Source organism: Setaria italica, chromosome V (assembly GCF_000263155.2).
Source record: "Setaria italica strain Yugu1 chromosome V, Setaria_italica_v2.0, whole genome shotgun sequence".
Classification (NCBI taxonomy): Eukaryota; Viridiplantae; Streptophyta; class Magnoliopsida; order Poales; family Poaceae; genus Setaria; species Setaria italica.
The window spans coordinates 403,855-471,448 of NC_028454.1; the positions used below are offsets into that span (position 1 = coordinate 403,855).

Sequence of the window (67,594 nt, forward strand, 5' to 3'; positions counted from 1 at the left end):
ATCACCAAAGTCCATGTCCGAATCTGAAATCCTGAGGCCATCTATTGCTTCATTGAATACCACATTATCGTCGTCACTCCGAGGGACTTTGTGGTCCACTGCACTAGCCTTCTCAGCCTCCTTGGAGTTGGCATCACTGGAACATTCTTCTTCTGGAGATTCAGGAGTTTCAATAGTTAGCTTAAATGCAGACACAGGGATTTTTGGCTCCGCCGCTGCTCATATGCATGTGTCAAAAGCTGGGATTCCTGATTGCAAATTAAACATCAACTTACTTGATAGCTTCCCTTTCTTGTGTGCTTCCAAATTCAGCAGACTGATCGCTCCATCAGTTGTTGTAAATTCATTTGCTCTTATTATAAATACCTGGATCGAAATCATAGCAAAAAAAAGTATTATAGTATTAATGACGCAAACATTAAAGACACAGTTCAAGAAATGGGTATCCTATGAACAGGTTACACTAAGCATTTTGACAAAACATTGTAGGAAAAATCTTGCCTTAAATTTCGTTGGTCTCACAAGCTGAAAAATCACAACATCGCCAACCTTAATACCATGCTTAATTGCAAAACCCCTCCACCCAGCACTGAGTCCCTGCTTGGCACCAAGATACAAAGTCTGATGGTCCTGTCCATTCTCATCTTCTAGCACAATTCCAGTGTCGTCCTTTGGGAGATGTTTGTTGCAAAAGTAAGTTGGTAGACCCTACGAGACAAACATCAAAATCAATTGCTGATAAAGCAGACAAAGGGAATGGTTTCAGGTGGCTTGTACAAAAAAATGTAATATAGCTTCACATTGTTTGTTTGAGCACAAGGACTCATTAAATGAAGTCGAAAAGGTCAAATGATCAGAAAATGACCATTGTTTGCACATAATTTGTTTAAGAGACTTATATCTGTGTTCTCCTGAAATAGTGAAATCTAAATTTCAAAAAAATATCAGTGATATCCCTATACCTACTATTCCAGACTTCCAGTAGCCTAACAGGCACCTCAACAAGATAAAAGATCTGTAGTTTCTATTTTCGAAGACATTTGTGTAGTAATTTGATATTCTAACAGGATAGGTAACTGAATGTTTCTTCGTGTTCCTTCGCACTCCCTAGTCGTGCTTCCTAGTCGTGCTTCCGCGGTTGTTTGTAAAGAAGCAATTACCAAATCTTCAGGATTGGTCAAACAATCAAATAGCTAGTAGCTGATGGCAACTTACCAGCCAAAAACCACGGACAACATGAGATTGTAGCATACGCTTGACAAAGCTAGGATGTTCTGCTGGCAACTTCGCCTGTACCTCCTCAGCTCTATCCATCGCAGATCCATAGCTGTAGTGAACATTGGAATTTGATTAGAGATGCAATTGCTTACATATACAACCTTGACAAATTGCAGTTGCAACGAAGAAAGGACAAGTTGAAGTACCTTGCACTTATCTTTTGGCCAGGAAGCCCTCTTTTCTCACTCTCCACTCCCTTTGATGCCAAAATCTTCCATAACAGAGAGATTGGAAATTTGAAAATTAGAAAAGTGGAACCATTAAGTTCTACAGTTGCAGTCCATGAAAGATATGAGATGAAAGGAAGCAACCAAGGATCTATTTCAACAGCATGTTCTAAATGTGGTGCTCTACATTGTAGGTCACGTTATATTGTTGGCATTGATGTTGTGAATGGAGTAACTACACATGTAGTGAATATCCCTAGAAGTTGAAAAAAAAGGATCTTGGTATTACATCCTGATGTATACACGAAAAACAATGCAGCAGTGCCCTTACTTTTAAAGGAATAACCTCGTCTTTGTTGCCAGTATCACCACAAACAATTTCTATAGGCTGGTAAGCAGCAACGATAGCAAGCTCATCATCCTGCAATCATTAAACAATTTGCGTGTGATGGAAATACTTAGCTAATCAAAGAAACATATAGTTCGATAACAGGAAAGTGCATAGACGCTGGTTATTGATGGTACCATATACTAGTGGATATTGACAGGAAAATATAGCAAATGGTGCCCATCTGGACTACATTTTAGTGCAGCAGATACAGTTCCAAACGGCAAGTGGTATCAAAATTAGAAAACAAAAGAGACTCGAAGGACAACAAATTCTACGAAAGCCATCAAAGAGTATCAGAAATGCTTAGTTCAGAACTGTGAACAATGGAGCAACCAACATACAGAGATTACTCTGCAAATCTGCATCTCTGAAAACCGCAGCAGCTTCTAGTTTGTACAGTTTTGAAGTATCAACGGGTGCTGAACCTATTAAACTACGGATGCTGATTCGGCAAACATAGTTCTCTCCTGACACTGACTGGTAAGTAAAGTTTTTTTTTTTCATTTCAGTACGATGAAAGAGACAGTGCCAGTTTGAAGCCAATGTTAAATCATTGCAGGCAGGTCCTCACCATGGGCACAAGGTCATCATCCTTGTCAGTCTCACCGCTGCTGCTGCTGCTGCTGCTGGCACTGTCAAGCAAGGCGAGCCTCTGCTTGACCAACGCCATCTTCTGCTCCATCTTGCTCTTGGCTGACTCGGAGCCAGGTGGCTTCCCCCTCTTCCTCTGCAGAGCAGCCAATCAAAGCCAATGTTAAATCGCATCTGGCAGTGAGTAGTAACAAATGGACCAAATAGGAAAAACAAAATGTTGGGCGACGAAACGAAATCCTGGCGGATGCAGGGAACAAAGAATATAGGAAGCGGGGACAAATAAGCTCACGAAAGTGAACAAAAAACCAAAGATTCCATTCCTTCACACAAAAAAAAAGAGCGGTGCGGAATGTTCCATTAGAATAGTACTACGATTAAAGGATGGAATAAAGAAGCAGGCCTCGATGGATGGCTAAAGAAATGTAGACAGTATGGAACAAGGAAGTCAATGGCAGCGGAGGATGGTGAGGAAGAAGAAAGGAGCTTGCTTTGAGGGGCGGATCGATCGCCATGGCCTCCGCGACGCACTCCTGGAACCCTGGAGGTCGGACGCCTCGAGGGGTTTTCCCGGTCCCTGCGATCAATCAATGGGGGATTCGAATTCAAAATGTGAATGGGGGACGGACGGAAGGCAGAGAGACAATGGGGAGGAGAGGAGATTTTATTTCCATATAAACAATTCAACGGTGGTAGAAAGTAAAACAGCCGACCGTTGAGCTACGTGGCGGCTTGGCTTGGCTCGTCGGCGGCGGCGGCTGCTGCTACGTGGCGGCTTAGCTTGGCAAGTCGGCTTGTCAAATCGAACGGGCTAAAGGCCTGTTTGCATGCAGGATTATAAAGTTTACCGCTCAAAGTTTACCGCTCATCGCATTGAATATTTGAATCTAATTAGAGTATTAAAATATAGACTAATTATAAAACTAATTGCACAGATGGAGTTTAATTCGCGAGATGAATCTATTAAGCCTAATTAGTCCATGATTTGATAATATGGTGCTACAGTAACCATTTCCTAATGATAGATTAATTAGGCTTAATAGATTCGTCTTGCAAATTAGACTCCATCTGTGCAATTAGTTTTGTAAGTAGCTCATATTTAATTTTCCTAATTAGCATCTGAACATCCGATGCGATACTGCTAAAGTTTAGCACGTAGTATCAAACACCTCCTAAAATAATTTTTTTTCATCCAGTTCATACGGGGAATCCGTTTACTTTTTTCTTAAACAACTCGATTTGAGCTTTTTTTTTTAAAGGAGGATCAGCCTGAATGAACCGACATGTTGAAACCAAAGTACAAGCAAGGTAAATACAAGGCCTTGTTTAGTTGGGGAATTTGGGAGGTGCCAAATTACTGTTACAGCACTGTAGCACACTGTAGCGTTTCGTTTGTATTTGTGAATTATTGTCCAAATATTGACTAATTAGGCTCAAAAGATTCGTCTCGCAAAGTACAACAAAACTGTGCAATTAGTTTTTAATTTCATCTACATTTAGTACTCCATGCATGTACCGCAAGTTTGATGTGATGGAGAATCTTCTTTTTGCATAGTGTCAAAGTTGGGAGTTGGGAGTAACTAACATGGCCCAAATCCTTGAGACGGGGACAGGAGGTACACAGGCAGAAAAGCAGGCAGAGAGAACAACAGACCGTCAGACTCAGGCAATAATTAGGGGGTGTTTGGATACGAGGTGCTAAACTTTAATAGTGTCACATCGAATGTTCGGATCCTAATTAGAAAAATTAAACATAAGCTAATTATAAAATTAATTGCAGAACCCTGTGCTAATTCGCGAGACGAATCTATTAAGCCTAATTAATTCACCATTAGCAAATGGTTACTGTAGCACCACATTATCAAATCATGGACTGATTAGGCTTAATAGATTCGTCTCGCGAATTACACTCCAACTGTGCAATTAGTTTTGTAATCAGTCTATATTTAATACTTCTAATTAGCATCCAAACATCCGATGTGACAGGTGTTAAACTTTAATAGGGTGGAGCCAAACAGGCCCTTAGAAGAACAAACAGCCAATCAACCAGAAGACACGATGACAATTTATCAGTCATTTTTTTTCTTAAACACAAAGTTTCCAATTGTGACTTTGCCATGATCGAATTTCACATGTTGGCTAGCGTGACTTGTCCATGCCCTGCCCCTGCCCAACCCCAACCAACAGCGCTGTATTCATCCAGGACACAGGACACCCAACCCAACCAACCGTTTGGCCAAGCTCCGAGAGTACTACCACAAGCTCGTACGGCTGTGCGGCGCGCGGGGGAGATGACTGTTTGTCGTTGAAAGTGTCAAAATGTGAAGCTGCTAGCATAGTACACATCTTCTTTTCTTGGAAGTGTATCTGCACAACAAGGAACAATGGGGCGGTTTTAGGGCGTGTGAGCCACCAAAAGCCTGTAGCGCTTAAGGGCGTGGCGCCGCAAGGCCAGGAGCCAAGCACGCCCTTAATGCTTTCGGAATCTGCGTTCCTTTGTGCACTTATGGCATTATATAGACGCTCGATCTGCCATTGCTCTCTCTACGTGGGAAACACGCAACTTCGTCGTGGTCACGGTTCCGGTTTAGTAAGTGCCAAGAATTTCACCATGACTTTATTTGTGCGAGTTTCCTGAAAAAAATGTAGTATATTTCACGACTCTGGAAACTTTGTATACCTGTACCTGTAAATACAGGGATGATGCAACACAACAGAAGATCTGGTGAAGGATGCGACACGACGATATGGCAGAGGAGACGGCGCCCTTGACATGAGCAGCGATTTCAGGAAGCCAAGGCTTCACGCTTTGCCGTCCTGGCACGCAAGGTGTCCAGTCCCAGTCGCACAAGCATCTTCAAGCTCCCCCACCCACAAGAGCATTCCCCCCCTTGCCTACTCTGCCTGCTCCTACTAAAACCCTCCCCCTCTTCTTCCTCCGCAGCGCGAGGGATCTCGCAAAGGTGCGGCGATCGTGGTTCCTCTCCCCCGTCTCTTCTGCTCGCTTCTTCTTGAATCTTGATCGATTCTTTCTTGGGCTTCCTTATTTTCTCCGCCGCCAGGGTTGTGGTTTCCTGAATCCTGATGGTGGGTGTCATGGAAGGAAGATTGTTTCTTTGACCACGGATGGACGCCTTTCTTTTTCTCGGTGGGGTTCTTGATCGTGATGCGCTGCCGCTCCTGCTCCTGGACGCTGACGCTTCAAATTTATCCCCCTCCGGGTGTCTCGCTGCTCTACTCATCCGGGATTATTTATTTCTTTTTTTTTGTCTGTTCTTGCTCTGGTGTTTGCGGTGTCTCGCTTCCATTGGACCGAGAGAGACCGATCTTGCGTCACGCGCGCACTGATTGGGGTCGGAGTGCCGGTCGCTGACACCTGGGCCTCACCACCAACCAGTTCTTGGAAAACAGCATGCTACTTGGAAAGGGAAAGGGAGATACTTGCCGCGTTGGGATTCTCCAACCAAGATGATCGATTCTCCACTGCTCCTTTCCTTTTCTTTTCTTTTTGGTTCGGTTGTTCACTTGTTCTTAGCGACGAAATTAAATGATTTCTTCTTTGTAAAAAAGGTGCTTCTGATTATGCATATCTGTTGTTCATGCGCCCGTGATCTTGACCTTTTTTGTGGTTTCCGCAGACAAAAAACACGATCTTTACTGTTGGCACTTACAAGCAATGGCGTCTCATGTCTTGCAGGTGCTTTTTGTGTGAGGTGATTCAAAGAAGGGAAGGATGGCTCTCAAGATCAAGAAGCTGCTGCAGCTGTTTTGTGTCAGTAAGAAGGATTCCAAAAAGAAAGGTGATGTACCTTTCGCTGATGTTCAGAAGAACGATCTGTTTTGTTGAATTGCCTATTTTCTTTCTGCCCTGCTATCAGTCCTGGATTGATCTCAGTATCTCACACGGCAATCTAATTGTTTTTTGGGTTTGAAATTGTTAGATAATTTTGATTATTTTATTATGTTGCTCTACACGGTTATAGTTGGAGAACTCAAGCGTGCTGTGTTTTAGGAGTTGCACTTTTTGTACTTATCTTGCTTCTGTGAGAACTACTGAACTGGATATATCAAATTTTAGGAACCTAGCAAGTAGATATGTACATAGACAAGCTTAAAAAAAAAGGCATTTTTATTGACTAAAAGAACTGCAAAATGATATTGGCCTGCTGTGTATCTTATTGGATGCTCAGATGCGCACATCAAGCAATAGTTCTGGAGATTCTAATATACATTCACCGGGAGAATAAATTTGAGTATCTTGCTATGATCAGTGGTTCAGACTACTGACAGTGTTTGAGTGTAATGTTCCGTATCTGTGTGTGATGATATGTGAGTCCTGTTGTTTATGATCTTTTTGTTCATAAGCTGAATGCGTTTTCTAATGAATGAATGGTCTGTTTATGCAGGCAAATCCATTGATCCACTTTGGACAGGTAATGTTGAATTTTACACAAGTTCTTGACTGCCCTGATACTATGTTTTTACCTCAAAGTAAGAGCCGGTTTGATCTGATTGTATTATATGTTCTATTAGCAGTGCTCAGTCCAGAGGCGGACAAGGTCCTAAAACTGATAAGGAACATCTTACTTAGTCACTGAGAAAAAATATATAAAAATGATGGAAACCCTTTGAACATTCTCAGTCTTGATGCACTGATATTAGTAAACTAGTAAGGTGCTCTCTGCTCTGTCTTGAAGAGGGCAGATTTTCAGTCATATGTTTCACAAGTATACTCCCTCTTAGATTGTGGGATTCAACTTACTCGGGGGACTGATACAATCTTTAAATATTTTTTTCTCTTATATTTAATAGCTAGTCCATTAATCTTTAAAGCAGCACTGCATGTTCAACATTATCAAAGGTTAAAGTAGTCAAGTAGCTACCTTTCATTGGTTGAGTGACAGTTGGAATTTGCAATTCCACATGAGCAGTGCTCAAGTAGGCCCAGTTGAGATGATCGCCTAGACTGTATTTTGGTCCATATCTCTGTCCTATTCTCAAATTACATTGTAATGGCATTACTCGATAATCATTTATGTACATCCTGGATTTCAGCCTCCACTCCACACTCCTCTTTGAGTGTCACTGCAAATAAGAGTCATTTGGATCCCTGTTCAAGTGGAACTGGCACTGTGCTAAGCATGCAAAAACCCAAACCTGAATGCACAAGTATGATATCATCATATGCAAGGACAGAACATGGAATTGGGAGTGATGATTACATGTTATTTAACCAATTTGATGTTGTTCAAGATTTCTCTGATCACCACTATGCAAAAACATCGCCAGGAAAGGTATGATGTGTGCCTGCGTCATTTTGTGAACCTTTCAGCTATTAAATCTGATTCTGATTTTCATTCATGACCAGGCCACCAAAGATTGGGTGAAGGCAATCCAGAGTGAATGGAATCTTCTACAGAAAAATCTACCTGGTCAGTTCATATGTTTATTTGATAAATTTGTACACTTATCAAACTATCAGTACTTCAACACTGAGTGTTGAGTACAGTTTGGCATTTCATACATTGATTGTGACCAAAAAATTTTTCAGGTTAGTTTTTATCAATGTTTTGTTTCTTGTTTCTGCTGAACTACCACAATCTGTAGCTTCCAAGAACTAAAGGATAACTATGGTTTCTATATAATCATCGCTTACATCATTTTGTTCACAATTTTTTTTCCATGATAATCTTGTCACACTAGCATATTGCAGGTGTTCCAAAGTGATTATTTTTATATTAGGAAACACATTAGAAAATGTAAACAATTTGCATGTACAAAATTGTGTGCCCCAGGGCAAATGCTATGCCACTTCTCATGCACATCATGTCTCTTTGATTGGCATTTAAACCTGATAGTCGTAGTCCTCATTCTTAATTGGTATTTACAACTGAAACCAGCTATTTTTTTTACTGCTGTTGACTTGGATCAATTTGGTTTCAATTATGCAGAATCTGTATATGTTAGAGTTTATGAGGACAGGATTGATCTGCTCAGGGCTGCTATAGTTGGGCCAGCTGGAACTCCATATCATGATGGATTGTTCTTCTTCGATGTCCGTTTTCCTGCTGAATACCCAAAATGCCCACCAGTATGTGACCACTTGACACCATCTTTCCCTTCAATATTTCTATTGGCACAGCCATCCACTATATTTTTGTAAAATATACTTGATTTGTGCAGAAAGTTCATTACCATTCAGGTGGACTTCGGTTGAATCCAAACCTGTATGAGAGCGGGAAGGTTTGCCTGAGCCTTCTGAATACCTGGTGGGGTAACGGGTGCGAGAAGTGGGGCAAGTCAAATTCCACCATGCTGCAGGTGCTGGTCTCCATTCAGGGCCTTGTGCTCAATGATAAGCCATACTTCAATGAGCCAGGAAACAAAAATTCGGCTAAAACAACAGCTGGTGAAAAGAATTCCATGGCTTACAATCAGACAGCCTTTGTGCTATCCTGCAAGACAATGTTGTATTCACTCCGGAAGCCTCCAAAGGTGCCGAATCGTTCATCTCTTGATAGACTGATATTTCAGCTACTCATAGATATATCATATAAGCCCTGCATTCCAAATAAGCTCTGCGTTCCAGTGTTCTTACACTCTTCTCTTTCCCTGCAGCATTTTGAGACCCTGGTTGCACGCCACTTCCACGAGCGTGAGCGTGCCATCCTAGACGCGTGCAGTGCTTACATGTCTGGGGCAGTCGTTGGATCATCTGCTGGGAGTGGTGCCAGATATGCCTGTGACAAGTGCTTTGCAGATTTCAAGAAGTCGCTGACTCTGTACACTGAGCATCTGAGGACCGAGTTTGCTGCAAACAGAAGTTGCTTGCTGGAACTGGAAAGACAGTCATCGGTTGTAGATGAGATTGTGCCTGCTAGCTAGAATTCTTTTGTCAGAAGAACACCTGACCATTGCATTACAAGTCCTAACGGAAAGGTGAAATGGTGTAATAGGTCACAATTCACGCGCTTTTATATACACTGCTAGAGTGCTAGGTTCTAGAAGGTGCACCGTTTGGAAAAGGCTTTTGTATCTGGTACAAGAATTGTTCTTGTCAGGTAACCTGTTTCTGGTGATGGGTCGTTCTATGAAAAAAATATATATACTCATTCCGTGCCAATCTACTTCATGGTTTCATTCATGTGATGACTTTGAACAGCCTGCTAGACGGTTATTGTTCACATGCATGCCTGTATAATAGTTTCTGTGCAGTAGTACTTGCAAACACGTGGCGCTCTTATGGCCAACATAAATTAAGTGCAGTTACGGTAAAAACAGTTTTGGATCCTGAAACATAGGAACGGAAAAACAGATGGGCTTATCAAGATTGTTATACTTATACATGTGCAGTGGCAGAGGCATGCTTGCCAAATGCCGTTCGTTCGGTCGTGAGTGTAGAATGAGGCTCCATTTTTTAACTTTACCACGCTGCGAAGAAGGCAAAAAAAACATTTTATTCACCAAAACTGTAGTGTAGTAGGCATGTATATTTGTCAATTCAACATTATTCAGCTACTTTTTGTCTCACTATGTTTATTCACATTATTTAGGGCTCGTTTGGCAGGGCTATAGCTGTGGCTGAAACGGTTTTCGTCGTGGCTTCTCTGATGGAGCGGCTTTTTTAAGCTTCATCTAGCTTGTCCGATTGGAAAAATGTTTAGCAAGCAGCTTCTCCTGTGTTGTTTAAAATGTGCAACAATATGAAATGTCCATACTACCCTTAGCTTTTTCTTTATTTTTCCTCTTTTCTTCCTATATTTCTTTTCCTTCTTTTTTTTCTTTCCTTCCTCTTTTATTTTTCTTCCCACCATTCTTTATCCATTCGCTCCGTCTCCACACCAGCGCTGCTGCCGTCCGCTCCTCTGCTCCACGGCAGCGTTGCTGCCGTCCGCTCTAGGCTTGCTCCCTCGCGCCGCCGGTGCCATCCAGACCGACCGCGCCCTCCGGCCCCACCACGCCGGCGCCCATGCCGATCCCGCCGTTGCCGGTGCCCTCCGGTCTTGTTTCCTCCCCACACCGCCGGCATCCCCACGCGCACTCCTGCTCCCCCGTTGCCGCCGCGGCCCTCCGATCGTCGTCGCCCCAACCTCCTCTATCTCTGCCTCCACTGCCCACCTCAGCCGCGCCGCCGTTGCCTCTGCCTCCGCCGGCCACTGCCGGCTACCTTTGCCCTCACCTCCTACTGCTGGCCCCCTCGCTCAGTCTGCGGGCCCACCAAGGACAAGAGTGGCAAAAGATCAGGAGGAGCCACGGATGGCTCTAGTCAGCGGGTTTCTACAGGTTTTAAGGAGCTTCAGCAGTGAAGCTATGTTCAGGTGAGGTGTTTGGCACGACTTCTTCAGAAGCCGATGGAGAAACCCCTGAAGAAGCCGTGCCAAAGGGGACCTAGTAGACGTATGGATGGTTATTTCATTTCACATCGTTCTTTTTTCCTGGAAGTCTGTGTCTCTTTTGTGCGCATAGTGTGTTAGTAAAATTGGGTATTACCAATAGTATTATATGCAGGGTATTTCAAGTATACTAGGATTCTAAGAATCATGTATAACACGGAACAGTTCTTTGCACATATTTACTGTAGCATCACATGATCAAATCATGGACTAATTAGACTTAATAAATTTATCTTCCGAATTAATCTTCATTTATGCAATTAGTTTTATAATTAATCTATATTTAATAATTCTAATTATATCAAACATTCAACGGCAGGAAGTTTACCCCACGAACCAAACAGGCCCAAACAAAACATCCATCCGCCGCGACTGCAGGCAGGAGGAGTCAGACAGCGTCCGGGCCCACCACCTAGCTGATTTCCAACGTTCACATAGCCCCTGCAGGCAGGGCAGTTCGAAACCATTTGAGGCCATGTTTAGTTACTCCCAACTCCCAACTTTGACACTATGCAAAAAGAAGATTCCCCATCACATCAAACTTGCGGTACATGCATGGAGTACTAAATGTAGATGAAATTAAAAACTAATTGCACAGTTTTGTTGTACTTTGCGAGACGAATCTTTTGAGCCTAATTAGTCAATATTTGGACAATAATTCACAAATACAAACGAAACGCTACAGTGTGCTACAGTGCTGTAACAGTAATTTGGCACCTCCCAAATTCCCCAACTAAACACGGCCTGAAAAAGAAAGCCTCTCTCTATCTCTGCATGCTTGGTTCCGGTCACCGGCCCAGTGAGCCCACCACCACACCGGCCTGCGAGTCCAGTGAGTCACCTCGCTTCGTTGGGCCCCACCCACCCAGCAGGTGGGTTCACCAGGCGGTGCGGGCAACGCGCGCGCTTCGAGATGCGGTTGGGTTCCATTGACGCGCGGGCCCCACTCCCTCCCTGCACGCTCCCAACCCCCGCGGCGATGGGCGGCCCAGATGGCTTCGCCTTTCAAACAGCCCGTTTCCCTCCCTCCCCTCCAGTCTCCACCTCCTCCTGCTCTTGTAGTAGTTGCTTGCTGTTATAAAGGCCTTTTCATGCCGTTGCCGATGCTTAGATTGCATTCTCACTACTTTCAAATTTCAAATGCAATTCGCAAACTAAACCAATATATATGCAGCTGTTTCGAGTTTTATCGCAACGGAGATGAAATTTATGCAGCTTCTTCGTCAGCCTACATTGTCGTCACCCAGCACCCGCCTATACTTTACAAAAGGAGTTACAGATCTAGCAATTCATGACAAACCACACACATTTGTGTTTGTAACTGAGAAAACAAAAGCATAGTACCTCTAATTCCTCTCATTTGTTTTCTTTCTTGTCCATTTGGTCGGAAAAAGGGCAAACTAGACCCATTTCCTCGTGACCATACTCAATAACTTGAATCCTACTGCACACGATTGAATGAAATAAAAAAATCGGATTTGCAACGGCATTACCAACGTCAACCCGAGGCACAAGCTATTTGAATTTCAAAACACTACTAGCAGACAGTGTGTGTGCATCAACGGCCTAATGACCCTGGCGTAATAGGAAACAATTGAAAGTACAGGGGCCTTTCCCTAAAACAGCCATCCCCTCCATTTACTCCCTTCTCCCCTTCTGCCTCCTCCTGCAATCTCCTCTTCCTTTTCTCCCCTCCCCCTCCCTCCTCGCGTCGTCCCTTCCCAATCCCCTCGCCGCTCCTGTCGGGACCCCAACCCTAGCCGGCTAGCCCGAGCCCGAGGAGGGGATTCCGCGAGGGGAAGAAGCTCTTTCCGCCACGACACGATGTCGACCTTCGCCGCCTCACGCCACGCGTCCTCCGCCACCGCCAAGCGCCCCGCAACGGCCGACACCGCCGGGGGACCCAAGGCGGCGGGCGCAGCGGCCGCGCAGGCCAAGAAGCGCGTCGCGCTCGGCAACATCACCAACGTCGCCGCGCCAGGGGGCAGGGCCGTCGGCGGCACCGGGAAGGTCGCGCCACCGCCGGGAAGCGCGGTACGTACGGCTCTCCCTCCCACGGGGATCGTTCGTTTGCGGGGATTGGGGGAATTTTATTTCATGCGGTACTCATTGGGCTTCTCCGAGGGCCCAAGATTCTTCCTTGTTGTCTCGGCTATTAGTTCGGAGAGATTGTTCTGGAAGGTTGCGAATCGGCGTGGCTTTCTTGGCTCTTCTTGCGACTACATTTCTGGTTTCTTGGCTAGGGGAATTCTTGATGTCAAAATGCCCTCTGCATCTTTCCAAGCGGTCTTTGCAGGGTTTCGGTATTTTTGTACTATTGCAGCAGGAGATACGCTTCGATTTGACGGTTTCTTTACTCATTCACTAGTGTTTATTGCATTGCTGCCTGTTCTTGATACACTTTTCCGTTGCCGTCTTGGTTCTTGGGGCCTTGAAAGATTTTTTTTCTTTCGTCAATATGATATTCTGATGCGTATTGGGGTTTAGCTTAGGAGCGACATCACCTCTTTTACAGATTTTGTGCTTTCGTAGAACTCTTTATCTTTTTTGAAAAAAAAAAGAAGTCTGCAGCCTCTCTTTCTCTTTCTGATTTAAAGGCTGCATACACCTCACGGACTTGGACACTTGGTACTACTCTTTATTGGTTGAAATCTTGGATTCTGCTCATGGTCAAAGGCTAGACCTTCCTACAAGTTTTATCGGCATTTTCAAAAGAAGGTCCTTGGTTTTGGCAATGTGTCACTCTTTTGTCTTTGTTTGCTTTGGAATCTTCTGTTGTCAATATGATATTATGCACCTGTAGTATTGCTACTAATTTTTTTTGGGTACCTGATTAGTGGAGATCCCAGATAGAGGTTTGAACTAACTTATCCCTTTTGATCAATTCTCATGCAGAAGTTGAATTCAGCTATCTCAGCTGCACCCTTGAAGAAGCCATCTTTGGCAAGTGCTCGCAGTGTGAGCTCCGTACGGGGTTCTGCTGTGAAATCGGCTTCCATCAAGCCAGCCCCACCCCTTTCTCGCTATGACAGCACGGCACAGAAGCACAATGTTCCTCCTCCTAAAGTGCCTACCGTTCTTGATGTGCCGAGTCGCATACCTTCCCTGGTTCCCTGCAGCACCTTTGTGTCTCCTGGACGCTCGGGAGATTCAGTTTCTGTCGACGAGACCATGTCGACTTGTGACTCCATGAAAAGCCCTGACATTGAGTACATAGACAATGGGGACACCTCAATGCTCGCTTCATTGCAGCGGCGCGCAAATGAACACCTACGTATCTCGGATGATAGAGATGTTGAAGGTTTGCTTTAATTTTTATTAAGCTTTGCACCTTTTAGTGTATTCTGTCGACTTTTCGTTGATTTTTCGAATGTGTACGACCTGGTTTCATTTGCAGAAAATAAGTGGAAGAAAAATGCCCCTGCCCCAATGGAAATTGACCGCATTTGCGATGTTGACAATGACTTCGAGGATCCACAGCTGTGTGCTACTCTGGCTTCTGACATTTACATGCATCTGCGAGAGGCTGAGGTGACAATCCTTTCCTCTGCCCTTATACCGATAATATGGTTTCCCTCAAGCACTGAACATAAGGAATTGCATTTTTGGATGAAGATTACTATGCACGTAGCCAATTTAGGTAGATTGCATGCCCAACAAGCAAAAACTGTACATTGGTGCCACCAAATCAGCAAGGCCATAATTTGTTTACTTTAAGTGTGTTTGATCATATATATTTGCACTTTCCCACTATGGGAGCAATTTCTGATTATTTTTATATAAAGCTCGGTTTGATTGAAAGAATGTCTAATTCTGTTCTGACAAAATTCGTCCTACACTGAATATATATGTTATAGAGTCCTAGAAATTCAGCTTCTTCCTTTGCTATGTATGTCACTAACAGTGCGGCTTTACTTTTTTGGTAGACAAAGAAAAGACCATCTACTGATTTCATGGAAACGATTCAAAAGGATGTCAATCCAAGCATGAGGGCTATTTTGATAGACTGGCTTGTAGAAGTAAGCCTTTCTGCTAAATATAATTAAAAGCCTAGATATCAATCTGGTTTGACCTTCCATTGTACTCATGATATTCCATTGTGCAGGTTGCTGAAGAATACCGTCTTGTTCCTGATACTTTGTACCTGACAGTTAACTACATTGACCGTTATCTTTCTGGCAACGAAATCAACCGCCAAAGGCTGCAATTACTTGGTGTTGCTTGCATGCTTATAGCTGCGTAAGATTCTTCTAGTTCTTTTTTATTATTTCTTTGAGTTATCCTCCATTACACTATTGGAATACTGATTTTGACATGTTTGAAACTTCAAATTCAGAAAATACGAGGAGATATGTGCACCACAAGTAGAAGAATTCTGCTACATAACTGACAACACTTACTTCAGAGATGAGGTCTGGGATATATTACTTCTGACCATTCCTTGTTTTTATCTATGAGACCATATCCGATAGTCTCTTGTCATCGGTCACACTCTAACTTGTATGTTCTCTACAGGTTTTAGAGATGGAAGCTTCTGTACTGAATTACTTGAAGTTTGAAATGACTGCACCTACAGCCAAATGCTTTTTGAGGTCCTTTCATGTTCTCTTTCATTTCAGTAAAATTTATGACGATCATATGAGCTGAACTTCACTAACGCGTTTTCTTGCTTATAATAGGAGATTTGCTCGTGCTGCACAAGCGTGTGATGAGGTACGGCTACATAGTCAGCTTCAGATTAATGTGACCCAATTCCATAATTTAACTATATCATTGCATTGCGCTGACAATTACTTTTCTTTATACAGGATCCAGCTTTGCATCTTGAGTTCCTGGCCAGTTACATCGCTGAGCTATCGCTTCTGGAGTACAACCTACTCTCGTACCCTCCATCACTAATAGCTGCCTCAGCTATTTTCTTGGCAAAATTTGTACTGCAGCCAACAAAGTATCCTTGGGTATGTGGCATAATCATGTTGCCCTTTCCATACATATCGTTGTAGCAGTTGCCTAATGAAATGTCTGCATGAGCTAATATATACATCCCATTGTTACTGGAAGCAGAATTCTACTCTTGCTCACTACACACAATACAAGCCATCGCAATTGTGTGACTGTGTAAAGGCATTGCACCACCTATTCAGTGTTGGTCCTGCGAGCAACCTTCCTGCGATCAGAGAAAAGTACAGTCAACATAAGGTAACTGAACCTTGGTCCCCAGTTTCTTCAGTTAACAATCGCTGTTGCTAGTACTTACTTTATCCTCTTCCTTTTCTCCCTCAGTACAAATTTGTTGCAAAGAAGCAGTGTCCAACATCAATTCCTACCGAATTCTTCCGAGATGTGACATGCTAGAATTAGAAGAAGCCCAATGCCCAGGAGTAGTTACAGTTGCTTACTGAATTCTTGCTCTTGTGGCTCAAATGCTCAGTAAGCACCCGCACGACTGTGCCGGTGGTTGGTTGACGCAGAACGTTGCTGATGCCCCCCCTGTTATTTCAGGGGATTAGAGGAGTGTAGATTCTAGATCGATGCTTTGAAGTTTGTGGTGATGTTAGGAAAATGGTGTGATTTTCCCTGTATTCTTCTCCTGCTTCCTGTTGTAATCTTCCTGTATCTAGACCCATGTTTGCAGGCACATGTAAATCGGAGTTCTGTAGTGCAGTGGATCATAACATCTCGTTTGTAATGTCATAATACTGACTGGAGTGACAGTCACTTGAAGCATGGCATCCAAGCTGAGCGACTCACATGTTGGATGATGTATTTGTGAGGGTCATTGCGCATTTGCGCTTCTAGTCTAATGATGATAAGAGCACCAGATTTTAGTAGTGCTCATTCTGAATAAGTTGCTACTCTGTCTCTTGTGTCTTGTCCTTGACTGAAGAAGAGCAAGAGCTTTCCTATGGAGAAGACGTATTCGTGTGTCTGGGATCAACCTGACTAAGAGTAGTTTGGTCTGTCAAAGAAAAACAAACAAAGAAAAAACACTAGATGCAATGGAGAGCATGCGTAACAGGAACAAAAGGAGCCGACACGACGAATCAATGTATCCGGACATACTTTCACAGTATCCATTCCAGAGGGCGGAAAAAATGGGGCATGTCCCTCTCAGCCCCTTGAATATATCTGCGAGCTCAAACAATTCATGCTGCTGTGTTCAGCTAGCTGTTTAGACGTGCATACCTACGTGTGATGCAATTAGCTTGCACCCATAGTAATCAATTAATAATAGTAGTAAGAAAATTAAAGATGGTGCCAGCGGCGTGATGAACGAGCACACTAGGGTTAACATCGACACAGATCGTATCTTCTAGCTGGTGTCACAGCACAGCTTATTGGGCCTGGCTGATGAAGCTTCCAGATAATCCCAGCTAGTTGCCCGAATTTGCAGTACTGTGCGTTGGTAAGCTTTGAACATGCAATGATTGGTAGAATTTGGTTCTGATGGATGCCTAATCCCATTATGTCATATATATATGATGTCCGATCATCATTGACTACATATTAATTTGTGCCTATGGGAGTATTGTACTACTTGCATAGCTGTATATAAACCTTCATATCATTATCTAAAAGAATATATAAACCTTCAGATACAACAGGTAGCTTGATCTTGGTAGAGAAGACATTCTACTATGTTGGATCTGATTTGTGTTCAAAACAAAAGTATTTGTTGGATATTACATAAAATCTCAGATCCAAAATAAAATATGTCTAAATATGAATATGTATGGAGAAATGTGGAAATACGACCACAGGACATCTCCCTCATTGTGACAAAGAACTAAATCATGTGCCTCCAACAATGATCTCATGAATGCTCATGATCAGTTAGTTTCCTACAGTCATAATAACTAACTAAAGTCCGTATTTCGGTGTTCCCAGTGCACGCATAATTTCAGAAAAAAATATGTGTTAATAACACACATCATGATCTAGATAAAAGCACTTTAAAGATATGGCTCTATACTGATTTCAAAACCTGTAGAAAGACATGTAATTACGCAAGAACAAAATTTATGAGCTTATTTGTGCATAGAAGTCTAGAAGAGTCTATTTGAGAGCAGGGTGAGTGGTTGCATACGCGCAGTTACTAACTTTTAAAATCTCTTATGTTGGATCTGATCTGTGCCCAAAATAATAGTATTTATTTAGCATGCATATAAGCTCAGAGGCAAAAGATTATCTGTCTGAATATGAATATGCATGAAGAAATGTGGAAATATGACTACAGAACGAGAACACCGCCCATCATTGCGACAAAGAACTAATCATGAGCATCCAAACAATGATCTCATGAATGCTCATGAACAATTAGTTCCCTACAGTCATAACTCATAACTAATTAAGGTCCGTATTCTATGCTAACAGTTTAAGGTCCGTATTATGGTGCTCCCAGTGCACAGTTTCAGGAAGTCACTTCAGAGATACGGCTATACTGACTTCAAAATTGATAGAACTACATGTACTTGTGGATGAACAAAATTTGCAAGCTTTGTAGATATAGAGAAGTATCTATTTGCGAGAGGAGTGGTTGGCTAAGTTGCATAGGTAGTTACGATTTTTTTAAAAAATCTTGGTGGTTATCTTAAACCCTGATTTGATTGGTGAAAGTATTCGCGCATTAAGTCTCAATTCCGTATTCATTAAAAAGAATCTAATCTTATGCTCACACGGTTGAGTGTTCATGCGTAACAAGTAACTTGACTTTGAAATTTGATTCCTGAGACTGGTGATTAGTTTAATTTGCAGGGGGGCTAATGAGCTAGCTGTTTCTGACCTAATTGCACGGGAATTAGAAAAAAAAAACAGCATCATGATTCTGTGCTAGCTCTGCACACATTCAAGCATAAACCTGCTGACTGAGAATAGTTTTTGTTGGTTGAGGTATGCATGTAGGATCTACAACTGAGCTGAGCTGAGCTGGTGTTGGGTACCTGGCTCAGTGCCTCATCATCATATATGCAATTAAAGATGTGACAGCGATTGGGGGGGTCTTGTCATGTGCCAAGTGGCCACGATTTTTGTTATTCAAGACATTTTAGCTGATCTTGCTAGCCTTGGGGTTGCATTTATGCTATGTATTTCGCTAAAAACGAACGGTTGGTACTCAACGTGTATGTATATGTGATTTAGGATTTGGAGCATCAACGTCTCAAATTTGGACAAATACTCGATGGCAGGCCCCTCTCCTCTGCGCTGTCTGTCGCCTACCCTGCATACATGGCCACTTGGAAAAGGAGGCTGCTGTCAGTGCTGGTACATGTACCCCTCATGCCAGCATGTCATCCATCCTTCCACTAATCTATAGCAAATTTGATTCGAAATTAGCTGGGTTTGATTTGATTTACTTTAATTTGACTCCTGGCCTTGGACATCCTCATATCATTTATAGTGGCCTGCCTGGCCGGTTTTTTACTTAATCTATAGCAAGCACTAATCTTGTACTAGAACCAAATCAAAAGGAGGTGGGCTTTTCTGCCATTGGCCCGAGGAGTTGCTTCTTTGAGGAGCTCACGCTACTCCCTAAGGTGGGTCCCTGTCCCTACTCCAGCGCAGCAAGTCTTGCCAGCCTCCTCCTCTTCTCTGGTCTGGCATCATCAACCCAGGCTCCCAGCTCTGGGTGGCTTAGCTTAATGACGTGCCTTCCATAATCTTCCTTCCTTTTGACACCTGTACCCCTGGCTGGCTGGCTGCCACGCCACCCCGTGTGGGGGCATCGCTGTCATTTCATGCGACCCAGGGTGGCTTTCTTGCCAGCCCATTATATATCACTCTCATGGCACCGTGGCTCCTGTACCGCTGCCCATTCATCACAACTCCTCCCCTGCATGTATGCATCCTTGGTTTCTTCCTGCTGAGTTAATTCTTCCTTGGTTTCTTTCAGTGCCATGATCGACAAAGATTGATTGAGTTTATTTTTCTGATGGTTTTCTTCTTCTTCTTCTTCTTCTTCTTCTTTTGTTCTTGCGTTGGCCGGAGCAGAGACGATTGATTCATCTTTTGAAGAAACAAGACAGAAAATGGCCACTTACTGGAAGACCAAGGTTCTGCCTGGCATCAACAAGATCTTTGACAAGGATGGCAAGAAGGCGGCGGCCGTCGAGTTCCTCAAGTCCTTCAACAAGGTAATATACCTAGAGGAATTCAGATGATCGACATGCCCGTCTTATGTATCTTTGTTTTGTTCATCAACCACCGTCTTTGTTTGCTGTATACTTACAGGAGGAGCTTGGCAAGGAGATCGAGGACAAGAAGACGGACCTGGAGCCCAAGGTTGCGGAGACTTATGAAGCATCTCCTCCTGAGGTTAAGGTAAACTCACGTCTTTCAGTGTTTGTTTGGTGTTGCTTTCAACTTAAGCAACTGCTGTATGGTCCTACTGTTACTGATAACCTCCCTTACCTGCTACTTAAACTAGGCTCTGTTCAAGGACAAGAAACCAGTCAAGATCAGCAAGAAGAACTCGGCTGCAGCTACTAAGTTCCTCGACGAGCTGGCTAAGATCGGTAATAACAAGCATCGATCGCAACTTGAAATAATCTGTTACTCTCTGGTCTGGTCCATAGTAGCTAGCACATGCCATTCTAAGGGTTTTTCATCACGTACGTCTAGCTTAATCTCACATAAAACACCATATTACCCTCGCTCTAAACTGTATTTATTTCCTTGTATTTTTTTACAGTGAAAACTGAGTACAGATTTTCAAATACTATTTTCTTGCTTATCGATCACCAACAACCGCCTCCTTTTTTAGTTACTTTTCTGCAATCCTGTGGTTAATTTGAAGAGGTCATTTTCTTGGGGTTTATTTCCTGAGTAATCTTTGTGTCTTTTTGGACAAACTAGATTTTATTCTCCTTTTGTGTTCAAACAAACTTTATTCTCCTTTCTACACAAGCAAACTGCATAGGAATCTTCTCAACTACTACGTATTTCTTTTTCTGCCAACAGAATCTCAACACAAAACAACAAAAACCAAAAGTCCTCGATTGTTCGTTCATCTCTTTCATGGCAGGCTGTCCATACTCTGTACACATGGTTCTTGTTGAACAAAAATATAAACTCGTGCCGAATGAATTCATCTGCAGAGTTCCCTGGAGCCAAGCTGGTGAGCGACGCGGTGGCCAAGTCCGGCACCACGCCTCTCTCCCCGGCGATCACCTTCATCTTGGACAAGGCTGCGCCGTTCATCCCCAAGGAGGAGCCCAAGGCGGCCGAGCCGGAGCCCGCCGCCGCGGTCGAGGCAACCTCCCGGGAAGTCGCCGTGGAGGAGAAGAAGGAGGAGGCTGAGCCCGCAGCCGCTGCGGCGACGGAGGAGGCAGCGGCGACGTCGGAGGCGGTAGAGGAGAAGAAGGAAGAGGAGAAGAAGGAGGAGGAGGAGAAGCCAGCGGAAGCCGCAGCCGAGGCCGCCGCGGCGCCACCAGCTGCGGAGGAGAAGAAGTGATCCATGGACGCTACCGAAGAAGCAAGCAAGTCAAGCTCTACCTCGTCGCTGCTGGTAAATTAATTAAAGTTACCGTGAGATGAAATTAAATTACTCTCTAGCTTGTCAACCGCGTAGGTGCAGCGCAAAGTGATTAAAAAGTTACGCACAGTACAGTTGCCCATGCGCAAACCTTTGCTTCAATTACTGCATGAACATTTGTTATTCTTTCTGTCACCTCGATCGCCCGATGGATGGGTGTCTTGTAAATTTGTTTTCTCTTTCTTGTTTTTTGATTTGGGGTGATTGATCAAACATGCATATATGTGTAATTATTTATATTGATATGTTTGTTTGTTGATGGTAATATTTATTTGTTTTTTGTGGTGCTATGCATGATGAATTGATGGTGGTTGTATAACTTACATATACACACGAGCTGAATCCAATACTATCCACCTGTGTACCGTGCATGCCTAGCGTGCTAGAGTGTAATTAGTTCTTGGATTATGTATGGTTAATTACATGGCGTTAATTGTTGGCTTGGAACGATGTGCTCTGTGCCTCTGTAATACTGCAGGTGTGTGTACGAAACAGTCACTTAATTATATGCCAGTGACTTTGAATACCTCTGGAGCCCTGCCCTGATCTAGTATTAGACAATTAGCATGGTTTTTAGTTGAAACACTTTTTATAAACAGTACTCCCTCCTTCCCCTGTAGTCTACGAATTGAAGGAGTAGAAAAGGTAAAAATTTATAGAGGAGAGTCGTATATGCACTCAAATTAAAGGTGAGAAAAACCATGTAGTAAGGAATGAAAGAAAGAAAAAAAAAATGGATAAGCACGAGATGGAATTAGTGAAGAACTTGGAGGAGATAACTACTACTGGAACTGGAAGTGATGTGCATGCTGCAGGCCGGTTTGGCAGGCAGGACAGATCAATCAGTGGCGCCCTCAAGGAAAAGGACGTGATCTCAATCCCTCCTCCATCGTCGTCATCGCCACTCAACGTATATCGCATCTATGCTTTCTTTCTTTCTTTCTCATATACAATTAAACAAAAAGAAAGATGAGTCCGCCCTCCATTGCCAGCTTGTGTACGTGATGTGTGCTTAAATATTGTATGTGGGAACTCATAAATATCCCCAAGTTAATAGGCATCACATATAATTGATCAGTAGGCCACCCAGTGCAATGATATCAACATATATAGATAAAGAAGATGAAGATTCAGAAGGAAAGTCATTGCTGATTCAATGGTCGAGCTCTTTTTCAGTCGTTGTTGATCGAAAAATGCAGGTGATAGATAGTTGTGAAAAAGGAAACAAGGAAGGAATTAAGAAAATATCCAGTGTATTCATCCTTGTGGCAGCAGATGCAGCCAGCATTATTCTGTGAATAAGCAGAGTGGTAGCTAGTCAAGTTGCATGCAGCAGGACGACGCATGGATTGAAGGTTGTAGGTGTAGGTGTATGATCCGCATCAGCTTCTTTTCATTTCATTATTGAAGATGATGAAGATGGCATCTATCAACGTCACCGGCCTTCCCTTTCATTGCATTGCATTGTATCATTGGTCTATTGGACAGTTTTGGGCCGGAAAGGCTAGTTTTTCCTCTCTTTTTTCTTTGAAAAGACATGACGGTATCTTCATTCTCCTTTCTCATGGTACCTATCTACTTCTCGCTCTATACTAATAAGATACTACGTACCGTAGTAGGTGGTTGCATACTGCAATCCATTTTACTGTTTATCTTTGCTAGCTGAGCTGGAGGATTCAGGGTTGCTTGCCCTGAATGATTGCACTGGTGTCTTAGTCAAAGCTAGCGACAGAAAGTTTCTTCTTCTTTTTTTCTTCAGGACGAGCAATATATATTGGCCAGAACTTCCTTTCTGTGCAAAAAAGAAAAGAAAAGAAAAGAAAAGAGGGCCATGCATATCTTGCATGGGCCTAAATCCTCTCCTACAGACCCAGCCTCTTCAGCCCAATAAATCCAGCCCGCCCAACACCTAACAGCCCATCATAAGCCCAGCCCGTATGGTGCTATGCCCACTCGTGCCAAGCAACGCTCGACTTCTCCGCGAGTGTGCTGTACAGCCAACGACTCCGCACCGCGCCTCCTCCACCGACCGGCCGGCCTCCCATCCCATGGCGGGCTACCGCGGCGGCTCCTCCTCCGCCTCCTCCGCCGGCGGGGGCGGCGCGTCGGCCGCGGCCTTCGCCACGCGGATGCTCCTCCTCCTCACGCTGCTGCCGCTCGCGCTCGCCGCCTTCGCCTTCGTGCTCCAGTGGCGCGGCGGCATGCGGGACCCGGCCGGCGCCGCCTGGCCCGACGACACGCAGCGCTTCCCGGGGATGGAGAACAGCCCTCTCGGATCCTCCTCCTCCTCCTCCTCCACTCGGGGCAAAGGCTCCTACTTCGCCGTCTCCTCCTCCTCCTCCGCGGCAGCAGACTGCGCCGAGATCCTCGGCCGGAGCGCATCCTCCCACGGAGTCTCGCTCTACGGCGGCTGGAGCTTCGATTCTGAATCTTCTATAACTCCCAAGGTGAGTGCGCGCTTACCCTCCGATCTGATCCGCCGTTTCGAGGTCCCATTTTCCGACCAATTCGATGCGATCTCGTGCTGCTGAAATACTGTGATCCGAGTACCCTGTTGAGCATCTCGTGCCTGAGAGTTCTAATCTTTCAAACAGAGGTTGAGCTCGATCACACTTTCCGTGTGAATCCAAGTCTCTTAGCTTAGCAACATTTTGTCCTTTTTGTTTTACCCAGTTGAGATAGCAAGTTGGAAAAACAGGGTATATGGCATCCATGTGGTTCTTAGATGTTTGTTCAAGTAGACAAGACTCTTAACATCATGCTGTTACCCTGCAAGGTATATATATTTTTTTTCAAAATGAAATTATCTAGATGATTTATTTCAACCTCAAAATCATATACTTCTTTTCAAATGCAATAACCTTGTAAGCATTTTGAGTCTAATGTGTCAAAGTTGTACTTATATCAAGCTAATTCGTATTTGGGTTGCAGATCTGTATCACGGGAAGCACATCTGCTGGCCTGCACCAGATTCTTCCATGGTTGTATTATCACAAGGTCATTGGTGTTTCACATTTTTTTCTCTTTGTTGAAGGAGAGGCTGCGAAGCCAGCTGTCACCTCTGTTCTTGAATCTATTCGGGTAAATAAGTCATTTCATACCCCCTCCTATTTGTGATTTCTTTGCATAATCTGCTACTTACTTTCTGCGTCCCTTCTTTAGGGTGTAAAAATCATTTACAGAACTAAAGAACTGAAAGAGAGACAGGACAAAAGGTATGCTGATGGACTTAACAGTTACATGACAATCTTTTTCAACAATAATCAAACCCGCTACATGTAAGATAAGTTCAGTTGGAAATTTGATCTGCAGCTAATGTAAGTTTCGATAATACTGCATTAATACGATATACGTTATATGACTAAAATGCATTGTAAATATAAATTTGGTAGAGGTATCAAGTGGGATGCCAAGTTACTTGTTTCATTGCAATACTGTAATTGAATAGTTTTGAATGTTGAAGCAAAATCTGTAGTGTTGTTGTTGATTGGATCCTGTATTTCTGTTTTCATTACTATATGCATTTCTGAAGTATTGTTGTTGATTGTTTGGTTGTCTAAGCGCCATCGTTTCAACCGTTTTATGATTTCAGCCGCATCTGGAATGAGACTTGGCTGGGAGGTTTCTTTTACAAGCCGTGCAATTATGAACTATTTGTTAAGCAATCACTTAACATGGAAATGGCTATTATTATGGCAAGGGTATGAACTATTTCTTTCTTTCTATTTTTTCGCGTCTGTTCACTCAGAAATCTTGACTTTCATGTTCCTTTTCCAAAGAGAGCTGTAATAATGGTCTAAATCTACATCTACAGATACCAGTGCTCTTCATATTGTCTAATTTTCAGCTACTTTTTGCTTTTTTATTTGAACCCAAATGATGACAGGAATTAATCATGTGCCAGTCTTATTTTTGAGCTCGGCGGTACAAATATCAATATACGACGTCAATAGTTTAACACAAGTTGGGAGTGTAGCAGTGTAGGCATACAGTTGAAAGTAATGAAATAGGTTCTATTACAAGTAATGTTTAGCCACAGAAAATTTCTCATCCTTTTCCTCCCCGACATCTTTTTCCCACTTCCTTGCCCTAACTTTAAGGATGAGTAGTAAATGATGTAAGACATGTACCAGTGTCACTCGTTAGTAGAAATATGGGGCTTTGTTCTTAGTCCACTACAAACTTTAAACAAACTTTAACAAGGTGATTGATACAGCTACTGACTAAAAATTCAGAATGTTCTAATCATCTTACTTTTCTGCAATGCTCCCAATCTCCAATGCCATATCAATGGCATGTCTGATGACTTTACATCATTGTTAAGCTAGCATAGACATGACTACAATGATGTGTGATAACTATGGGAGGCATTTTACTAGGTGTTGTTTTTATTTTGAAAAGACCTTGTATTTCGTGGTGAATTGATGCAAATGTCCCCTGTTTGATTATTACAGGATGCTGGAATGGATTGGATAATTCACCTTGATACTGATGAGTTGATTCATCCAGCTGGTGCGCGAGAGTACTCTCTAAGGCGATTGCTTTTAGACGTTCCTGACAATGTTGACATGGTTATCTTCCCCAATTATGTGAGTTGCAGAAGTAACATCTTTGTTGAAGTTGAATATTGTGACATGCTTCACATATGATTATTTTATATTTTTGTCCAGGAGAGCAGCATTGAGCGGGATGACATCAAGGATCCATTTACTGAGGTATGTAAGCTACTGATGATTCACTGACTTGTTTAAGAGTGCCACATGTATATAAATGGATTGCCTCTTGCTGCTAAAAAATTGTAGTTTGGTTAACATTATTGCATTATAGAAAATAATGGATCTACCTCATACCATTTATCAAATGATTGCATAAATTCTCACCAAGTTCTATACGTGCAGGTTTCAATGTTTAAGAAAAATTACGACCATCTCCCAAAGGATACATACTTTGGCCTATACAAAGAAGCAACACGTGGTAATCCAAATTACTTCCTCACTTATGGTAATGGAAAATCAGCTGCAAGGGTTCAGGAGCATTTGCGTCCCAATGGTGCTCATAGATGGCATAATTACATGAAAACCCCAAAGTAAGACATCTGACTGTGCTGAGAGTTTTCTAAAACAAATGTCCCATCAACAAATTTTTGTCTGTTTCCACCAGATGATTTATTCATCCCTTTTTTTTGTAGCGAAATTAAACTGGAGGAGGCTGCTATCCTGCATTACACCTACACAAAGTTTTCAGACTTAACTTCAAGGAGGGATAGGTGTGGCTGCAAGCCCACTAAAGAAGATGTGAAGCGATGTTTCATCTTGGAATTTGACCGATTGGTGAGCTATCTTTTCTTCCCTTTGCACAAAAATGCATGTAGGATGTGGGGGTGGTGGGGGCATTGCACAATAGTGTACCTTGTTGGTGTGCCTTATAATAACCACAGAAATGCCCCCCTGGTCCATTGCACAAAATATAGCCAGCTGCACCGAAGATATAGCTGTCTTTTCAATGACCCTGTTTCTTCCTGTATTTTTACCCATTTTTTTAAGCTGAAGGACCAGTTTGGTTACTAGCCCAAAGTTCTTGATTACACCCTTTCCAAAGAAAGAAGAAAAACTGGTGGCTTTTATTACATATCATGTGCGTATACGGCTAATTGGATAATGGGGAGGACTAATGAATTCCCCCTTGTGCTCTGTCATGACAGGCCTTTATAATTGCATCAACAGCTACTGAGGAGGAGATGAGGAACTGGTAACACCCTTACGCTCCTGTGTTCCAATCATTCCTCCCTAGCCTCACTGAATTAAGAGAGAGAGCACATTTGTCTGACTACCTTTGTTCAGGTATCGAGAACATGTTGTATGGACCGATAAGGACACCAATTTGAAACTTTTGAGAAAGGGTGTGTTGACACGTATATATGCGCCAATGGTTAGTCCTAATATCAATCTTGAAAGCGTCAACTTATGAAAGTTGTTTCTTATTGCTGCTAAGTTTATGCCTAATCTTTGCAGGCTATCATCCGTGGTCTCAAGGAATCCGGCATCTTCACCTCCGCAGTAACATCAGCGAAAGTGCAGTCAAAAACAAAGTCGTCGAACATGGGTCTTGAGAACAAGGAGTCCATCCTACCCAATGTAACAGCTGGGCAATCCACATTGGAAGGTGGCCATGAGAAATTGCAAGCAACTGTAAGAAAGATCCTAGAAATGGTTGATGCCCAGGAGGAAGCTATGCCGCCAATGTCACCCCCCGGTTTTGTTGAGCTGATTGAAAGCGCTTTGTCATGAGGCCATGTGAGATTGATCAGGCGATCTTGACTGATGTCGCTCCTGGGCAGATGAAACTTTAACAATGCATATGCAGCGTGGAACATATAGATAGCAGAGGCTTGTTTGATCGATGTATCTTGCGACTCCCCCCATGCCTTGTGCTGATGTAAATTGCTTCCATCACGTGGGCTGGTAAGCAAGTGCAAGACATGAGAATAACATACTCACTGTAATATATACAACAGAAATCAGGCGAATCTTTCCCCGGGTTTAAGTTATAGATTGATTGATGTTAAATTTCTACTGAGAAGCATATGCACATCGCTTGACCATGTTGTGGTGGTGGCTGACGCAAATGCAGTACTGATCGATGTGCAAACTCTGGGCTTTTTAGCTCATATCTTTTCGATTAAAGACTGCATGCTAATGAAGTAGCTGAATTGAGGAACAACTGTAAACAGCAGAATGATTTAATTCTGAGCAACCGAAACCTAATTTTTGGTTGCCATGAATCGCAAGACCATTTTTTTTTGCTATTATTCACGTTGGAAATCCAAAAATGTAAAAGAAGCCACTGGTCACTACCACTGTGGGCAGGCGAGGCGATCGATCCCAAGCAGAAGCAGGCGGTTGTGCAAGCCGACGAATGGGAATGGGAGCTCCGGAATCTCCCGTCGTCTTCTGCTCCCCATCGCCCGCTGCTCTCCCACCGACTTCGCCGCCAAGCAAAACCCCAGCTCTTCCCCCGCCACCGCCGCCGCCGCTCCGCCGATCCCATTCTCCTCTCCCTCCTCCCCCGCCGCCGCTCCCTCCCGGCTTCTTCCCTCCCGGTTTCCACCCTCCATTCTTGCCCCCGCCATTGCCGCCCCCATGCGCCGGAGCCACTGCCTCCGCGGCGCCAGCGCGCGCGCTCCCTTCCTCTGGAGGTGGTAGCCTCTCGGCGGAAGGGGGGCGTTTCCTCGAGAATCTGCCGCACGCCCTCGGGGTCTCGGTGACGGCGCACGCCCTCGGGGACCTCGCCGGCGTCCCGCCCGAGCTCCTCCCGCTGAAGAAGAGGGTCGTGCGCTACCACCCGTACGAGGCGGCCGCGGCGATCCAGGAGATGGCCAGCCACCACAACTACGGAGGGGGGTTTCTTCTCGACGTGGCGCCCATGCCCACGACGGGCGCGCGCGACGACGACGGGCTGCGCGCCGAGCTGCTCCGCCTCCGCATCTTGCGCCCGGCGCTGGTGCTCACCAAGCAGCTCACCTTCTCGGACCGCAGCCGCGACAAGGCGCGCCTCCTCCTCCCCGACGGCCTCGTCGCGCCGTCGCCGCTGCTGGGCATGCTCACGGCGGCGGAGCGCCGCCTCGTGTTCGGCCCCGGGCTGCCCGTGCCGGCGCTCGACCGCCTCGGCCGCGCCTACCGCATGTCCCTGCGGCGCGACCGCAAGGCCCGCACGTACCGCCTTACGGGGCAGTGGTCGCTCTTCGTGTCGCGCCACGACATGCGCGCCGGCGACGCCGTCGAGGTCCGCGCCTTCCGCCCGTCCGCATGGCAGGCGCGCCTGGACAAGCACGGCGAGGGCGGCCTCGGCATGGCGCTGCTGCACCGCGGGGACGCCGGGACCGACGCCCAGGGATACCGCTGGTGCAACAGGGAGCGCGACGCGGCGGATGGCCTCCTGCGCATCGCCGGAAGCCCCCGCCTCGCGACAGTTGCCGGAGCCTGACAGATGGAGATGCAATGCAGATAGAAATGCAACGTCCGTTGTTCAGATTAACAGCAAGTGGTGGTGGAGGTGAGGTGATGATCATCACCTGGAGACTGCATTGGCGTTGCTATCAATTGCTCTTGCCTTGTGATTTATTGTGATGCCAATTGCCAACTGCAACTTCAGAGGGTTTTGTGAAGCTTTGATCATGCAGGTTTCTTTAACAGGCGAGGCAGATGTAGATGGAATTGATGATAGATATTGGATAGATGAACTCATATAGATCATGCAATGGGGTCACTGGCTCACTGCAGATTGATGCAGGTGCAAGGCTAGGCTGGTACAGTGGTATGGAGCAGTGAAGATGAGTGCTGTTGCCCTTGTTAATTTACAGGTTATATATTGTCCGTCTCCTATCTATTGCTAAGCTTGCACAGTAACTTAAGGCAAGCATATCATAGGAAATGTAATGGAAGCTGAAATTGGAGCAGTGGGTATTGATAAAATTCTTGAAAGAGAAGTCAATTCCTTTCTTGCTTGATTCTGCTGTTGCAATTTTGATGTCAATTTCTGCAACTTTGCTGCACTGCACACGAGTCCAGGTTCGAATCGATCTATTGACCCATCCTCTTCCATTTGATACTTTTGAGATTCATGTGTTTAAGCATTTCCCTTTGAAAGTTCGTCCTCCCACTACATGTATGGAGTATTTTAAGGTATATGTAAATCCTGTTACGTATCCTTTACAACTCATGATGGGATAATTACTTAAGATACTTTTGACTGAAGACAACTATATATAGAAGTTGATTTATTTGGGAAGGGGGGGAGTATCTCTCAAAACCTGGGCTACATTTTTACTTTGCTTTTTTCACTGACATCGTCGCAACCTTGAGCTATGGGATCCAAACCTGTCTAGTCCATCTACGTCTCCACGTCTCATATCCTCCTACATCTTTTTCACTCATGTTCTCATTTCAGGTTAATGGCTTTGTTGGCATTCCATTTGCGGCTAGGGCTTCCAGTTCACTATTGTGTGGCTAAATCTTGTTTTGTTAGGTCTCTTTGATGTTATTGCAAAGCTCGATGCAACTGTTTTTTGTATCATTCATTTTTATTACATTTTTACATAAAAAGATCGTTTAAATTGCAACTTTGATTTTTAAATGCATACAGTGTGCAACTAACTCATGCATATATTATCATTTTTCTGTCCCTTTTCCATCGGCAGTTGAACCTTTTTGCTAAAAAAATATAGTTGAAGCAGTAATTGATAGGGAAATATATGGGGATAAAGGGGTTCTTTTTCCCCTAACCGTAACGATGTATAATTTATGAGAAATTTTAGAATGAGTTAATTTATTTCATAATGGTGATTGTGTTTATCTTTTTTGGAAAAGTGTGGGAATTTCTAAGCCCTTATGGGGATAAAGGGGTTCCTTTTTCTAACCGTAACGATGTATAATTTATGAGAAATTTTAGAATGGGTTAATTTTTTTCGTAATGGTGATTGTGTTTTTTTTTGTTTGGAAAAGTGTGGGAATTTGTAAGCCCTTATGGGTAAGGCTTGATGCTCCATTTTTTTTTCAATTACTAGAATAAAAAAATATATATGGTCATCATGCAAAAGTACTATATAAAGCATACATGTGTAGAGTCCGTATTTGGCAGGGTCCTGGTGTACAACAACCAACAGCATACTGCACACATATTATGTATCATTGAATGAGATCATATGTATAGTATACATACTCATCAGACGATATGCACACATCCACAATATATCAACACACAATGTACACAAAACATATGCACACATCGACAAATTGAACAGCAAAAAAACTATGACACAACAATGACTAAGACGAGAAAGCCTCTAGCTCGCTAGAGATGCGTGCACTTACCTTACCTCCTAGCAGGCCAGCATGCACGAACCATTTATGCATGTTTTTATTTCAAGCACACACCAGGCAGACCACGAACACAAGCACACACGTATAGTGATATATTCCCTCCATCCCAAATTAATATTTTCTTTGGTTTTTCTAAATACATAGTTTTTGATATCTATCTATATACTATGCCTAGATATATACATAGAAAAAGTTATGTATCTAAAAAATCAAAACAAATAGTAATTTAGGATGGAGGGAGTAGCATGGAGCGATAAACCTAATCACAACAAATGTAAAGCATTTAGGTAGTATAAAATTCTCATGTATGTTGAAGTTAATCTAGTGAGGTGTGAAGTCACCTGTTGCTGTAGTTTTTTTAGCTTGGCTACGCGTAATTGGTCCAATATTCACTTGTTCTCTTGATTGGGTGACATATTCTACATCATGTCATTGGTTTACGTGTGATGGTGCATGGCTGGTTGAGATGACCTCATCAGGCCACCCCAATCTCGTCTTTGGCGGCGCCCACCAGACTGGACAACCATAGTGTTATCTGAATCGTGCAAATTGAATCTGCATTGTTATCTGAATTGTGCAAATTAAATCGTGCAAATTAAATATATATGCACTGTTATATGAATCGTTCGATTGAATCGTTTGTACATATGGACAGGAAATAGAGAAATTCTCATACAAAAGTGATTCACAATGTTGTTACTGTTGAGGTGGTTGATACACACAACAACTACGTGGACCAATTTGTTAGCTCAATTTTGCTGAACAACCCAACATCTACATTTTTCTTGACCGCAACAAAGATTGATTTAATCTGCACTTTTAAGTGTTCATTTCGTTCAGCAACGAAAATGCAGTGGAAGCAAAGCTTATTGCTGAAGTACCTTTCTTCAGTGTATTGATTATGCCGCGCCACAATGCTTCGGAGCTTCTTCACTTAAGAGACAAGCCCCCTAGGATATGAAGATGTTATGATTCTTGCTCCAATTGGAATCGGATTCACTGCTTCTATGTCCATTTTAGATGGTTCAGTTACTGTACTGTCGTGTTATGTGAAGGATATGGACAAGATGGTTCATGATAGTTCCAATCAGTACTTCCTAACGACATGCACTTTCCATGACAAGGGAAACCTTGTAGCCAACAGGATTATTTGCTTCTGTGTTTGACCTAGATGGTGACTGTGTTGGGTTCTTGTTTACTGATTGTAGTTAGACTTCTAAATTACTAAAGTACTTATCCCAGACATCGTACTATTATTACCTGATTTATAATGGTATCATCAATACACGAACAATGTTGAATGACTAGGTTACAATACATACATTTATCTTATGAACAGTGTAAAACTTATCTTATGAACTTTTTTGGATATACATTGGCTGCTGAACTGGATTCTTATTTTTCTGTGTCACGTGGACCAATTTGGGATGTAAATAAACTATTCATGAGCAAAAAATTTAATTGTTGCTCCCATGGATTAAGTTTTCTGATGTCCATGGTTCCATATGCGAGGCATTGCCAAAATCAAAGAATCTTAACATACATAGCCTTCCTTTTGAGCTCAACATATAGCATTGTTTTTTATGCTCACATTTCTACTATGAGGTAGATTTGTGGCAGGCTAGCCAGTCCTAAAAATGTTCTCTGTTGGCCTAGAGTACACTGCTCATTTTCAAATGAAACTGCAACCTTGTCATCAATAAGATAATAAAGATTTGCTACTAGGATTTTATAGAAAGCGTAATCCTTAAGCATGATATAGTAAAAACACTTGTCTGAGGTGCCAATTTAACTCTTAACATAATATCACATGGGTGCAGTGAAACGCCCAAATATTCTTTATAAGATTTTTCTGTTTGCTTTTTGACACGTGTTTAACTTAGTTTCCAGTACGATTGATTGATTTTTTGTTCCTGGTTTTTATAGCAGGAGCTATGGGATTTAAACCTGTCTAGTCCATCCATGTCTCCACATCTCATATCCTCCTACACCTTTTCACTCATGTTCTCATTCCAGATCAATGACTTTGTTGGCATTCCATTAGCGGTTAGGGCTTCCAGTTCACTTAGCTTGTGTGTGGCTACATCTTGCTTTGTTGTGCCTTTTTTTTATGTTATTGCAACCTAGAGCTAGGGGTTCAAGCCCGATGCAACTGCTTTTGTACCATTCATTTTTATTACATTTTTACATAAAAAGGTTGTTCAAATTGTAACTTTGATTTTTAAATGCCTACAATGTGCAACTAACTCAATTCATATATTACCATTTTTCGGTCCTTTTTCCACCGACACTTAATTTTTTTTTCTAAAAATATTATGGTTGAAGTGCTAATTGAGAGGCAAATATATGGGTATCAAGTTCTTTTTCCAAACGGTAGTGATGGATAATTTATAAACTAGTGCGGGTTAATTTTTCGTGATGGTGATAGTGTTCAATATTTTGTCGGAAAAGTGTGGGAATTTCTAAGCCCTTATGGCCATTTTTTGGTCAATTACTACAATAAAAAAATATATGGTCATCATGCAAAAGTACTATATAAAGTCCGTATTTGTACAACAACCCACATCATACATATATATATTATGCATCACTCAATGAGATCTCATGTATACATATATACATATATCACACAATATATACATATCCACACACAGTGTTCCCAGTACATATGCAACCTATCGACAAATTAAATTAAACAGCAAATAAACCATGACACAATGACTCAGATGAACCATTTATCATGCAACACAAGCACACGCACATATAGTGATATAGCGTCGATGGATGAATTGGTTACTGCTGCTGCTGGTTGATAACACCAACCGGGACTGATAAAGTAGTATCGCTCTTGGCTTTTTTTACCACAGTGATGTCGCTTAAATCGGAGAGGTATACGTACCGGCAGCGATAACTTGTGACCGGTGGATCTGTAAGTGATCCAATGGCTTGCAAGAGATTGTTGACGTTGAAGTTGCCTCTGATCTCAATCTCTTTCAGATTCGGGAGGCGGTCGATCCCAGAGATGAGGTCCCCAGAGTGCGGCTTGCTTATGGACCAAACAATCTTCTCGAGCTCAGGAGCTGCGCCGGCGGCGGCAAAGGTGACGCTGGTGATGGTGTCGCCGTCGACGACGAGGAACTTGAGAGCTTTAAAGTGGACGTCGTCCCTGAAGATGAGCGCTTGCTCGAGGAATGACCTGCGGCTGAGCTTGAGGCAACGCAGGCTGAGGACGTTGGCAAGCCTTGTCAGAGTCTCTCCTCCGCTCATCTCAGTGTCACGCAGGGAGATGTTAGCCAGTTTCCCGGCCCTCTCGACCCATGAAGGGAGGCTAGTGCCGATCCTTCCGTTGATATCCAGGTTCTCGAGGACCAAGCTGGAGGTTGCCTCCTGCAGCACGGAAATGTCGAGGACCCCGCCCTGGTCCTGAGTGACCCAGATGGACAGCGAGCGCAGGCATCCAGCCAGCGCGTATATCACTCCACGCAGCTGCTGGGCACCACGACGATTGACGCGTCGGATGACCACACCGAGCTTCCTCAGCTTACGCAGCTTGCCAACTCGTCCCAGCTCGGCCCCGTCCTCGGAGACCTGGACGTGGGACAGCGTCTCCATGCTCGTCATCTCATCGATCCTGCTGGGGATCCGCACGGTGACGAGCGACACCTCGGCCGACGTCCTCCTGGCCGTGGGGAGCTCCTCGCCGGTCACCTTGTCGACGTAGCGGCCGGCGAGCAGATGCTTCAAGCTATGCAGGTACATCCTCCCCACGTCGCGGGGACGTAAGCGTGGCGTCTCCCGAATGTCCAGCGTCTCCAGCAGCTTGAGCTTCTTCAGATGGGTGGGCGGCAGCCAGAAGACATCTGTCTTGCGAAGGCTCAGATACTTGAGGCAAACGACGGTGCAGATGGCCTCGATGTGGCGCGGCTTCAGGCCTCTGCAGCCTCCCAGATCCAGCACGTTCAGCCGGTATAGCTCAGGGAGACTGTTGAGGAAACCCACCAGGTCGTCCATGGGGTTGTCGTCCCTCCAGCAGCAGCAGCAACCACAGTAGTCGTCCATGGCCCCGACGACATCCCTCCAGCTCCAGCAGCAACCCGACGCCGCTTGCTGCGGCGGCAGCTGCTGTGACAGAACAACTTTCTTTCGGATAGTAAGCTGGCGGTCGAGGTGAATCGGCAGGTCGATGACGAAGTTCTCGTTCTTGGCGATCTTGGTGATGAAGGTTCTGATCGACCCAGCCAGCGGTTGACAGCTCTTGACCGTGCCGGCATCACCGGTGCGGGCAGGATGGATGAAGCCTCGAAAGAGAAGATCGTTGAAGTAGCTCTCGCCTACTTCTTCGTCAGTCCTCCCTTCTTCTTTGCCAACAAGTCCTTCGGCGACCCACCGCCTGACAAGGCTCGTCCTGCTGATGGCTTTCTCCTCGAGGAAAGCTGTCAGATACAGGAGGCAGCTCTTCTGCGGGATGGACAGCAAGCTGTAGCAGAAGATCATCACTTGGTTCTTGATCTCCTCTGCCGTTCCTCCCTCCTCCTCCTCCTCCTCACCCAGCACTTTCTTCTTCAGCTTGCTCTCCTCTGCCGTTCCTCCCTCCTCCTCCTCCTCACCCAGTACTTTCTTCTTCAGCTTGCTCTCCTCTGCCGTTCCTCCCTCCTCCTCCTCCTCATCCAGTACTTCAATCTTCAGCTTGATCTCCTCTGCTGTTCCTCCCTTCTCACCCAGTACTATCTTCTTCAGCCTATCCAGCTCCAGATTATTGGTCTTGTAACGGTAGGCGTACAGAGCACAAAGAAGCATCCTGATGCATCTCAATGTTTCACCATCCGGAGGCGGAGCCGGAGCCGGAGGGCAGCATTTCTTCCAAGTAGCTTGTACTAGGGCCGGGGCATCTTGAGATCTCACATGAGGAGGAAGCTGCCTGATGACTTCTTCGCTGATGGAAGATGGAACAGCAGGACGTGAACTGTCGGGGATGGCTTGTTCCAGAAGGCGTCGAAAGGCATCCCTCTTCTCCTCTTTGGCGGCGGCGGCGGCGCCATCCTCCGCCGCCTTCTTCAGACCCGGGCCGTCCGGGACTTTGACGTCGTAGCGCTTCCGCCTCTCGCCGATGTCGTTGACGCGGACCTTGAGCTCGAGGATCTTCTTGGCGAGGTTGCGGCGCATGATGTACTTCTTGGGGTGGAGGAGGAGGAGGTACGCGGTGTCCAGGAGCCCCTCGCCGTCGTGCCGGGCGATGTCGCGCACGTAGCGCTCGACGCAGTTTTCGGCCATGTAGGCGATCTCGCGCACCTGCTTCATCCAGGCGCGGATCTGGTCGTCGTGCTCGCTCTCCGTCTGGGTGAGGTGCCGCAGGAACCCGTTCATGCTGTCCATCTCATCCTTGATGAACTGCATGTTGCCGCGCAAGCCGCCGAGGAGCCGCGCCTCCTCCTTCACCGCGGTCGACAGGAGGCCCAGCAAATCATTGACGGCGCCAACGGTCAGGTCGGCCATCTCGATCGGCGGCGGCTCTGATCTAGCTACCAGCTGATTGAGGTGAATGTGATGGCCGCCGGTAGAGGTAGCATTTATAGCACACCAGTGCGTGCGTATACACCACACCCAAAAAGGAAGCAAAGGAAAACCTAGCGGGAGGGCAAAGAGTCGAATAGAATATCTTTCTTCTTCAATCTTTGTCAAACTTGGATCTGTTCTTATAAACATCGACACGCATGCATGCGTGTGTCCGACCTAGAATCTAGCAGGCAGTTGCTACACAATGCACGCCAATATATTTTATCTTTTCTTCCCACAGAGTATAAAGACAGCTTTCGTTTACGTAATTAGCGCCAGGTTTACAGCTTTACAGCTAGGACGTAATTCGTGCCAGGTTTACAGCTAGGATCCGATGTGATCGAGATTTCAGCCAGACTCTCATAATCAAAATAGCTCCGTCCAGAACACGTGCAACGTACATGCAGATTACGAGAATACATGACTGGTATTCTGTAGAGAAAAAACAACTCATTTACGAGAATGGCGTAGGCCGAAAAATGGCGTGATCAAGTTACTACAAAACAATACCCAGTTTACTGGAATCCAATTTACTACACTGCATTCAGTATTGTACCAGAACTCATATGATGGGTTACCACAATGCAGCAGCATCGTTTTACCATAACAGTGAATCAATCGATACAAGGTATTTATCAACATGGCGTGATCAAGTGACTATAAAATTGTGATGGCCAGATTACTATTAAGTCAATATAACGGAAGTACAATAATGCCTTAGAATGATGTAACACAAACATAGGTTTTCTGCTATGCTTTTCCTCTAGGCTGAAGCTCTTTGTAGCACATTCCATTTTCCCTGCCTCATTCATGTGGTGATATATATAGCAGGGAAACAGTTCCAGTCCTTGTCCAACGAGACGCTGTTTGCAGCACGTCGTTGGCATCTTCAAATGCACCGGCAGCTGCAGAGTGTTTGTTTGCTGCATGCTGCACGAAATATTGAACTCATTCAGTTGAAGCTGGTAGGCCAGATATTAAATCTACCCTGCCGGCTGCTTAAGTGAGCGCATCATGCCCAGAACCTGCCAGAAGGTTTCATCCCCTGCAAACCTAAAAATAACAGGGAGAATAGTAAATAATATGTTCATTGCAAAAATATGCAGAAATCATGTTGACGTAATGTATTAAATTTGAACTACCAATGTCATTTGGTTAGGAGAATAACCTACCAGAACTGCTTGTTACGAATCCAAGACTTTACATTTACCATAATAAATCTACCAATTGTGATTTCCAAGAATCTATTTACCATAATTTAGTATCACGCTACTTATAGAACCCAGATCCAGATAAATAAACTACAACCCTATAACCTGGTATTAATATAATTCAAAAAACTAGTAAATGATATGGTTAATTTACCACATAATTGATCAGTCAAAATTACAATAACACAACAATGGCATACGTATTTTCTGACTATGATTTGCGATAAAGAAAGTGCTTGACAACTAAAGAACATGAGTCCAAGAAACTACTATGGTTAATTTACCACATAATTACAGTAACACAACAGTGGCAGACGTAATTTTCTGACTATGATTTGACAAAGGAAGTTCTTGACAACTAATGAACATGAGTCCATGAAACTACTATAACATTCAGTTCCAACAATATTAAAAGTTTACTAGTGAAATCCACATAAGTTGAATGGTAGTAAAGTATTTGGTTAATTTACCGCTGAGCAGGGTTGGAAGCCTAGTAAATTACGAGAATTATTTACTATGAAGCCTGATAATTTACTATAAGAGCGATAAATCATCCAAAAAATTATTTGTACCTAAAACCTATGCAGCCAGCTGGTACATAGTGTTCATAGAAAGAGAGGTCTAACTTGCCAAAAGTAACGTGCTGACCAGAATGGTGCTCGTCGTTTTTAAGCACAGTGGCTACACTAATTGAAAACTGAGAAGTATAATAGAAGTTAATAAGGACATGAGCAAATATGTACGACATACTTCATGGGTCAAAATTGCAGTAACACAATGTTGATTGAAATAATTTTTTTACTACGATTTATGAGGAAAAAAACATTCTGATAAGTTATTAACAGGAAACCATGAATTTGCCATAACATTGACAAGGTTCCATCGTAATTAAAAAAAATAGTTTGGTGCTACATAAGACCCAGATTTTAGATAAATCAAACACTAATCTAAAACCTGGTGAAATAGGCATACTTAAAAAATAGTAAATTAACAGGAAACCATGGAAAAGTGCTAAAAAATTGGACGAACAGTGAGCAAATAAGCTCACGAGCACCAATGAACCACATATATAGGAACACAACAAAATTGAACGTAAATTACTGACAGTGATTTACGAGAAACCCACTTCATGATAAGTAATTAACATAAACCAACGAATTTACTATAACATCGACCAAGTTCCGACATTTCACAAATTTAGTAGTAATTCAATCGCAACTCCAATGTATTTAGTAGTAAATCCGTCATTCAAAAATTTTGTCCATACATTATATATTATATGAGGACAAGCAGAGATAAGGATTCTGAGGACAAGCAGAGGAAATGTATTTTGTTCACAACCCACTTCCTGAAGACCATGGAATCTCACTGAAAAATTATGCACGGTCATCAGCGCAATACACTATTATTGGTCTACTGCATAATGTACATAATATATCTATACCTATTATTAAAGCAAGTAACGCCTCTGCCTGGATTTTCGTCCGTCGTGGTTATTTTACAAAAAAGTCCCTTGACTTTTTAGTAATCAACCCGCAGTCCAAATGTTGAAAAGAGGGGAGCTCGGGTAGAAAAAGAAGGGAAGGGAGGGGGTTAACGGGAAAAACACTTCTCCTTTCTTCACAACAGAGAGGCGGAGGGAGATTGGGCGCGGGCGGCCGGCAGCGTCGGTGGTGCGGCGTGGAGCGGCGGCGGCGGCGGCGGGAGAGCCGGCGAAGGGGACGGCGGCGGGGGCGGGGGCTTGCGGCGGCGCAGGCACCGACCAGGCAACGTAACCAAGAATGGCCGCCCGCGTCGCCGCCACCCTCGTCGCGCTCCTCGTCGCCCTCTTCGCCGTCGCCGCCACGGCGCAGGCCCCGGCGGCGGCGCCCAAGATGGCTCCGCTGCCGCCGCCGCCCAAACGGGCCCCGATGGCCTCCCCGCCCGCGCCGCCCATGGGGAGCCCGGCCTCCGCTCCCTCGGCCTCCGTCCCGGCCATGAGCCCGACGGCGGCGAAGCTGGTGTCTATGGCGCGCGGCAATCCCCGCGTCGCCATCATCGACGTCAGGTACGTACGTCCGCGGGCCGATGCCTGTGCTGCGCTGCCCTACGCCGCGCCGATTTGGAAATCGGAGCGTAGAATTCTGATTTTGCCCTCTCCGTGTGTTGCTGGGGAATTCGATTGGAAATGGAAGGGACGAGGAGAGGAGCTACCAGGCGCACATCGCGGGGTCACACCACTTCGCCAGCGGCAGCTTCGCGGCGCGGATGCCGGAGCTGGTGCAGGCCGCCAGCGGCAAGGACACCCTCGTCTTCCACTGCGCTCTCAGCCAGGTCCCAGATCCGCCGCCCTCGTTTCTCTCACTTCTATCCGAAGCTCCGCACCCTGCAACTACTCTGCCCCGTTCCCTATACATACAGGGGAATCTGATTCTCCCCGGATAATGCTGTTCTAGGAACTATCGCACGTCCGTTGGCTTGATTCGCTTTTGCAAATGGAAACATATATGTGTTGGTTTGAGGCACAGATGATTGTCAGCTCAGTAGAGGTGTTGATCTTCATCTTCCTGTGGAAACTGATAATTTGCACAATGCACATCATATTAGCATTTGACTGTTAAGATGTCCACTAGACTATGCAATTGTTAAGCCAACAACAGCTTTGGTGATGCCAATTTGTTTTTGAGCGTGGTCTCCACATGTACCTTCCTCTGATTAAATTAACTGCCCTACCCTTGTAATTTCGTTAGCTTGATCATACTGGTGGCCTGCATAGTAGACCTGTATATGCACTGCTCTGTCCTGCATATTAGACTTGTATATGTAATGCTCTGTTCAGGTTTTCATGTTTGGGTCAAACTTTAGTATGAAAAAAAAAAGTTTAGGATGCCTTAGCTTTAGCTAGGAATAATGATACAAGTTCAGGATTCAGAATCTTCCTTGTGGGAGGTATCTAAGAAAAAATTGCTATCCCGAGGCATTCCTTTCCTTTTCCACTGGATGGTTGTTGCAAATGACGCAATAAATCTTTCCCTTGGGGAAAAGCACAAAGGGAGTTTGTTTTGTTTTATTGACAAGCCACACAGGAAGTTAGAATTAACATGTCACATCCAATTGTAACTTCTTTTTTTGCTTATTAAGAAATGTGTGTGAAATTGCAGATAACAGCTTGCTTTTGACTTTAATGAAATATACGCTGTGATGCTGTTTTAACTTCTATAGAGAATGCAAGGCCTATGATGTTATTGCTGATTATTATGCCCATGGCTTTGGTTTTGCTAAACGCTTAAACATCCATTAACTTCCAAACATTATCTGATGAAATAGATGACCAATTGAACAGTCTTATCTAAATCTCATCATCTAGCTCTACTTCCACCTGTAGTTGATAGCTAGGAGTTGTACCCACTCGATATTTCTTCTGGAGCAGAGACCTTTTACAATTTTACTCTCTAATGAATAGTGATGCTCATATCTCATGCGCTGTTAGTATCCCAAACTGTGTTAGTTTGGCAGCAGCATCGCTATTACTCCCACCGTCCCAAATTACTATTCGTTTTGGTTTTTCTAGATACATAGCCTTTGACATGCACCTAGATATATATTATGTCTAGGTACATAGCAAAAGTTATGTATCTAGAAGAGCCAAAACGAATAGTAATTTGGGACGGATGGAGTATCTGATGGCAGGAACAGCAATGCAGCAAGTCCTGTTTCCTCTGTTTTATCTGTGTTCTTTTATTCTTATAGTCTTCATTTTATATCCAAATCTTATCTTTCAGTCCAGTGCAGGGATTATATGTAAATAAAATAGTTTTTTCCCCTTCCTAACTGTTGTATCACTGCACTCCAGGTGCGAGGTCCAACATGTGCTCGGATGTTCTCTGACTATCTATCGGAGACCAAGGAGGATTCAGAGATAAAGAACATCATGGTACTGGAGCTCGGGTTTAACGGATGGGAGGTTTCAGGGCAGCCTGTTTGCCGCTGCACCGACGCTCCTTGCAAAGGGACGTGCTCATGAACACACGAGTTCCATGTCAGGCCTTCACAATCAACGATCAGCATGGTCGGCGGGAGAACTACGTCGAGGGGTGGGAAAGAAGGCAAAATCATATGCTCAAGTTACTGATGAAGAAGAAACTTATGTTTTATGTTTTATGTTACCCGTAGCAACGCACGGGCATTTCTGCTAGTGTATATATTAATGTACATAATATATGCACAGATAGAGATATATGTAGAGATTTTCTTTTATATATATCGAGATATAGAAGTTTATTTATGTTGAGGTTCAAAATCTTGATAAAATAAAGAAAAATAAGAAAATCTTTCATATTCTCTCTTACCACTTGCACAATGTTCAGGATTAAAAAAATTACCAGAATTGTCAGTTATATGTGCAAAATTTCTGTGCGACAACTAATGAATGAAGATATTACAGAAGTGGATTTACAATATATCTCATGATTGTTTTAAAATATTATCGCATAGTTACAGTATACCCCAAATTAGATGAAATTGGACAGATCCTAGTGACAACCGTTGTGCAATACACCTCTTTGCATTGATTTGTTTGACCAATTAATCTGCTAAAACAATCTAATTTCAATCTGCAGTGAGGGTGAGGAAAAGATAAAAATAAGGGCACGTGGTGCCAAGCAGACCCCAAAGCTACTTCGGATTTGACATTCCCCAATGAAAAAAAATAAAATTAGTGATGATGGAATCGATCCAATCAAACAGCTTAATCAGCGGGGGCTTTTCAGGTTCAATTCCTACTACGCAACCAAATCAGATAAATAAACAAAACGAGATAGATTTGCCTTACCAGAATCGCTTGACAGCCTAATCCGCGGGACAGCACGACCTGGCCTCCCGTGCGCGGGTCGGTCCTCACCATGGCTGTCCTGCCGCCGGGATCTGCCGCTCCATACGAGGTATGTTGAGAAGAGGAAAGGGGCCCCAGCCAGGTCGTTGCCGGGCCGCCGCCGCTTCCACCTGGATCTGACGCCATTGCCGGCAGGCGGCAACCCGCCCCAAATGAGGTCGCCAAATTGGGAGGGTGCTGCCGGCGCGGAACGGAGGGGCGTCGCCGGGCCGTTGTTAGGCCGCCGGGACTCCTACCGACGGCGTAGCGGCAGCGGAGAAGAAACAGGGCGGCGACTGGTGCGTGCGGGATGGCTGACGGGAAGGCATGACGAGCGGTCCATTACGAGCTGGATGAGCCTAAAGACTCGTTACTCCCGGCTCGCGCTCGGCTCCTCCGCTAGGCTCGCCGGCTCGGACGACCGGGAATCTGGAAGTGGGGCGGATGATCTGGACGGTTGGATGGTCTGGCTACAAAATACCTATTTTGTGATCAGCTACAGAGAAATAGATCTCTCTATATATATATATGAAATCAAAAAAGCTGATATACTCAAGATTCAGAACACAAGCGAGGTCGGGAGTATTTCAAGATTTCTGATCAATATAACCTTTTTGAAACTAATAAACTTATTTTATAAAAATAATCGTTCCATGCGTATTTGCAAGGAATAGGGAATTGGATCCTTCGATCCTTATCTTTAATTTATCATCTCCACATAATGACGGCTTTAGATTGCCACACTACTACAAGCAATGCCCTATACCCTTTGCGGCAGCTATATAGTTTATATAAGTTTTTAGGTGTGTGTGAGTGTATTATGTCTAGTTTTGTATTGTATGGCTGTAAATCATCTTCAGGGTTTGTTGGGTTAGGTGGGGATTAAAAAGTTTTGCAGAAGAGCAAGAGGATTAAACCCTTAATTATTTTTATTTTTTGATGTCGATTGTAGGTTATTTTGATTTTTTGGATTCATAGACTTTGCTATGTACTTAGATATAATACACTATGTCTAAATACATAGTAAAAATTATGAATCTAGGAAACCCAAAACAACCTATAATTTAGGATGGATATGGATATGAGAGTGTTTCACACATTTGTGTTTTTTAAGTTCACGTTAGGTGTATTCTGATGTCGATTTTATTTACTATATAAATAACTAAAGTTCACTATGTTGTGCTGCAGACCTAGAGATATAAGCACGAGTTTGAGACGGTTGCGAAAGGAGAACTATGTTCTGATCTAGAAGGTGTGCAACACTGGCCTAATACCACTGAATTTATTATTTTTGAGTTTATACTAGAGTGATGCAGGTTTATTTCTTTTTCTTTGATTGCTATACTTAAGTAATATGTGTACTACTGTAGGGTGAGTGCTAACAAGTTAGCCTTATTATATTATGCTTATCAGTATCTCTTACACAGCCTCTTTAATGAGTAGGCCAAGTATCTGTCGTCTTGCATGAAAGAACATTTTGTTGATGAAGCATGCCTGTCTAAAAAACATATATACTCCCTCCGTATAGGAAAAGGAAGTCGTTTTGGACAAGGTTTGAGTCAAACAGTGGGAATATAAATCATGAATAACTTTTAAGTTGATGAGTTTGGAAATGTGAAAGTCATATAAATAGATTTGTTTTGAAAAATACTTTCATAAAAATATACATATATCACTTTTGGATAAATATTTTTATAAAAATAAAGAGTCAAAGTAATGCTTTGGAGACCGTGTCGCTGTCCAAAACGACTTCCTTTTCCTATACGGAGGGAGTAGTTCCCAACGTGTTGGATCCAGTAACATTAGTTTGGCCTTGTTACTGGATCTGATCTTGTTTTTCCCAATGTGTTGGATAGGATCCTTGCTGAAGTTGACGATTCTGGTTACACAAACTGGTATTCATTCTGATTCATCTCATTGCAGGCATTGCTTGGTTGCTCCAACCTGCTTGGAACTTATAAAGGCTTAAATGCTTTGTTGTTGCTGTACAGACGATGATGAGGACAGGTGGCCAGTACCCAAGCCAATTTAGTATCATCCCTAGAATAATGTGGACGTCGTCCCTGAAGATGAGCGCTTGCTCGAGGAATGACCTGCGGCTGAGCTTGAGGCAACGCAGGCTGAGGACGTTGGCAAGCCTTGTCAGAGTCTCTCCTCCGCTCATCTCAGTGTCACGCAGGGAGATGTTAGCCAGTTTCCCGGCCCTCTCGACCCATGAAGGGAGGCTAGTGCCGATCCTTCCGTTGATATCCAGGTTCTCGAGGACCAAGCTGGAGGTTGCCTCCTGCAGCACGGAAATGTCGAGGACCCCGCCCTGGTCCTGAGTGACCCAGATGGACAGCGAGCGCAGGCATCCAGCCAGCGCGTATATCACTCCACGCAGCTGCTGGGCACCACGACGATTGACGCGTCGGATGACCACACCGAGCTTCCTCAGCTGACGCAGCTTGCCTACTCGTCCCAGCTCGGCCCCGTCGTCGGAGACCTGGACGTGGGACAGCGTCTCCATGCTCCTCATCGCACCGATCCTGCTGGGGATCCGCACGGTGACGAGCGACACCTCGGCCGACGTCCTCCTGGCCGTGGGGAGCTCCTCGCCGGTCACCTTGTCGACGTAGCGGCCGGCGAGCAGATGCTTCAAGCTCTGCAGGTACATCCTCCCCACGTCGCGGGGACGTAAGCGTGGCGTCTCCCGAATGTCCAGCGTCTCCAGCAGCTTGAGCTTCTTCAGATGGGTGGGCAGCAGCCAGGAGACATCTGTGTTGCGAAGGCAAACGACGGTGCAAATGGCCTCCGCAGACCAGGTCGTCCATGAGTTTGTCGTCCCTCCAGCAGCAGCAGCAACCACAGTAGTCGTCCATGGCCCTGACGACATCCCTCCAGCTCCAGCAGCAACCCGACGCCGCTTGCTGTGGCGGCAGCTGCCGTGGCCGTCCAACTTTCTTTCGGATAGTAAGCTGGAGGTCGAGGTGAATCGGCAGGTCGATGACGAAGTTCTCGCTCGCGGCGATGCTGGTGATGAAGGTTCTGACAAACGCGCAGTGCTCATTCAAGGTCGGTGCGGCAGGTGGATGCACCATTTTCTTAGTGTGTGTTTGGTTACTGGGTTGGATTGGGTCGAAACAGGTTCGACCCCCTTCGTCCCACGTTTGGTTGAAAAACGATGTGGAACAGGTTCGACCCAGATGGGAATATTTCCACTTGATTCGGGTCGATCAGATTCCTCCAAAATGGAGGGATCGCGCGGACCCAGGTGGATGCTGTGCGGCTCCGTCTCGCGCTCGCCCGCACGCCTCCCTCGGTCGCCGCTGGTGCACGGGGAGGAGTCAGCGTTGCCAGGCGGGGAGGAGGCGGTGGCGGTGGGGAGGAGCTGGCATCGCTGGGCGGGGGAGCAGGGCAGCTCGGCGTGGTGCAGAGGTAGGGGCGATGCGCAGAGGCTGGCTGGGAAGAGGGAGGGTGGGGCAGTGGCCAGCGGCCGGCGCAGGATGAGGGAAGGATGGGCGGCGCGCGGCCGGTGCAGGAGAGGGAGGGATGCCCGGTGCGGCGCGGGGAGCGGGGGCGGTGAAGGGGCGGCACAGGGTGGCCAGTCCGGGGAGGAGGCGGCGCGGGGGCAGCCGGGTCGGGGAGGTGGGGGCTGGCGGCGCAGGGAACCGCCATCAGGGGCCAGCGTGTCGGCGGCTGGGGAGGAGCCGGGGAGGAGGAGGGGCTTGCGGGGAGGAGAGGAGGAAGAAGATGGAAGGGAGGGGAATAAAGAAGAAGAGGATGATAGGTGGGCCCCGTGGCTGACAGGTGGGGCTACAACTAACGGTGTTAAAAGTACATCCATCCCAACCCTCTCAACCTCTTCAACCAAATAAAAGACTGGGTCCAACCCATCCCTCTCCATCCCTTTCATCCAAACACGAGTTGGGTTCACTCTAACCCAACTCACGTCATCCCAAAACCAAACGCATGCTTAGTCAATTGCCAATGTAATAGAGGGTACATATGGATAGTGGCGAATGAAGGATTTTACATATGAGTGTTCGTAATATTCATATTTTGTTCATAAATGTATATATCATACTACTATATATTTAGCTGATGCTCAGTGATTACTTGTATCCATATAACCATATTAAAACATATAAACTATCATTTTTTATGTATAAAATCTTTTGTCTAGAAATATCTTTAAAAGTATAAGTCTTGTATAATTTCTACCTATCTTGTAAGGACTATATACCTATTATATTTGATTTGAATACCATCCTAGATTTTTTTAGCGAGGTAAAGATTTTTAGAGGTGTCAATAGGCATGCTATGTTTAGCCAGCGGTAAACCTCCTCCATCTTGCTCTGACTCCACTACCACCGCCGAAGGGGTGGCATGACCCCATCCAAATATATGCTTTCCTTCTTTTCTAATAATCTAGACCAGTTAGCAACACATCATCTTCATTCAAGTAGAATAACTTTCACTATTTAATTCGAAGGCAGGAGCGATTATGTCCATGGTGGTTCAAGCTGGGTGTGCCATATATTATTGCCTTTTTTTATTATGAAATGGTGTTGATTGTTTATCCAATTCATAATAAGATCATAGCTTGCGGAACATGTATGAAGAAGTGGTAAAGCTACCATGTCTATGTGCAAGGTTAGCACATCACCTTTATGCAGTCTACCAAACATGATTTAGGTAGAGCCTAGTTACATTGTCCAGTCTAACAAACAAGATCACATAAAATGATAAAAAGATGTTGCATCTTGCATTGTTAGCATGGTTCATTGGGCCCATCTCTATAATACGAGCTTGATCAACCCTATTTAGGCTACTAAATATGCTCGCAGTCTTCTCTCACTGGCACTTGCAATTCCATCTGACATATGCATGATCTAAAATGTTAGGAGGTGCAAGTAATTGCGCTTGTTCTTCTCTTTTGTATGCTTTGATCAGTCATGATATTTTCTGCTTTGTTCTACATGATACAAACTACTCAAGTATCAGTAAGATATATGGTTGAGATAATACTTTTCTGCGCAGGTACGTGCAGTGTGCATAAATCTTGATTTTTTGCTTGAAGTATGTGAAAAATGCCAGTACAAGCATGCCAAACCCTAGGCATAGCAAAAACAAGTATTTTTTTAATCAAAATCATAAAATTGATGTACGCACATGCACCTATATATGCAGTGATCGTTCAAAAGCAGTATATAAAGTATAGAGTCCATATATACATATTTACGAGGATAATATAATTTGTTTACAACCATCAACAACACATATTATCATGCATCACTCAATCAGATCATACGTATGTACATCACACAATCACACACGACAAATTAAACAGCAAACCGTGACGCAGTTAGTACGCATGCAGTAGTATAACGGTATCACACTCCAGCTAGTGCTGCTGGTTGATAACGGTAACCGGAATTGATACGGTAGTATGCCTTGCAGTTTTTGGGACCTCGGTGATCAATTCGTTCCCAACGGAGGCGGTGGAGGACATGTAGCGGATGTAATACCTTGGATCACTTGTGGATTCTTTAGTGGCTTCCACCCAGTCCACGAGGCTCGTCGTCTTGAAGTCGCCTCTAAGCTCAATCGCCTTCAGATTGGGAAGGTAGTTGATCCCGACGATGAGGTCCTCCCCATCACGTACCCTGCTTCTGCCTATGGCCCACACAATCTTCTCGAGCGCAGGAGCTGCGTCGGCGGCGAGGAAGGTGACGGTGGTGATGGGGCCACCCTCGAGGACGAGGATCTTGAGAGCTTTGAACTGGAGGACCCTGAAGACGAGTTCTTGCTCGGTGAATGCGCCGCCGCTGAGCTTGAGGCAACGCAGGCTTAGGACACTGGCAAGCCTCCTCATAGCATCTTCTCCGCTCAGCTCAGTGTTACGTAGAGTGACGTTGGCTAGCTTCTGGGCCTTGGTGATCCATGAAGGCAGGCCGCTGATCTTTCCCTTGATATCTAGGTTCTCGAGGATGAAGCTGGGCCTGGGGGCGGCGCCCACCATCTCTTGCGTGGTGGAGGAAGAGGAGGAAACCTCGTCGAGAGCCCAGCCCTGGGTGGTGACGCAAACTGACAGTGAGCGCAGGCATCCAGACAGCGCATGCAGCACTCGACCCAGATGTGCGGTACTGTCAGCATCGCCATGGACGACCACACCGAGCTTCCTCAACTGACGCAGCTTGGCAACTCCTCGCAGCTCGGTTCCGTCCTTGGAGACTTGGACGTGGGATAGTGTCTCCATGAACCTCATGGACCCGATCTTGCGAGGCATCCGCACGGTGATGAGCGACGCCTTCTCGCCCGGCGTGAGGTATCGGCCGGCGAGCAGGTGCTTTAGCTTTGGCAGGTTGATCTTCTTCGTGTCGCGAGGCCGTATGGTTGTTCCCCTGATGTCCAGGGTCTCCAGCAGCGTAAGCTTGTTGATATAACAGGCAGGCAGGTGGGAGACGTCTGTGTTCCGAAGGCTCAGATACTTGAGCCAGACCACATCGCCAAAGCTCTTGAGGTGGTCCTTCTTCAGGCCTCTGCAGCCTCCCAAATCCAGCACATTCAGCCGATATAGCTCAGGGAGTTTCTTGAGGAAATCCACCAGCGCGTCCATGGGATGATCCTCCTCCGGCGAAGCGCTGTCGCTGCAAAGGTTGCAGCGGCGAGCGATGTTCCTCCAACGATCCGCCGCTTGTCGTTGCTCTTGCTGCGGCGGTGGAAGACGTCGAACTATCTCTCGGATCCTGAGCTGGCGGTCGAGGTGAGCTGGCAACGAGACCTCGAAGTTCTCGCTTCCAGTGATGCTGAGAATGAACTCGCGGACTGGCTTCTCCATCACACAGCTCTTGACCGTGCCGGCATCGCTGAAGCGAGCAGGACGGATGAAGCCTCGAAATACAAGCTCACCGAAGCAGCACTCGCCTTCTTCTTCTGGAATCCTCCCTCCTCCTCCTCCTCCTCCTCCTGGTTCTTTACCTACGAGGCCTTCGGCGACCCATCGCCTGACCATGCTTGTCCTGCTGATCTCCGACTCATAGAGGAAAGCAGTTAGATACTGCAGGCAACTCTTCTGGCTGATGGACAGCATGCTGTAGCAGAAGGTCATCACTTCCTTCTTGGGCTCTTGGGCTCTTCCCTCTAATTTCTCCTTGAGCTTCTCCAGCTCTTGATTTGTCGCATAAGGGTAAGCATAAAGTGCACAGAGGAACATCTTCTTCGTGCATCTGAATGCTGCTCCATCGTCGCCGTCATCCTGAGAACATTTCTTCAGGATGCCGTGCACCGTGGCAGCTTCAGATTGTACGAGAGGAGGAAGCTGACGGACGATCTCTCTGCTGAAAGATAGGTATCTCAGAACAGCAGATGGGAGAGCAGCAGGAAGCAGGCCGCCCACAGCAGTCGTCGCTCTGCGGAGAGACGAACGAAGCCAGGCCTGATGGTGGGCCCTCCACCATGCTTTGCTGCCGACGACGTCTTGTTCCAGTTCCAGATCCAGTGCGCGTACAAAGGCCTCCCTCTTCTCCTCTTGTTGGCCAGCAGCAGGCGTCGTCGGCGCCAGCTTGAGGTCCGTACCAGCCGGGACGGTGACGCCGTAGCGCAACCGCCTCTCGCCGACATCGCGCACGCGGGCCTTGAGCTCAGTGATCTGCTTGCCGAGGTCGTGGAGCTCACAATACTTTTTGGGGTTGCGGAGGAAGCGCACCATGGTCGCCAGGGCGCCCAGGCGTCCAAAACGAATAGCTTCGAACGGGACTATGTCGTGGACGTAGCGCTGGACGCAGTCCTCGGCGACGTAGGCGATCTCGCGCACCTGCTTCATCCATGCGCGGACCTGGTCGTCGTGCTGGCCCTCCGTCTTGGTCAGGTGCAGCAGGAACCCATTCATGCTGTCCATCTCATCCTTGATGAACTGCATGTCGCCGGGCACGCCGCCGATCAGCCGCGCCTCGTCCGTGATCGCCTTGGCCAGGACGCCCAGCAGCCCGTCAATGGCGCCTTGGGTTAGGGCGGCCATCGTCGATCTCTGATGAGCCTGCCTGATCTTTAACTAATGATCTTCAGCTCAGTTCATCTTCAATTGTATTGTAGCTAGCTAGATGGATTGAGAGGGAGGTGCCATGCATGCTCTCTTTTGCATGCAAATTGAGGTGCAGTGTGTTGTCATGGCCGTGAGAGGCAGCATTTATAGCTGTTGTTACACTACTGTTGCTGTACTGTATACACCACCCCACGCCAAAAAAGGAAGCAAAGGAGGAAAACCTAGCCGGAGGGCAAAGAGTCGAATATTATACCTCATCCTTTTCCAATTGGCAAGCAATGCAAGCAATAGCGAGTTGAATCCTTTTGGTTGCCCCACACAATGATAACCTTTCAATCTTATTTCTTCATTTTTGTCTAATAACTCGATCTTAGTCCATATCCATCCAACTAGACGAGAACATGAATGAGTTGGAGGCCAATTGAGATTTAAAGAGACGCACGCTACCTAGCTCTAATTAAATACCATGGGTTTGGAGACCAATTTAGCAATGTTAATTATTATTTACACATATATGGGCTAGCTTTGCAAGATTTTTCGATATGAATGGAAGAGTCAAGGTCAAGCATCGGACCAGGTTACCTATTTTAATACCACAGCAGGATGAAGCTTCTTTTGAGGGATGGTGGAGCAAGAATTTACAGCAGGTGAGTGGACGTTCGAGGCGCTCTTTGGATGCGATTATCATGTGCACCGCGTGGAAACATTTGGAAGGAGAGGAACCGGAGGATTTTCGAGCATAAATCATTTCTACCTTGGCAAGCTAAGTGCTTGGGCTAATCATTTCTACCCGAGAGCTGGAGCTCTCTTAGAGTCTTATGTTTAAGTTTGTTCTCATGTGTGTTTACTTTCTTATGTAATATCAAATTATATGTAAAGACTTGCTTGCTTCCTCCTTAGATGACATGACGTAGCAGTGCTCCTGCTCCTTAAAAAAAAAGAGACACATCGGCACGCACGCATACGTCAGAGCTAGAATCTAGTACTTGCTGCACTGTCCACGTCAATGAAAGCATATATATATGCACTATAGCGGAAGCTCAAAGACTCGAATATTGTATCTTTTCTTCCCAAGGAGCAGGGAACTGGATTATTTCACCACCTTCTTTCTTTAATACAAAGACAGCTTTATTAGGTTGTAAAGCTACTACGGATCAAACAAGTAATCCCCTAGTATTCCTTATATGTCCGACCTAGAATCTAGCTAGTAGTTGCTACACAATGCACGTCAGTATTTTATCTTTTCTTCCCACGTAGTATAAAGACAGCTCTATTAGGTTGTAAAGCTACTACAGAACAAGCAACCTCCTATTCCTTGCAACGGCCAACTCTCGTCTAGAATCAAGCGAACTGGAAGCTCTACTCATATATCGTCTATTTTGGTTCTATATGAAATCAAAAGGTGGTATAGTCATATAGATATATAGTGTCACTGCGGCCGGTCCATAGCATGAGGCCGGGAGTATTTCAAAATTTCTGACCACCCAACATTTTTTATCCCGGTTGACTTTGGACTCGGGACTAAATGACCTTTAGTCCCGGGTTAAAAATGAACAACTAACGGGAGAGCTTTAGTTCCGGTTGTAACGGCTACTAGGCTCAAAAAATCTGACGGGACGTTTTGTCCCGGTTAGTCTTTCCAACCAGGACAAAAGATTTAGTCCAGGTTGGAATTTTCAACCGGGACAAAAGTTCCTCGCCTATAAATTGCCCTTCTTCCTCCCCGAGCCCAAGCCACTCCACCCTGACCGAGAGCTTCTTTTTCCTTCTCCATAGCGAGCAAGCAACCTTAGGGAGGTGCTGCATGATTTTTTCCTTCATTTCCATGGGGATTTCACTCATCCCCAGCGTTGTAAAGGTTAACTACTTCATCCTCCCTTCATTTATTGTTATTATGCTTTATTTTATGCTTTAGAGATAGAGAAAAATGAGTTTTTTAGAACAAGGGAGAAATTGAGAGGATTTTTATTTATGCATGTTTTTTAGCTAGAATTTGATGGATAGCTTGCTTGTTATATATGATCCGTATTAGGTAAAGAACTTGATCAATATTAGGTATGAGAAAAATAGAGTAAATATATTTTTAATATTTAGTTATTGCAATAAAATTAAGGTAAATAAATTGTAGATGTAAGAAATAGAATTTGGTCATTGTTACAATTTTTCATGTCACTGTAATTTAACAATAATTATATTTCTTTGACCAATAATTTATTTATCTCATGTTTATTGTAAGGACTAAATATTATAAACATATTTAATCTATTTTTCCTACCTAATATTGATCAAGTTCTTTATCTAATACGAAACCCTATGTTCATTTTCATGTAATACGATGCAGATGGACCGACAATGGATGTACCACCTCCACTCCTCCAATCCCAGAGAACAATATCTGCTCATGGCATGAATATGTTTACACTATTCTCTGGTATTGGAGGAGTGAAGGTGGCTCTTCGTTCTCTGGTATTGGAGGAACATTCTAAAGAGCTGGTTCTTCCGCTCCTCCAATACCAGAGAACATAGTCTGCACATGTCATGGATGTACTTACACTATTCTTTGATACTGGAGGAGCAGAGGTGGCTCTCCATACACTTCGTAGAAATTAAGTCATGTGCAGAGATGGCTTGGAGGGCGAACATTCTACTATGTTGTGCCATTATTTTAGGATAATTGACTACGTGCAGTCCACTATGGAGCGTATGTATCTTTATTGTCTTGTTCCAGAATTCTAACATTTTTCTTCTTGTCGACCTAGTGAATGTTATGAATGATGATTAGTGTAATTTTCATGTGAATTTTTTTTATCTTTATGAATGTTGATTTATGTAAATTATCAATATTGATCAAGTTCTTTATCTAATACGAAGATCTGTGTCCATTTCTCACGTAATAATTTATTTATCTCATGTTTATTGCAAGAACTAAATATTATAAACATATTTACTCTATTTTTTCTATTGATCAAGTTCTTTATAAGCACATGAAAAATTGCTTGGCATGCTCACGGCGGCGGAGCACCGCCCGGTGTTCGGCCCCGGGCTGCCCGTGCCGGCGTACGTTCGACCGCAAGGCCCGCACGTACCGCCTCACGGGGCAGTGGTCGCTCTTTCGTGTCGCGCCACGACATGCGCGCCGGCGACGCCGTCGAGGTCCGCGCCTGGACAAGCACGTCGAGAGCGGCCTCGGCATGGCGCGGCGCTGCTGCGGGCACCACGGCCCGCGGGGACGCCGGGAGCGACGGCCTCCTGCGCATCGTCGCAAGCGCCCGCCCGCCGGAGCCTGACGTACAGGTGGTAGAAAAGCATTGCGCGGTGTCCAAATCAACAGGGAAGTGGTGTCGGTGAAGGTGTGAGATGATCAGCTTGTTCGGCAGCGCTTAAAGCGGCTGCGGCTTCTCTTTTCCGGCTGGGCTTATCAGCGGAAGCCGTTCGGGTGGCTGCGGCTTCTAGTCACGAGCGGAAGCCGTTGGTGTGACGATAACGCCGCACCGACGCACCGACGCGCCAGTGCCTCCCTCCTCTCGCCCCCTCCGTCGCTTGCTCCCCTCCGTGCGTCGCTCAGATCCGCCGCCGCGGCTCCCTCCGCTCCCCGCTCCGTCCCTTCCGCCCGGTCTGCGCCGCCGGCGGGCCCTCGGCGCGCCCGCTCCGTCGCGCTCGCCCGCCGCTCCGTCGCTGCCGCGCGCTCCCTCGCTGCCTCGCGCTCGCTCCGCCGCTCCCTCGCTGCCGCGCGCTCCCCGCCGCCGGTGAGGCGTGGAGTGGCCCTCTCCCTCCCTCCAATCCGCCCGGGCGACGGCGCCGTTCCTCCCGCTGGACGCCCCCTCCGTCCCTCCGTCCGGATCCGCCGCCGCCCGTCCCTCCGGATCCGCCGCCGCAGCTCCGAGCCGGCGCACGCGCTGCCGCCGCCGGTGGGCCGTCGGGTGGACGGACCCTCTCCCGCGCAGTCGCCCCCTACATCCCCTCCGCTCACAGGTATGGATGCTACCCCATCCCCTCAGCCCCTAGTGAATGAATGAAACCTGTTAGACATTTCACTACATACAAGATCTGGTCAAGTACATACCTTATTGCGTATTGTTGTCCATTGTGATAAAAGGAAGGCCTCAAACTAGGATTGAGGTTATTTCATGGGTTATTCCTTACAGCTAGCGTATCTGAAAGTGAAACATCAGTTTATAGCTTGATTGGTTGATTTAATTTCTCCCCTGGTTTTGGAGGCATACTTTCTCCTCCCTGTTTCCGTGTTACATACTAGACTACTTCATAGTTAGATGACATAAGTAGCACTGGAAAGTTTAAGCGAACATGGGTGCAATTATGCATTTTCTCATGATGTTTGGACCTTTATTTCCTTTTCAAGCATGCAAGTATTGTTTTAGATATACTGTGCGAAGTTTGCTGAAATTGTAGAAAATATAAGTATATATGCAGTATGAATTGACAATGTCTTCGAGACTTAGTTGGAGTAGACATTAGTTAGTTGTTAGCTCCAGGAATGTCAGCTAAACAAAAAGGTCCTGATAACATGCACTTCCTGATTTTTACTTGGATCTGAGAGGCAAGTCTCATGAATGTTTGTAAGCTGACTACCATTCTATCATCTGAAGACTGCATATTTCCTGATCTGTAGATTAATCAAGAACCTAGAATGTCAAGTGCAATTGTGAGATCTTGCATTTTTTTTCTGAAGAGGCAGGACAAAGAGACCTTCCATTTGTAGGTTTCAGTTCTAAAGCTGCACCAGTGCTTATCTTTTTAAGATGCATCTTCATGGAAGAGGTAGTGAATTTAGGTTCCATCAATGTTTGGCTCCACATATTGAAGTTGTGTATTAGTTTATTTTTTGTGCCTTCAAAGGTTAAAACTTTCAGCGCCATTTATTCAATGTAGATGAAACATAACAACTGTCAGGGGCAAGTCAGATGGATTGTTTAGAATTAACACCTTAGCAAAAACTTGGTATTCCATATTCGAATCCAGTTCCCATGTTGGTCGAGGTTTCTTTAAATCAGTTTGTTTCACTTGTGTGGCTTTGGTTCCAGTTATGGACCTTTCCCTATGAAACAAAATTAGCTGCAGTGCTCAAGTCAGCCTGCACTGTGACATACATCTTATGAATGCCTCCATCATGCGTTGCAAAGGTTGCTCTGACACATACAGCCTAGACCTAGTCCTGCTGGTGTTCTGATATATATTATCATGACTTGAGCATATTCCAATATTCCATACTTTAAGAGTGCTAATCTGTATCAATTTTTTCAAGTTTCCCTTTGGCAGTAGAGCATATGCTGTCCTACCTGTTTAGAATGTACTTAGACCCAGATATGTGTAATCTGACCTTCTGATTTATTTGTGTCACCTTTCAGGCTTGAGGAGGAAGGGTGCAAGGACCACAAATCTGAGGCAGATTCAAGGGTGCCCACACTGGCATCGTCATCGACTGGTTCCTGCTCTCCCCCCCCCCGTGTGCCCGTACAATTTCCGCCACAAACGTCACAAAGCACCTGCTAAGGCAAGTAACAAATTCTTTATTTTACATTGCTTAGTTGTGTACGTAGGTCGTAGTTGTCCATAGATCGGTGCCATATAATTGCAGCTCCTGTGTGCTCAGATGAATAACCGTGCCAGCTGGGATGAGCCCACGACAAAAATTTTGCTGGAGTTGTGCATTGAACAAAAGAACCAGCTCAACTGGAGCGATAGATGCCTCACTAAGTTGGGATGGAGGAATGTGCACTCCAGGTTCAGGGCAGAAACTGGATTGCAATTGGGAACGAAGCAGCTGCAGAACAAGCTCAGCAACTTGAGGAGGCAATTCTTCGGCTGGCGGGCATTGGAAACCTCATCTGGTTTAGGGCGCGACACACAAACTGGTGGGGTGTCTGCTGATGCCACGTATTGGGATCAGGACCAACAGGTACGGACTTTGCGACGTCCCTAACTTACTGATCGTCATACTTGTAATTTATTTATTTTCCGATGCTGATATTTTACTTTGATGGGACATTGCAGGACACCCAGGTGAGGTCCCAGCCGCAGTCTGTGAAGCCTCCACCTTTCCTCAACGAGCTGTTTGAGTTGTATGGCCACGAACCCCAAGACAGGGGCACATTGCTGTTGGCCGGAGGTATTCGTGAGGACACACCTAGCATGGGGACTGAGGGCAATTTCGTGGACTTGGAGGAGGACGCCGCCCCTGCTACTAGTGCTCGTGTCAGTGCTCGTGCCAAGTCAAAAAGGCCGGTCCGAGAGTACTCTGTGGACAGTCCCACCAAAAAAAGAAGTGACAACTTGGAGCAGTACATTAGGGAACTATCTGAGAGTGTGGCCAAGCAGAGCCTGCTACGTGCGCCGAGTCTCCAGGAACAAATAAATTGTTGTCTTGAGATCCTAAAAGAAGATGGTATAGAGCAGGGGTCGGAGCTTCACAACCAGGCTATGTTTTCATTTGGGCAGAGCGCGGAGTGTCGGAGCACGTTCATGGGGTTAGACACAAAAGATGCCCGATTGAGTTGGATCAATTTCTACTGGAACATGATGCACAAGAAGTGATGGTGCCCTGGTTATTTCTTAGCTTAGTTGCACTTGTGTTGTGTTGAACATTGAATTTAGCTTCTGTAATTTGTAGATGAGGTTGAACCTTTCTATGTGCGCTGAGTTGAACATTTTTAAGTTAATAATCGTTGAACCATTCTCTGGTATGTTAGTGGTTGTTTCTGTTCAGGTGTATCTGACTGTTGACCAATTCTATTAGTTAGTTGTATCTGTTCAGTTGCACGTATAAGTTTTGTTGCTAAGTTACTTTGAAGTTAAATTACGTTCAATTTTTTTGCAAACTAGTTGTACCTCCTCTCAGTATACAGAACGTTGTTCACCTTGTCTTATAAGCTGTGTTTTCATTTTCGACAGGTATTTCAAGTATGAGTGGTCCAGAGGAACACAACAGTGACACCGGCAGCGACAGCTGCTCCGTGTTTGATATGAGATGTTTAGGAGGAGCTGCAGCCGCATATGCGGAGCTTCGCAGCATAAATCGTGCTAGACAGAACCCGCCTGTTGACCTGCCAGTTGAGCTGCCACGCCTGACGGGTTGGCAGTGGGTGGAGCTGAACCTCCGGGACAGGAGGCGGTGCTACGACAATTTTCGTATGTATCCCGACACGTTCCTTCAGTTGCACGACATGTTGGTTAGCAATCATGGGTTGAAAACGTCGCAAGGGGTAGAATCCGTTGAGGCGTTAGCTATGTTTGTGTGGGCATGTGCGACACAGCAGGCGTGCCGTCAGATTAGAGAAAGGTTTGACCGGAGTCTGGACACAGTGAGTAGGAAGATGGCGCATGTGGCGAATGTAATATATTCGTTTGCCCAGGAAGTCATCGCTCCAAAGGATAGAGCGTACTCTACGGTCAATCACAAGCTGACCCAATATGCACCGTTCTTTGATGGGTGCATAGGTGCTCTAGACGGTACGCACATTCCAGTAATTGTCGGGCGTGAGTCCCGTTTGGATTTCCTAAACAGAAAAGGATTCACGAGCTTCAACGTGTTAGCCATATGCGATATGGACATGCGATTCACGTACGTAGGAGCTGGGATGGCAGGCTCGTGTCACGACATGGCGGTTTTGCGTGACTGTATGTCGGGAAGGACGTACCCACATCCACCTGCAGGTATGTGACTTCTAAGAGTGGCACATGTAGCTGGACTTGGAAAATGTGGTACACTAATGTTGATTTTTTGTGATTACCTGCATGCCGCTATTATTTGGTCGACTCGGGGTACGCCGTTCGCGAGGGGTATCTGGGCCCGTATAGAAATACCAGGTATCACCTCGAGGAGTTTAGCAGAAGGGCGGCGGACACATTGGAGGAGAAATTTAATTTTCACCATTTCAGTCTTCGGAATGTGGTGGAACGCGCCTTCGGTGTCCTGAAATCGAGGTGGCACATTCTGCAGGAAGTGCCACTATATTCAAGAGAACGGCAAACCAAGATTGTTATTGCTTGCTTTGCACTGCATAATTATTTGTTGGACCTTGCCAATGACAGTTCTGCAGGATCGTCCAGTGCGCGAGAACCGGACTATGCGGTGTCCGAATGGGTGGCAGCTAATGCTACACCTGATATGGGCAGTGTCCGAGATTGGATTGCGGCGGGAATCTCGTTGATGTAGACGCGGGATGTATGTTGTGTACGTTCATGTTGTAATTTGTATGTACAAAATTGTAATATGTTGTGTGTACGTTCGTAAGCTCGAGTGTGTTTGTTATGTTTGCCGGCCACCATTTAGATGGTGTAGTTGCATTTACCGCTACAAATTTTATTTTCGAACGTAGCAGCGTATCCGTACGGAAACCACTTTGGAAATTGCTAAGGATAAGTTGTTACCGCTCCCTCGCTCGTTTCGGTACAGGAACAATTTAATTCCTGTTTTTTTTAACAACCTTATATTTTATAAGTATCAACAATTCTATTATTATTTGTAGTCCCACACCTTTTAATTGTTTCATTTTGTAAAAAAGAGTACGCAAATTAGGTTTAATTAATTGGTTTCCTGCATAAATTTCATTTGTAACCGGACTAAGTTTAACCTTGGAACTAATGTGGCCCAAACGGCCCGTTAGCACGCACACCCGGCGGGCCAAACGGCCGTTACCAGGCTTAGCGGCGGCAGCAGCAGCAGCGGCTGCGGCAGCCAGCAGCCGCAGCAGCCGCTTTAAGCGCTGCCGAACGAGCTGGATGATCATTACTTGGACACTGCATTGGTGATGGGTCGGCGACTGCATCTTCTTAATTCAGAGGGTTGTAACTGTACGTGAAGCTTTGATCATGCAGGTATATATACTTACTTATTAGTTGATGTAGATAGATGGATGGATGGAGTACGTTGATGATGGATGAACTCATAGGGTGTGTTTGGTTGCATGCACCATATGATGCCTGTATGGATCATTTTAGATGATGGGGTTCAACCATTTTTTACTTGTACCATATGATTCACTCTTACTAGTTGAATAATAAATTAAGTGGGATGGCTTCGTTATGGATGAGTTAGTACAATTCACCTAACCAAACAAAAGGATATTATTTTGAACCATTTCATACATAAATCAAATGATACAAACAACCAAAAGCAGGGCCGATGAGGATCCGATGATGGATCCAAGTGAGAGGCTAGGCTGGTATAAGTGGTATGGAGTACTGAAAACGAGGGGTGTTGCCATTTGTTTATCTAGAGACGATATCTTGCTAAGGTAATCATAGGAACAAAATGTGATTTCCATGGAAGTTGAAGTTGGAACAGTGTGGGTACTGCCAAAATTCCAGAAAGAGGAGTTAATTCCTTTCTTGCTGCATTGTCCATTTTGCTATCACGATCGAGTTAAATGAATATGGCTCGTGGGCTGCTTGCATATCTGCAGTGCCGGTGCATGTATGTAGCTAGGTGGAGGATCATTTTCGTTTGTTTGTGCATATGGGTGAGCGATCGAGGGTAGCACATGAAAAATGCAAGGGTACGCACGTCTAGGAACAGGTGAAAGATGCAATACAACATTAGACATCTTCAGTGCTGTGCTACCGAGGAGTTCGATCCCATCATGCGGTAAAAAGCAACACCCGTACGTTCTATTCTATCTACATCAATTGCGACAATATATACATCTTGGAGACTTACATATATATAAATAGGAAATATGCAAAGAAAGAATGTCCAAATATAATGAACATTATCATCCTTACAAAATATAAATATGTAAGGTTACAAAAACATTTTGCAGCCTTATAATACATAACATTATCTAACCTTACAAAAGAAACATTTTGATAAGCATACAAAATTCCTTCTCTCTATTCCTGGGGAACATAAATGAAAGCAAAACACTACTAGGATCACAAAACTGTATGGAGGACGCGGTCGCTTGGGACGCAACATCCGTCTTCCAAAATGGGGAGGCGGTGCATCGGGGGCAGGGGGGCTCGGCGTCCGTTCCATTGGAGCCAGCTCCTTCAATGCCTCCTGCCAATTGACACTGCCCATTACCATGTTCAGCAGATCGCGCGCACATCGTGCTCGTATCACGCGCTTCACGTTGGCTAGCTGCTTTTCCACCAGCAATGTCCGCATGGACTATTCCAAGTCCATATCCCTTTTTGTCGAACACGGGGGCCGCATTTAGCCTACTCCAACAATGATAACCCATGTCCTGGAAGCAACACTTCACTAAGAAAAACTTCTCCGACCTGTCCCCCGGAACCAACTGATGATCTTTCCCTTTGCACGTTGGAGCCACAACAAACGCCGAGAACAGGGTAGGGGAATCACATGAATCTACTGGTGCCAGGATGACATACAGCGCTCTCTCGTCCAACCTGCTCTTCCCTGAAACGTACCGGACTTGCGCTCTCAACAAGTTTGACACTCAGGATGCTGAACTTCTTTCCTAATAAGCTAACAGTTTTGGCTGTCCTTCTAGTCTTATCACTGAAGCAAACAGTGAGCTTGCTGTTTGCATTGATCAGAAAAGAAGAGGTAAGGAGAAATGTTTCATGACGATTGTTTGCAATGACACATCCAGCACAATGGTAGTCTTCGTAGTTCTTATCAGCATTGGTCTCTAAAACCGTGACCATGCTGTTGGACGTTGCTCCGTGGATGTTGCCGCTGCTGCCTTCCATTAGAGAAGGTACTACAAATGTAAACGGAGCAGCAAAACAAAGTTGTATCTTAGTTTCAGATCAAAGCTAGTCGCCGTGTTTTGTTCATTCTCACGGTTGGATGATGAGGACGGTATGTAGCCATGGCAAGTCTTGGATTGTACTTCATCAGTACCAAATGCCCCAATCAAAACCAATCGAGCATGGTAGAGATATAAGAACGAGTTTGAGACGGTTGCGACAGAACTATGTTCTGATCTAATTATTTTTGAGTTTATACCAGAGTGATGCAGATTTATTCCTTTTTCTTTGATTGCTATACTTAAGTAATATGTGTACTACTGTAGGGTGAGTGCTAACAAGTTAGCCTTATTATATTATGCTTATCAGTATCTCTTACACAGCCTCTTTAATGAGTAGGCCAAGTGTCTGTCGTCTTGCATGAAAAAACATTTTGTTGATGAAGCATGCCTGTCTAAAAAACATATATAGTTCCTAATGTGTTGGATCCAGTAACATTAGTTTGGCCTTGTTACTGGATCTGATCTTGTTTTTCCCAATGTGTTGGACAGGATCCTTGCTGAAGTTGACGATTCTGGTTACACAAACTGGTATTCATTCTGATTCATCTCATTGCAGGCATTGCTTGGTTGCTCCAACCTGCTTGGAACTTATAAAGGCTTAAATGCTTTGTTGTTGCTGTACAGACGATGATGAGGACAGGTGGCCAGTACCCAAGCCAATTTAGTATCATCCCTAGAATAATGATAGAGTTTGTGATTAGTGCTGACATATCAATGTTCTTGGACCTGGAGCAGTCTGTTGAATTGCTCAAGTCTTGTCACAAATTTAGTTTTGAACTTTGTTGAATCATGTGTGCTCAATCCAGTCATTATCTAATAATTAAAATTAGCCTTATTACATCATATCCATCAGTATCTCTTATAGCTTCTTTAATGAGTATGCCAAGTGCCTGTCACATTGCATAGAAGTACGTTTTGTGGAGAGGATATGTGTGTGTTTAACCTGTTTGTCGTCCAATGACGTGGCTAGATTACCAGTATGATGAGCACTTTGACAATATTATCATATCAACACGTGACTGCTTGCTTACAAGGGCAACACGGCCAGCAGCCAAGCCATGAGCCCCGGAAATTGTTCTACAGATTCGAGGCCATGATAGTATGGTACATAATGCTCGCACAAAGACCGGAGCAATTTAGCAAAAGCCACATCCAGCGCGCGCACACACTAGAATGATACGGATTGTACCATAATTTAAACTAAAAGTTACCATAATTATTTAGCATCAAGATGTTTTTTTTTAAATTATGGTACAATCAATTAAGTTACCATAATTATTTAGCATCAAGATGCTTTTTTTTAAATTATGGTACAATCAATTTATAGTAAATTACGACGTACAAGAATGGACATCAATTCTAATAAGCCATTCAAGTTACGATTTATAGTAAATTACGATATACAAGAATGGACATATCAATTCTCAGTAGAGTATAGCTGACCATAGAATAAACCATGACCAGCAGTTAGAATAAGCTATTCTATGACCGGCAGTAGAGCATACTCTATAAGGTCCAAAATGCACTTGTTGTTGTTGTAGTGTATCATTAGATTGATGAACATGGTGCCGAGAGAAAGAATCACTCTTGGCACTCACTCCGCTACATGATCCATCCCTACATTATACTCACTTCCAGTGGGCAAGCAGGTCCCAGGTTCTAGAAATCAATTATCATGAGACTGAGCTATCTACAAAAGCTTTCCTGCAGCTAGGCAACCCCTGTTTCTACTACTTACTGGCAGAGACTCCTCATATCTCTATCATCTCCACCTTAGGAACTACTGCTACCTCTACCTGCAGTAGCCTTCTTCCATGCTTTTCACAATGCTGCAGGTTTGTTCTTCAACTTCTCAACAATGAACTTCCTCGTGTCGGCACCCTTCACATTGAATTCCATCAGAAGATCTTCATACAGCGTCTTCAAGCTCGTGTTGAATGTGATTGCGCGTCTGGACAGAGGGTTTGCTGCATTGACTGCTGGTCCTTGCTTTGGTGCATTGCTGCTGCTACTGCTGGCTGCTCCCGCCCCACTGCTTTTGCAGTCAGACTCTTCCTCCGGCACCACTGAGCCAACGTCATGACCCTCCATGTAGTGCTTGCATGCTGCGAGAATGGTGTGCCCATGCACCCGGAAGTGGCCGGCAACAAGGTCTGCAAAGTGCTGCAAGGAGCCACAAGCCAAACATGGATCAGTTCCGTTACAATACAAATCAGCAAAAATCAGATTTCACTCCTTTGTCACACCAGTATTATTATTAACACATTACCTCTGGAGGCCTCCGAAGTGAGTACAACATCGTCCTGCATGAGTGCAGAAAGGTAGTGTCGTTATACTCCAAAGATTTCCTCTGTCCATGTGGAGTGTTGGCTGAGGCCTCATATCCTGGCTCGTTGTAATATGGGTTCTCATTCAAAATGAGAGCTTGAATGGAGACAAGAACCTGTAGCAAGGTTGATTGAGCAGGATTCCACTTCTCACAACCATTACCAGTCCAGGTACCCAGCAGGCTAAGGCATACTTTTCCACAGTTATATAAGTTTGGATTAATCCGAAGTCCTCCAGAGTGGTAATGTACCAACTGTAAACGCCCATCAGAGAAACATTTCAATAAAATTTGAAATGGTTATATGAAAATAATGAAAGAAACATGCCAAAGATTTGATGCATACCGGAGGGCCAGAAGGATAAGAAGAGGGAATGTGAACATCGAAGAAGAAAAGCCCATCATGGTAGGGCGTTCCCTTAGGTCCAATAATCGCAGCCCTAAGAAGGTCAATTCTATCCTCGGCAACCCGGACATAAATAGATGCTGCACAAAAGAAAATCATCAGAATTTATACCTCCAAGATAAGAAAAATACACTGAAGCAATCTTCACTGATTAACTAGAGAGCGATAGCTTGTCTAAAACTTTCATGAGTCGTGAACAAAGCCTAGTAATGATGAGTTCCAAAATCATGGGAATAGCTTCTAAAGACAGATAATGTGCAAAATTTTGAGTCACAAAGATGAGGAAACCACAAAGGCAATGACCATATGACACCCCAGTTAAGTGCTTCATAATGATATAAGACACAACGATCCATCACAAGGAAGGCTTTACAGTTTACATAGATGCTAAGTAGAGGAAATAGACCTAAATAACAGCACGACATACATGCCTGATGGCTCTATACAAAATTGAAAAGTTAAATATCTGGCAAAAATGGATTGAGGAGTGTTAACTTTGCTAAAAGATAACTCTAGAAATATTTTATTTGCCCTTAAACATATGTTTCAATTTCAATTCATCCCCAGGCAGTCCTATGAAAATAACTATAAACAAGCACATGAAGGACACTGGCACATCCGACATTACAATGCACCTAGTAACTAAAGGTATTGCAGTTTCACCCTGGCTAAGAATACCAGTATCATGCAGCTTAGGAAGGATTGTTTTGTCTCCTTATTGAGTGTAGTAGACATGGTCCCTAACAGACAGATCTTATTGAAATAATGTAACAATCTTATATCAAACTTATTGCTTCTCCAAACTAATCGACTTTTTGGTAACCTGAACGGTAACTGATCGCTAGACCTGGGCTGGGGAAGCAATAATGGACACTGGCTACACATGAAGAAAGCATTTTCAATGTTGATGGTGTCCCAAATGCAATGTAACTGGTTTAAACTTGAAAAAGGGGCCACACTAATCATTAAGTAAAAGAACGTAGCCTATTTTGCTCATATCTAACCTGGTAGATCCTTCTCCAGAAGTTTCCAGTCATGTTGAACTCTCTTGGACCAAGCTCTGGCTGGCTGAAATAATGATCACATGCAAGAATAGGTAAGTGCCCAAGAGAAGCATAAATCAAGAGCAACTATTAGTTGAGCATGCCACCTCTCCCTGAGAACATTTAGCAAAGTGATGGTCAGAGAAATTTTGAACAGTGTCGAACTGCTTGAACTGCTTATATTTATTTGCATTCTCATCTTCAGTATTTGATTTAGATGGCTCCTTGGCTTCTTCCTTGGCTGCAATTTTCTGCAGCCACGGTACAGTAGCCTCCACACCTGGAGGCAGATCTAAATCATCAAATTTATCAGCGAGATGCTGATTAAAGTCAGCTTCATCAAAGTCATAGTCATCTTCATCATAGCCATCGACATCATCATCACAGTCGTCCTCCATATAGTAATCTTCTTCTTCTTCGATTTCTCCAGAGTCAAGATCCTGAGGTTCTGGTTCGGAAATTTGTAAAGAAGTACTTGTGCTGGATGAACCCTGTAAAACAGTGTAGGCTAGTCAATAACTATAGCAGGTAGTAGTAAAGAAAAAGCATGAAAAGGACATGTGAAGTCATTTCTGCCACAATCTGGGATGCTATATATATTTAGTTATCAATTGTGCGAACTGATTGCCAACGACTAGAAACATTAAAATCTGAATAAGAATGCTTCCAGCCCTAAAATGCATCTTTTATCATAAAGGCCAAAACGACCACTGTGAGTCCACTATTGTTATTCACACTGCATTGGACAGAAAGTCTGTAAAAATCCTCTGCAGCTGAAATAGAGTAACAGCAGCGAAGGCATAATTTTGACTGATACGCTGCAAGGTTCAGAGACACAGGAAACTGCCAGTGCATCGCCAATGGAGCCAATTCTGAGTGGCATTGCACCAATCAGCCCAGGATAGGGTCGAGAATGGCAGAGCACACCCCAGTTAATCCATGGCCCCCAAACAATTGAGCCGAGGAAGCACCGAAGGCACCGTGAATCAGCGCCCCCAAAACCCAAACCCTAGTGGCTGGTTGGCGGGTTGGGCGCAGAAAACCCCAATCCGGACCCCCGAACGGAACCCTAAACGAGAACCCCCGTTCCACCAAATCCGGCGTGGGTAAGAACCTCGCGAGCGAGAATTTCATCAATCAACTCGGAAGGGAGGGGGGAAAGCTACGCGATTGGGCGGGCAAGGAAACGAGGCGGGAGGTTCACCTGGCATCGCTGGCGCTTCTGCTGCTGCGCGGCGCCCCATGCGGCGGCGTCGGCCGTGCGGCACGACGAGGAGCTCCCCTGCTGCAGGCCGAGGTACCTGCAGGAGCCGAGGCGATCATCATAATAATAATGAAAAGGAAATCGCCCCCCAAAAAAAAAATAAAGAGAAGTTTCCCCCCACTCCGCGAGGAAGAGAGATCGATCGCGGCGGCGAGGAGGCGACGTACTCTGCGTCCATGGCGGCGGCGGGCGACGAGCCGCTGCGCGATCGCCGGCGACCGATCGAAAGATGGAGCGGAACGGAAGGGAAGGGGAAGGGGATTGGAGGCCGAATCGATCGATTTATGCAGGCTGCGTCCTAGTCCCGCTCGGCTACGCGCTGGTGGAGACGCGCCGCGGCCTATGACGTGTGGGTCGACTCGGAGGGGAATATCCTTCCGGGCCCACCCGTCAGATGCTGCGAGCGCGTGACGCAGGCGGATACGGGGACGGCGACCTGGTTCCCTGCTCCCCCCTGGCGGAGGGGTGGTTAGATTGTAGTAGAAGGCAAAAGGTTGGGACGCTCGGGCCCATCTGTCAGTGGCGCCGGATCTCCCCCGGATCTTGTGTGCCAAGGTGCGGTGAGGCTGACAGGAGTGGTCAACAGGATCTTAGCTAGTTTCAGTTAGCTAGTTTCCCGTTCGTTTGAGCTTCTCCTTTTGAACTTTTGCTAGGAAAAGCTGGCTTTTTAGTTGCTTGCTATTGATTTTTATAATAAATTTTATCTTCTCAGCATACCAAAAGTTAGTAAAAGCTCTTCTTAACCAGCTTTGTAGCTTTCAGCTCATTTTATCAGAAGCTAGTTTTTCAGCTTTTTAAAAGCCAACTCAACAATTAGCTTGTTTGTTTAAGCTTTCCAGCTTCTAGCGGCCAGAGATCGGAAAACTGACCTGAGAAGCTGGATCTAAACATTCGATGTGACGGGTGCTAAAGTCACATCGGGTGCTAAAGTTTAGCAAGTGGAAGAAA

At 45.0% G+C, this 67,594-nt stretch overlaps 10 protein-coding genes across 16 annotated transcripts in view; 5 read left to right on the plus strand and 5 right to left on the minus strand.

Moving 5' to 3' along the window:
* The window catches only part of LOC101783257 (B3 domain-containing protein Os01g0234100), a 3,837-nt gene extending 906 nt beyond the window's left edge, over positions 1 to 2,931 (minus strand). The window contains exons 1-7 of the mRNA XM_014805267.2: positions 2,408 to 2,931; positions 1,777 to 1,866; positions 1,425 to 1,489; positions 1,216 to 1,327; positions 502 to 708; positions 276 to 366; positions 1 to 152 (exon numbers count right to left, since the gene is read on the minus strand). The exon at positions 1 to 152 is cut by the window's left edge and continues 906 nt beyond it. Of these exons, the coding sequence (XP_014660753.1) occupies positions 1 to 152; positions 276 to 366; positions 502 to 708; positions 1,216 to 1,327; positions 1,425 to 1,489; positions 1,777 to 1,866; positions 2,408 to 2,518 (828 nt within the window). The 5' untranslated portion in view covers positions 2,519 to 2,931. The remainder of the gene's footprint in view (positions 153 to 275; positions 367 to 501; positions 709 to 1,215; positions 1,328 to 1,424; positions 1,490 to 1,776; positions 1,867 to 2,407) is intronic.
* A 2,198-nt stretch (positions 2,932 to 5,129) lies between these two features.
* Positions 5,130 to 9,550, plus strand: LOC101757978 (putative ubiquitin-conjugating enzyme E2 38). 3 transcript variants are annotated; one of them, XM_012845751.3, is made up of 9 exons: positions 5,130 to 5,390; positions 5,490 to 5,997; positions 6,125 to 6,227; positions 6,834 to 6,860; positions 7,483 to 7,721; positions 7,796 to 7,859; positions 8,379 to 8,518; positions 8,611 to 8,922; positions 9,046 to 9,550. In XM_012845751.3, the coding sequence occupies exons 3-9, from the start codon at positions 6,161 to 6,163 to the stop codon at positions 9,310 to 9,312; spliced, it is 1,116 nt and encodes a 371-aa protein (XP_012701205.1). In that variant the 5' UTR covers positions 5,130 to 5,390; positions 5,490 to 5,997; positions 6,125 to 6,160; the 3' UTR covers positions 9,313 to 9,550. The 3 variants fall into 3 exon arrangements, with proteins under 3 accessions (XP_012701205.1, XP_022682914.1, XP_004967381.1); XM_022827179.1 differs by having other exon boundaries at positions 5,490 to 5,575; XM_004967324.4 differs by lacking the exon at positions 5,490 to 5,997.
* Positions 9,551 to 12,494: 2,944 nt separating this feature from the next.
* Positions 12,495 to 16,599, plus strand: LOC101759204 (cyclin-A1-2). Its single transcript, XM_004967325.3, has 11 exons — positions 12,495 to 12,854; positions 13,716 to 14,121; positions 14,218 to 14,351; positions 14,747 to 14,839; positions 14,926 to 15,059; positions 15,157 to 15,232; positions 15,336 to 15,412; positions 15,500 to 15,533; positions 15,629 to 15,778; positions 15,885 to 16,019; positions 16,104 to 16,599. The coding sequence occupies exons 1-11, from the start codon at positions 12,645 to 12,647 to the stop codon at positions 16,173 to 16,175; spliced, it is 1,521 nt and encodes a 506-aa protein (XP_004967382.1). The 5' UTR covers positions 12,495 to 12,644; the 3' UTR covers positions 16,176 to 16,599.
* A 2,966-nt stretch (positions 16,600 to 19,565) lies between these two features.
* On the plus strand, positions 19,566 to 21,628 carry LOC101760016 (salt stress root protein RS1). 2 transcript variants are annotated; one of them, XM_004967327.4, is made up of 5 exons: positions 19,566 to 19,656; positions 19,809 to 19,951; positions 20,049 to 20,138; positions 20,245 to 20,332; positions 20,915 to 21,628. In XM_004967327.4, exons 2-5 carry the CDS (start codon positions 19,847 to 19,849, stop codon positions 21,268 to 21,270), a joined length of 639 nt encoding a protein of 212 aa, XP_004967384.1. In that variant the 5' UTR covers positions 19,566 to 19,656; positions 19,809 to 19,846; the 3' UTR covers positions 21,271 to 21,628. The 2 variants fall into 2 exon arrangements, with proteins under 2 accessions (XP_004967384.1, XP_022682267.1); XM_022826532.1 differs by having other exon boundaries at positions 19,637 to 19,684.
* A 1,701-nt stretch (positions 21,629 to 23,329) lies between these two features.
* LOC101759612 (glycosyltransferase-like KOBITO 1) lies at positions 23,330 to 27,927 on the plus strand. Its single transcript, XM_004967326.4, has 11 exons — positions 23,330 to 23,798; positions 24,283 to 24,432; positions 24,514 to 24,566; positions 24,944 to 25,052; positions 25,806 to 25,940; positions 26,022 to 26,066; positions 26,250 to 26,437; positions 26,540 to 26,681; positions 27,053 to 27,099; positions 27,192 to 27,279; positions 27,363 to 27,927. The coding sequence occupies exons 1-11, from the start codon at positions 23,400 to 23,402 to the stop codon at positions 27,636 to 27,638; spliced, it is 1,632 nt and encodes a 543-aa protein (XP_004967383.2). The 5' UTR covers positions 23,330 to 23,399; the 3' UTR covers positions 27,639 to 27,927.
* Positions 27,928 to 34,022: 6,095 nt separating this feature from the next.
* On the minus strand, positions 34,023 to 36,722 carry LOC101761109 (disease resistance protein RPM1). Its single transcript, XM_004967329.2, has one exon. The coding sequence runs from the start codon at positions 36,720 to 36,722 to the stop codon at positions 34,023 to 34,025; it is 2,700 nt and encodes an 899-aa protein (XP_004967386.1).
* A 540-nt stretch (positions 36,723 to 37,262) lies between these two features.
* Positions 37,263 to 43,204, minus strand: LOC105914495. Of its 4 annotated transcripts, none has more exons than XM_022826776.1 (3): positions 42,804 to 43,194; positions 37,808 to 37,827; positions 37,263 to 37,712 (listed from the first exon to the last, which is right to left on the minus strand). In XM_022826776.1, the coding sequence occupies exons 1-3, from the start codon at positions 42,987 to 42,989 to the stop codon at positions 37,418 to 37,420; spliced, it is 501 nt and encodes a 166-aa protein (XP_022682511.1). In that variant the 5' UTR covers positions 42,990 to 43,194; the 3' UTR covers positions 37,263 to 37,417. The 4 variants fall into 4 exon arrangements, 1 of the variants encoding a protein (XP_022682511.1); XR_002677752.1 differs by having other exon boundaries at positions 37,280 to 37,712; positions 37,808 to 37,835; positions 42,804 to 43,203; XR_002677753.1 differs by lacking the exon at positions 37,808 to 37,827 and having other exon boundaries at positions 37,280 to 37,712; positions 42,804 to 43,204.
* Positions 39,674 to 42,169, plus strand: LOC101760417 (arsenate reductase 2.1). The gene is made up of 3 exons (XM_004967328.4): positions 39,674 to 40,040; positions 40,168 to 40,306; positions 41,826 to 42,169. Exons 1-3 carry the CDS (start codon positions 39,775 to 39,777, stop codon positions 41,994 to 41,996), a joined length of 576 nt encoding a protein of 191 aa, XP_004967385.3. The 5' UTR covers positions 39,674 to 39,774; the 3' UTR covers positions 41,997 to 42,169.
* A 4,801-nt stretch (positions 43,205 to 48,005) lies between the features above and the next one.
* Positions 48,006 to 50,971, minus strand: LOC101784070 (probable disease resistance RPP8-like protein 4). Its single transcript, XM_012845758.2, has one exon. It carries the CDS (start codon positions 50,842 to 50,844, stop codon positions 48,229 to 48,231), a length of 2,616 nt encoding a protein of 871 aa, XP_012701212.1. The 5' UTR covers positions 50,845 to 50,971; the 3' UTR covers positions 48,006 to 48,228.
* Positions 50,972 to 62,956: 11,985 nt separating this feature from the next.
* Positions 62,957 to 66,964, minus strand: LOC101761493 (putative ubiquitin-conjugating enzyme E2 38). The gene is made up of 7 exons (XM_004967330.2): positions 66,814 to 66,964; positions 66,587 to 66,683; positions 65,490 to 65,873; positions 65,344 to 65,407; positions 64,280 to 64,419; positions 63,877 to 64,188; positions 62,957 to 63,770 (listed from the first exon to the last, which is right to left on the minus strand). Exons 1-7 carry the CDS (start codon positions 66,822 to 66,824, stop codon positions 63,429 to 63,431), a joined length of 1,350 nt encoding a protein of 449 aa, XP_004967387.1. The 5' UTR covers positions 66,825 to 66,964; the 3' UTR covers positions 62,957 to 63,428.
* Between the last annotated feature and the right edge of the window lie 630 nt (positions 66,965 to 67,594).

Coding starts and splice junctions, on each gene's coding strand:
- LOC101757978 (XM_012845751.3), top strand. CDS start 6,161: ATGGCTCTCAAGATCAAGAAGCTGCTGCAGCTGTTTTGTGTCAGTAAG. Junction 6,228..6,833: donor GAAGGATTCCAAAAAGAAAG/GTGATGTACCTT, acceptor CTGTTTATGCAG/GCAAATCCATTGATCCACTT. Junction 8,923..9,045: donor CACTCCGGAAGCCTCCAAAG/GTGCCGAATCGT, acceptor CTTTCCCTGCAG/CATTTTGAGACCCTGGTTGC.
- LOC101759204 (XM_004967325.3), top strand. CDS start 12,645: ATGTCGACCTTCGCCGCCTCACGCCACGCGTCCTCCGCCACCGCCAAG. Junction 14,122..14,217: donor GGATGATAGAGATGTTGAAG/GTTTGCTTTAAT, acceptor TTTCATTTGCAG/AAAATAAGTGGAAGAAAAAT. Junction 15,060..15,156: donor GCTTGCATGCTTATAGCTGC/GTAAGATTCTTC, acceptor CTTCAAATTCAG/AAAATACGAGGAGATATGTG.
- LOC101760016 (XM_004967327.4), top strand. CDS start 19,847: ATGGCCACTTACTGGAAGACCAAGGTTCTGCCTGGCATCAACAAGATC. Junction 19,952..20,048: donor TCCTCAAGTCCTTCAACAAG/GTAATATACCTA, acceptor GTATACTTACAG/GAGGAGCTTGGCAAGGAGAT. Junction 20,139..20,244: donor CATCTCCTCCTGAGGTTAAG/GTAAACTCACGT, acceptor TACTTAAACTAG/GCTCTGTTCAAGGACAAGAA.
- LOC101759612 (XM_004967326.4), top strand. CDS start 23,400: ATGGCGGGCTACCGCGGCGGCTCCTCCTCCGCCTCCTCCGCCGGCGGG. Junction 25,053..25,805: donor TGGCTATTATTATGGCAAGG/GTATGAACTATT, acceptor TGATTATTACAG/GATGCTGGAATGGATTGGAT. Junction 26,438..26,539: donor AATTACATGAAAACCCCAAA/GTAAGACATCTG, acceptor TTTTTTTTGTAG/CGAAATTAAACTGGAGGAGG.
- LOC101761109 (XM_004967329.2), bottom strand. CDS start 36,722: ATGGCCGACCTGACCGTTGGCGCCGTCAATGATTTGCTGGGCCTCCTG.
- LOC101760417 (XM_004967328.4), top strand. CDS start 39,775: ATGGCCGCCCGCGTCGCCGCCACCCTCGTCGCGCTCCTCGTCGCCCTC. Junction 40,041..40,167: donor GTCGCCATCATCGACGTCAG/GTACGTACGTCC, acceptor TGGAAATGGAAG/GGACGAGGAGAGGAGCTACC. Junction 40,307..41,825: donor TCCACTGCGCTCTCAGCCAG/GTCCCAGATCCG, acceptor ACTGCACTCCAG/GTGCGAGGTCCAACATGTGC.
- LOC105914495 (XM_022826776.1), bottom strand. CDS start 42,989: ATGGCGTCAGATCCAGGTGGAAGCGGCGGCGGCCCGGCAACGACCTGG. Junction 37,828..42,803: donor TAGGCTGTCAAGCGATTCTG/GTAAGGCAAATC, acceptor TTAGGTTTGCAG/GGGATGAAACCTTCTGGCAG. Junction 37,713..37,807: donor GGGATGAAACCTTCTGGCAG/GTTCTGGGCATG, acceptor TATTTCGTGCAG/CATGCAGCAAACAAACACTC.
- LOC101784070 (XM_012845758.2), bottom strand. CDS start 50,844: ATGGCCGCCCTAACCCAAGGCGCCATTGACGGGCTGCTGGGCGTCCTG.
- LOC101761493 (XM_004967330.2), bottom strand. Junction 65,874..66,586: donor AGAAGCGCCAGCGATGCCAG/GTGAACCTCCCG, acceptor ACTGTTTTACAG/GGTTCATCCAGCACAAGTAC. Junction 64,420..65,343: donor TCTGGAGAAGGATCTACCAG/GTTAGATATGAG, acceptor TCTTTTGTGCAG/CATCTATTTATGTCCGGGTT.